Genomic DNA, 72,089 nt, shown 5'->3' on the forward strand with positions numbered 1-72,089 from the left:
GCTTCAATATGCAACCAAAATCTAAAGGATAACGAATATGGTGAACCAATGCTTTCTTTCTTCTTTTCTCCCACTCTTTTCCCCTGTAACCCAAAATCAGGATTTCCTTTGCTTAGGGTTTTAATCCCTAATATGGGTTGCTCTGTTTCCTCTTCAACTTGAGCATCTTCCTCTTCTGTTTTTGCTTTCTCCATCATGTCTTCTCAGCTCGCTGCCAACACTTCTCTTTATTGTTCAGGTACTTATAATACTTTTCTTTCATTTAACTTTTTCTTTTGTATGTGTGTGTGTGTGTGTGTGTGTAATTTTGTTTGAATTTGAGTCTTCACTGACTCAAAAGAATGTATTGCTTTTAGATAAGCATTTGAATTGCATACATTTGTATTTGGATCATTATACAGCATGAAGTTTTTGGCTGTGTTAAGAAAGACAAAACCAATTCAAAATGAATGAGCCTTTTTGGTAATTACCATGCATATTATATATATATATATATATATGTATGTATGTATTTCTAATACATGCATATGTATACAATATGCAGTATTTATGTATGTCTATATACTTCTAGGACAATCATGGAGACGCTTCAATGTTATAACTCTTTAGTTTCATGTACATGGATTGTTTCTAATGTTTATTTATACCAAGCATCATCTGATTCTATATGTCATCATGCAAATTCCAATCATGGTTTAATTTATGTATACCAAGCATCTTCCAACTCTGTATGTCATTCTAGGTTATCCACGGTTTTAATAGCTCATATTCCCCCTTATCTGCCGATTGAGTTTGATATTCTCGTTCTTTTCATTTTCAACTAGAAATCCGTTAGTATTTAAGCTTTTAAATTAGATAAAAAAGCATCTGTTCCGTATACATCCTTCATTCAATCTATTTAAGATGATTTCTTCATGTGTAATCGACTTTTTGGTGACACACACATGTATAATTTCTCTTTCGGTTTATGATTGGAGGTCGACACAAAACACACACCACAGTAACTTTGTCTTTAGAAGTTTTTAAAGATGTATTCTGTTATGAGCATCCTACATGTAAGTTTCTCTTGTCAACACCTTTAATCTCTTATTCAACATGCAGAAGAAAGCAAGCATGGTTTTGATTACAAGAATGTGAGGACTAGCATGATAAGGAAATGCTCTACTTTACCAAAAACATGCACAATTTCATTGATTTCGAAGAATCAAAGTCGGATCTTACAGAACGGATATAATGCATGTGGTACTGTACAATCAAACAATATGGGCAAATCTTCTGTATATTATGTCACATCCACTTTGGCAAGCACACGAAACATTGCAGTCAGCAACAATCAGTGTGCATTGCGATTTAGGTGTTTCTTATCATCAGATGCAGTCAATGGGAATTCAAACAAGACCCGGAGGAATGAAAAGTCAAATATAACACGCAATAGCCAAGGCTCGCATTCTGAAAGTCTTGGACTTGGAGATTTGAAATACGAACCCCCTCCACCAGATATAATAGCATCAACCCATGAAATTGGCTCTAATGGTGCATCAATGGCTTTATCGCAAAAAGATATTTCCAATCATGTTGCTCCATCATGGTTGAGCGGGGTTCCCAAAAGATGGGTCATCGTGGTCCTCTGCTTCTTTGCGTTTCTTCTATGCAATATGGATCGGGCAAGTAATCAATGCAATTTTCCTTTAAATTTTCAAAAGATATAGTTTATTTGTAAGAACCTTTTCATTTCCTTTGTTTGCTTATTTTTTGCCTTCTGCTTTTTTCTTTTCACAGGTAAACATGAGCATAGCTATTTTACCTATGGCTGCTGAATATAAGTGGAACGCTGCAACTGTTGGGCTAGTGCAATCTTCTTTTTTCTGGGGATATCTGCTTACTCAGGTCAACAAACTACTTTCTCCTTTTTGTGGATTTTAACCCTACCGTTTTGGATATTTACCAGGATACCTGTCTTTGCAATAAACACTTAGCCAATAGATTGTGTTTTGTAGTCAAAGGAAGACAATCTCTTTAAAACTCAAGATCCATTATGAACTTTCTAAAAGATTGGGAATGAAGAGTTTTCCATCTCCTAAACAATGTGAATTTACAAATTTGTGGTATGAAGCTTGGGATGATTGTGAAAAGTTGATTGTGATTGGGCTGTGGCCTCTGGCACACTAAGTTTTGTTCTTGTGTGTACTAGTGTCAGAATGAGCTTATTATCTTGTTTCTGATGAATGTGAATGTGAAAATAGATTGCTGGAGGGATATGGGCAGATAGCTTTGGTGGAAAGAAAGTGTTGGGATTTGGAGTAGTATGGTGGTCATTTGCTACTGTTGTTACACCATTGGCAGCAAAGCTTGGGCTCCCTTGTTTGCTTTTAGTCCGAGCATGCATGGGTATCGGTGAGGTAATTATGTTATTCATTGACATCTACGTCTGTGTAAAAGGTTTGCCAAATGTGACAGCTATTTTTTCATTTAAAATAGGCTAATTATTTACCTAGTGTTCTTAACTCATATATATATATATATATATATTTTGCCAGGGGGTAGCAATGCCGGCGATGAACAATTTGCTCTCTAAATGGGTTCCAGTAAGTGAAAGAAGCAGGTCGCTAGCATTTGTTTATAGTGGGATGTATCTAGGGTCAGTCACAGGGCTTGCATTTTCCCCTTCACTTATCCATATGTTCCAGTGGCCCTCTGTGTTTTTCTCCTTTGGCTTTCTGGGTGTCTTTTGGTACCTGGCCTGGCAGCGTTTGGTGAGTTTCTAGTTTCATTTTATTTTGTTCTTTTATTCATAGAAATTTTAACAAAAAAAGGTTATTATGCACTATGTTCTCTCTCTATGTATGATTGATTTGACTATGGCCTCTTTGTTTGTTTTGTTTTGTTTATAATAAAGGCCTACAGTTCTCCAGATGAAGATCCTGACATAAGTGATGAGGAAAAGAAGTTGATTCTAGGCACAAATCAACCCAAGGAACGAGTGAAAGATATTCCATGGAAGCTATTGTTATCAAAGGCACCAGTTTGGGCATTGATTATCAGCCACTTCTGCCACAACTGGGGAACTTTTATTCTTCTGACATGGATGCCCACATACTATTTCCAGGTACAATAATGGAGAATTTTAACCATGGAGATAAACAAACTAGGGTCGTTTGTTTCGAGATGGCCATTTTATCACAAGAATTTGGAGACATTTGGCTATTTCTTTATAATGAAGTGTTTTCTTAAAACGTTTTCCCTTTTTTTTTTTTACTATAAAATAAGAACTTACATGCAATATCACCAAGATAAACCTAAAAATTTGTGAAAAACTGAAAGATTAGTGCAATTCATTTCTAGTTTCATTTAGGGTTTCAATAATGTGTAACTTCTCCCAAAAAACAGTTTACATTTAGTAGATCCATGGAGTTCACTTAATCTTTACCCTCGAATGAGTGTAAAAGGAAAGAACCTCTTTGACTTACTAAATATTAATGGCTGGGCAAAATTATAGATTAAGCAACCTTGACAGTGTAGAAAATAGAGCTAATCTTTCAAATTTTACCAATATTTAGCTTATCTTTGGCGTATCCTTAATTTATTGTAAAATTGGTTGAATCTTTCAAAATTCTTCGCCATAAATGTAGCTAAAAGGTTTCCAAAATCTTGAAAAGTAGCCATTGGCCTGTAAATAGTACATACATGTTTTCCCTACCTCAATTTGTTTTCAAATGTTCATAAAATTTTGCTTATGGATAAAATGGGTTTTTTGTACTTTGGATAGGTTTTGAAATTCAATCTTATGGAATCTGGATTGTTCTCGGTTCTCCCATGGCTTACAATGGCTGTAGCTGCTAATGTGGGTGGTTGGATTGCGGATACCCTTGTGAGCAAAGGTGTCTCCGTGACAACTGTCCGAAAGGTAACTGCTTTTTGCTGTTTGGTTGGATACACATGTAATTTTTGTACATACTGAACAAAACAGTACATTAAAAGGGGGGGCTTGTTTGTTTATACAGACATTCAATAGGGGAAAAAAGGGTGGCATTATATTCATGAAAAACCAACTGAAGAAGGAAATATGTGTTTGAATAATGGGGAAACTTACCACTGTAGACTATAATTATCAGATTGTACTGAAAAAGCAATTTGGTTTCTGAATTTTTTCTTACCAAGATCACCATTTTACTATTTCGTTACCACACATGACTATATAGAGGGTTGTTTTACAATTGATGATGTGAACACCTCGATAAAGGGTCTGGAGCCTCAGCATTCTGACTATAAAATAGAGGATGTGGAGGTCACAAGAGCACAATACAATTGCTAACTAATAGATTATTTATAATTTTTTATGAATTCGATGGCAATAATAATCTAAATGCTTATTACCATATTTGTGTCATGGTAACAACATTCTAGATAATGCAAACAATTGGGTTTCTTGGCCCTGCATTTTTCCTCACTCAACTTGGTAATATCACATCACCTACCCAAGCTGTTCTATGCATGATGGGGTCTCAGGTAAGGTTTGAACATTCAGATTTTAAGTTTTGTTTTTGCTTTGACGAGGTTCTAAAGTTTTCACATCTTTCCAGGGAAGTGATGCATTCTCACAATCGGGACTCTATTCCAACCACCAAGATATTGGGCCACGTTATGCGGTAAGCTATACATTATCTTATTTTGATGATTCTTGACTGTATTCTTTTATTTTGTTTTCACAAAATAGAAAGTGATTAATTTGTACATCAACAATCTCGTAGAACCAACAATCTAGATGTTTATGAGAATATCTCTAGGTTTTCAAAAAATGACCTTATTTACTACAACAGGGTGATATATCGTATTTGTTTTTAAACCGAGGGTATTCTGGTAGACATCTAAGAGTTTCGAATTGTTCTGAGTCCCCCCCCCCCCCTCTTCCCCAGAATGTAGGCTTTCATGCTCATATATTACATTGCCGAAAAGGATTGAAATTTGTAAAGGAAAGCATGATTTAAGCATGATTTAAGTTGATTCCTTGTAAGAAATGTGGTTTTTATTGATATCTTAAAATCATTCATTTGATGTGAGCTTTGGTCACGTTCCTAATAAAGAGAATTTGGCTATATTTGATGCCTTAAAACGATGTCTTTGTGTAGGAAGTTTTGCTTGTATTCCTGGTAAAGAGAAATATAAGTTTTTTTTATCAATGTATTAAAATTATGTAGTTTTTCGTTGCAAATTTTAACTTGTTCCTAAAGAGAGAGGATTGGCTTTATGGATTGTCTTAACATGCTTTTTTCGTCATGATTTTTACTTATATGTCATAATGAGAAATTAATGGGTTTGTTGATATGGTAAAATGTTGTGTTTTGTAGGGAGTTTTGCTTGGTTTATCAAATACTGCTGGTGTGCTTGCGGGTGTTTTTGGGACAGCAGCGACAGGTTACATTCTTCAACACGGTAATTACACTATTAAACTTTTCTATATAATAAATGGTAAAGAGAATTTGTTTCAACTTTAGACCAAAGAGGGGACATTCTTCCATGTGTTACACAACGAAAACTGTCTTGTGTAATAAGTCGGTAGTGATGAGACTAATAAAAGATTCATGTGATTAATCTTTCAGGAAGTTGGAGTGATGTATTCAAAGTATCTGTTGCTCTATACATCATTGGAACAATTGTGTGGAACGTATTTGCTACCGGAGAACGAGTTTTTGACTGAGGTGAGTGTGCATAATATATGTATATCCAAGAAAGCTATGTAAAACAATAAAATGCAAAATTGAGAACATGTTTGATCTTCGCCTTTTCCGATGATATATCTTGTGATGTTTTTGTCAGGAGTGTCGAGATGTTTGGGGTCAAGCCATCTATCCTAGCCTTCTTACTAATATTTGTAAAGAAGGTAAGCTTTCTGAGATGAAGCTGCCCTTCATTATGAATCTCCCCAATCATAGAAATTATGAGGAGAAGGTGATTCTTTATGTGGCCATGCTAATGGCAACCATATTTTCTGTACATTGAGAGTACAACTATATATTGAGAAGGGGACTTACTGCCATCTCTTTGAACACAAACCATACTATACAAGGATATCCAAATTTTTTGCACTTAAAACCCTTTGTAAGGCTAAATTGAACATTTGATCAAACAAGAAACTAATATGAATTATTGGTTTCTAATAAGTTGTCAGAGGTCTTGGGTTTTAGGTATTGCATTTGCGCAGTAATGTGTAAGTTATCCAAATAAAGGAGATGATTGTTATCATAGATGTTGGGTGTCATTCATTTATGAAAGATTTCATTAAGTTTTGATATTTTAACCGATTTCCTCTGAGGTCATTATAAATGCAAGCTTCAATAGCTTTAGGAAACGAATAAAGGCTTGCTTAATAAAATGAAATAAGGATTGTAAGCGGATCGGCAAAAGTAGTCATGCAAACATTTCGCAAACAAGTTGGATATGTAATAATTTTGTAAAATGTTAGGTTTGTACTAATGAGAATTATCATTATGTGAGGAGCCCAAAGGTCAGTTATCCTCCAAACCAAAGTTGAAAGTTGAGACAATAGTTGGGTTAGTTATATACTTCTACACAAGGTTAGGTTTGTACCATTGGATTAGGTACTTAGTTATAGTTGTCAGGAAGCCCAAAGTCCTTTTGAATTGAGACCCTTTAGTTGGGATGCGGTTTACATGCATTCCCTACCATAACAAACACTTGTGTATTTGTTACTTTGGTTGGTTAAGACACTTTATGATAAACTCATACCATTGAACAACAAAGCGAATAAGCACAATATGGTAGGTAGTCTTACGAGGGTCTACATGTAGATCAAATGTAGATGATCGTATAGTTGACCACGAAATGGGCTTGTAATTGACATCTTATGTATGAACCCTCCATCCAATTGCAAATGAGGCCATACAATTCTCCATGAAATGGGCATGTATTGACACCTAACATATGATAATGTGCATGGATTTTCCATCCAAACAAAATTGAGACCCCTCAACTTGTACCATTTATCTTTTGTAATTTGGGTCTTGCATTGGTCGCACAATATAGTTTTTGAATTTGTTCACATTGAGTGTTTAAATGCATTATTATTATTTATCCCATGACCCTCAAGATTAGGAGTTGGTGTCTAGCTTGAAAGTATGGTAAAAATTTGCTCGATTTATTCTCTATAAGAAAACAAACTTTGAATCAAGATATTGCATGTGGTTTGATCTAGTAGGTCTATTAACCTAACCATACATACATTATATCACTTTCATCTCTAACATCTATCATGTATTGTATGCATAATATGGTAAGGAAAATGTTGACTACTTTAGAAAAGGATGGTGGTAAAAAAGTCATGCATTTAGTAAATGCGGATTGTGGTAAACAATCCCAACAACTTGAGTTTGAAGTGCTAATTTATAAACCGGATACAGCCATGAAAATGATTGAAAGCGAACGGCTAATATATTGGAGAGCAAGAAAGAAAATGCGAGCGTAGTAAACTACAAACAGTGATTGGAGCAAGGTGTAGACAACCAAATTCATTGATATATTTCAACCAAATAGATGTCCATCGTCGATGTAAAGTTATGATATGAATGTGTATATATTGATGTGAAAAATAGTAGCCTCCATACGAGTAAATGTTTGCCTCCTAGGTGAAGGTGAATGGTTAACCAACCAACCATGCAAAATAGCAAAAGGTGTAAGGATTAGTGACGAATTTATGTTGCTCTAGAATGAAAAAGGTGTATGAATAGCCATGACCTTTCTAGTTATATTAGCTTTCACAAAGGGTATAGCCATGTCCCAATATAAAAATATAATAATCTTGAACAAAGTTTAAAAAGCCCACAAACCTTGAAACTCACATGATGCTTCAATGCATTATAACAATATAAAATTGAGAAAAAAAAAGCATATGGTCACAATGAAAAAGTATATTAGTCGTATTGCTTGCACTTTAAGAAGTTGCACCAAGTATTCCTATAATTAATGATGATTGAGAATCCTTAGGTAAGCAATATGAGAACAAATAAATGGTGCAAAGACTAATGAGAACACATAAATGGTGCAAATATAGAGGTTGTAATCTTTTTGCAAAGAAGTTTGATTCACATAAAATTGTAGACTCTAGAGAGTGCCAGTTTGTCCACCAAAAACACGATCCCATTGTTGTCTCAATAACTGAAGGAACATGATCACATCATTGTCCCAACTTTCTGGATTTGGGCTTAGGACATTGCCAAGCAGAGTACCTGTTAAAACGAGGGAATGACGAATGGAAAATTTGTAGTCAAGTACAATCAATGGACAAGCTTTGTGAATCATGAGTTGAATCAAAGATGATGGATTCGTTGGTGAAAACATGGGCACAAAAATAAGATGGCAAGACAATTAGGATGAATTAGTTTATCTTCTTTTGTTAAGGGTTGGGAATAATGCATTTTAGAATCAAAGGTAATTAATTTGTTGGTGAAATATGGGCACAAAACAAGATGGTTAGACAATTAGGATGATTACTAGAGTATTAGTATGGTTGCCTCCTAACTTAAAAGCAAAATAAGTTTATGCACAAAATCATACATATGAGGAAAGTAGACCCTCAAGTTTGACAAATGTACAAGATGATTCCTAGCTACACTAGACACATCAAGAAAAATTTGAACAACTTTATTGGGGTGAGAAGGGGTCATGGTGCACGTGGGGAAAAACTATGTGAGATTCCATTATCGTCATGATTCCAAAAGATAATGGAACGATAACAATATGCATTATCTTTCTTATGTATATTGAATGTAGCATCCAACATATATGCATTATCGCTCTTATATATATTGAACGTAGTTGCACACGAAATGGAATTTCTTATTTTGTGTTGGTATAATAAAATCCCAATGAAGATGTATGGACATAACATTGTGCATTACCAAATGGGAAGTTTATGCATGCACAAGGTGTTTTGTGGGTTAAAAAACATGCCAACAAACATCACTAGGTGGACCATAAAGTATTTAAGGGATATCTATAAGATTTTGGAAGGAATATTTTATATCATTGTAGTTTGTTTATCCACATGATGAGTACCTTAAGTACTTGAGGATATCGTTACTAAGAGATAAATTGCTCGCTAAACCCAACTTGAGTTTTCTATGTTTATCAATTTTTTGCATATGTGCTTTTGCTATACCAACGTTTTAGAGAAATTAGCAGTGGGAATCGGCAACAATTCGGTTTGGGCTTAACCAGCCTAAACCGTTTTGGGGTTCTCAAACCTAAACCAAACCAAACCGAACTGATCCCTAGACCGGTTTAGGAACCGGTTTGGGACAAAAAAGCTTTGAGGTGTGAAGAAACCCAAATAACACCACTACCACTTCCTCCTACTCTTCTTCTCCTTTGCATTAACTCCCACCCCCTCGGCCTTACCACGGATGAGTCCAAATTCAACTCCAAGTCCCTTCTCTGCGACTCCCTCTCCTTAGACTACTATGATTGGTCGGTTGACATCCATGAATCCCCTGCCTCTCACCACCTGAACCACGATCCCCGAGGCTATGGCGACCTGTCACTCTCAGTGATCCAATCCTTCTTCAAAGAATGTATATAACAACAAGGAGGTCCTCTAATCATCCACTACAATCTCGTCACTCGACAATTAGTTACCTATGGTTTTGTATAAGTGTCTTTGTCAACTTTCACGTTTTAACTTCTAACTTCTAAGTGTCTACTTTCTAACTTTCTAAACCCTAATTCTTAAATCACATAAATGGCTTAACCGGTTTGAGCCGGTTTGGCAAGGCTCAAGCCGAGCCGAGCCACAAGCCGTTTAAAACCGGTTTAGGCTTGAGCCGAGCCGTTGCCGATCACTAATTAGCAATCAAGGTAGGGCTCATCAAAGGCTCATCAAATAATCAAGATGGTCATCAATTGTAGCCATCATATTAAACATTGAGATTTCGTGTTGTTTTATGCCTATGACAAGCTTGTGGGAATCATGGTGAAAACTTTTATATTATGTTAGTATATTGCTTAATACAACATTTAATTCATACGCGATGCACATTTCTTCATCAACAGTTAAATCCGTGTTAAATAACAAAGCATACCTTGCAATGTCAAATATTTTACCAGCCTATAGTGATACAAAAGGGATATTGTGATCTTATCTTCTAGTGATAATTTTCAAAAGTTTTGATAAAAGTTGTTGATTTCCATGCACATTCGAGTGAATGTGAATCAGTGCTACTTGATCTTTGTATGGAATAAAAACAAAATGGTGGTGTAGAATTATGACCCTTCCCTAATTAATGTTGTTTGGGGTATATAATCATTGAGGTTTACATTAAAAAAGGCAATTGCATGCATTCATTTCATAGGAAGCAAGTAAAACATTCAAAACAAAAGAATGATGTGAATTATTCAAATCAAAATTCTTGTCAATTGATAAAAAAACATATGAATATATCTCAAAAAGCCAACAACTCCCTTTTTAACGTGTCATAAAAGGTTTAGAGAATCTCTCGAGGATACAAGTGTTATAAGAGCTTTACAACAACAATATTCCCCGATTTTGTCAAAAGTCGAGAGTGTACTAGTAACTTTATTTCACCTTAAACAATTATTTATGGCCTTGATGAGTCTTTAATATTTTATGATATGCTTGATGTCAAAGAGTTTCACTGTAGAAAGATAGAAAAGTTTTGCGGTAGATCAACTTTTGCCGGCTTTTACAATTGGTACCATCCTCGTTCTCAACAAAGGCAACATGTTTTGGTATTATTGAATGAAAAGCTAAAATGAGAACAATGAGAATGAAAGCCTTCTTAGTTCATGAACATCTCAAGGTTACAATCTCAATTATGGAGTAATCCCTCAGACTTTTCATTGTGTACCTTCCTAGTTCTCTACAAAGTGTGATAATATATTGCTTTTTTTATGTGATAACTATAAGCTTAAAAGAACTAGAAGAACGTAGACAATAAGAAATTTGGGAAAGTAAGAGGCCACTTTATTATAATTGGCTTTAAATTCATGACGTAACAAATCTCACATATTTCCAAAATGCTCCAGTTTTCGTGCTAAGTTGTTTTTAACTTTTAGAACTGGCAATTTGAATAATTAGTTCAATAATGTTACATTAACCTATTTGTGGTTCATAAGCTTCTTAGTTTATGGTGTCCATCTCTTTATATTTTACATGGGTGTGAATATTTCACAATCACTAAAATATTAATAAGCACAACAAATATGTACACGATAATTGCTAATTATGTGGGTAAACAATTGCATATAAATGAATCAACAAAATATGTTGGTGGCAAGCCTCTTGATCTTTCACAAGGAATATGTTTAGGGGATTTAGATAAATGCAAAATTTTGTGTCGGAGACAAGCTCTACACAATAAATTGATCGAAGTGTGGATGCAAGTTGGAATTCATCCTGGTTATAACTTAAGGTTGATTCTATTTCTGAATATGATGACAATGTAAAGCATACTTATTAGTAAGAATCTTAACTTTAATTAGCATGTCAATTTATAAAACTTCAAATGGTTGAGGAGGGCTGGGTGTAAAGTATCATCAATATAGAGCTTGGTGGTAGTAGCGAGTACTCAAATGGTAACACATCCAAACTAGTGAAATGAGAAAACTTCCAAGCTTCTCGATCTTGGAGAAATTCCATTGGTTTTGATTGTTCGCTTAACGATAACATGAAATGTACTTATAACACATGTAGTCTTTTGAACCTAGGAATTAAATATGTTTGAAAAGGTAATTCCATCTAATCACTATAATAATAATAAATTGATGTCACTAGAGGGAGCTAAAGATTTATGATCCCTTCTTGAAATCTTATTTATGTACTTGGTTTCTGGAATAGAATGGCACATGGTTAGTGGCCTTTGCTCCCACCATGTGCTCATATGCAAAATGGTCGCCAATATTTTGTTAGTGTATATTCTATAGGCATGGAATATTGAACGCCAATATTTTGTCTAGTGTATGTTCAAATAGTCCACATAACCTATTAGATAGGGAAGAAACGAAAAAACATGATAGGGATACAAAATGCAATAAATTGAGTTTTTGTATTTCAATGAGCATATTAGATGGGCGCCCTCCAATAATTAGCAGCTCATAAGAGATTAAACAAATGCTACAGGATACAAAGGAATGTACAAAAATGAACACATAATGAACACATACACAATGTACTCCAACAAACGGTTATAAATCTATAAGTAGATCTCTCGGGGATATCCATTTGCTTCTCTGTGGGGTCTTTAAATCTATTATGTTATGATGTTATATTTATAACACCATTGATTACTAATTTATATGGACCCCATATTAGTGCTCCGTCAATTTCAATGAGGATAAACAATTGGCCACGTGTACTCGCCCTCAAAGTGATTAATTGTTTTGTAAATCGTTTGTTCCTTAATCTTATGAATTTATTTGTAGCAAACAGATCTCATATTCAGTTTACTCACGCTTATTATGACACTATAAGCTCATTGGTTGTCTTCTTTAGTCTTTTTTTTTCCAAAAAAATTACTACTTCCATCAGTTAAGAAAAAGAACATAGGATAATATACAACTCATATGTTACAAGCCAATTTGCATGGCTACAAGAAAACATGTATAAAGGAAACAACAAAACCTCAACATAGTAGTACTTGACAGAATCCCCTCAACATGAGCCTCACACAACCCACATTCAACAAAGACAACCTCCAATCTCTTCACATTTTAGCACCCACCTCTATGTTGGTTGTCTTCTTTAGTCTTGACTTCACAATGCTTGACCCCTAATTGAAGAATACTAGTTCCTGCCATTCTTATAGGTGTGTAAGTGTCCAAGCTAACAATAGTCCAAAATCTAACCTTGCGTTATTGTGGCTAAAAGCAACCTAATGAGTTGGTACAATGAAACATAGCAGAACTTATATTAAGAGGAGTTTGTTCCCCATAGTTGCAATTCCTTTGGTGACAAGCCAAGGAAACCAATTTCAATATTTAAAAACAATAATAACTGTGTTACTTCATTTGAAAATCTATTGAGGAAGTGTTTTCAAAATTCAATCATCGATATATAATGGGAATTATTTTATCTGATTCCTTCCTCCACGCATTGTTGTGATCACGCACATGTGTGTGCTACACGATCGGTACCACGGGGGTCTTGGACTAGGGAGGATCCTTAGGCTCGAAGGGAGCTTAGACTCTAACAAAGCTCAGAGTTGGAGAGAGCCTAATGTCAAATAGAGCTCAAACTCAACGGGAGATCAGATTCGAATAGAACTCATATTCAAAGGGAGCGTAGAGTCAAATGGACCCTAGCCTTAAAGTTATCGTAGACTCGACCAAAGCCTAGAGTCAAACAAAGCCCAAACTCGAAGGGAGCTCCGAGTCGAAGGCAACACAGACTCAAACAAGCTCAGAGTCGAAGGGCGAAACCTGTTTTGAAACTCTCTCTCTCTCTCTCTCTTAGAGTCGATGGGACAAATGTGGAGCCTCACACTTCACACATTATACTACACATGTTGCACCTAACTACAAAACCATATTCTTCGCGGAACAGGGAAACCATACACATTGAGATATGTTAGATACCATCCCGTTATCTACCATTCGAACCATTGCTTCCATGTGACTTAGCTCACATGCATTGCGATGTGAGACGGGGCATTGCGGTACAAGTGATGAGTGTGGCCGACTATGCACACTTTACCCTAAACAAGTTCGAGAGTCTGAGTATCACACTTTGATATTGTCAGAACCAAGAGAAAAGATAGAGTGACAGAAGAAAGATATAAAGAGATCACAAGAAGAGAGGAATGAAATGATAAGAGAAGAATGAATGTATTAGATAGGATGAGAATGGATACAAGATAGGTGATGAGAGCTTAAGACTGGTGTTGATTCAAATTGGTTTGCGAAGAATTGTATGTCTATATTTATAGGTTCCTATAGAATAGCCTAGAGATTTCTATAATGTTCTAGAATGTTCTAGACCTAGAATATTCTAAGATGTTCTAGGATATTCTAGAATGTTCTAGAATGTTCGAGAGTATTTACAATAATCAGTGTATTACAAGAAGTAGCTTTTATCATCTCATATAATCATAGGCTATCTTAATGGTTAGGTTCTATAAGATTAGGATGAAAGTTTGCTTCATTAATTCGTGCAGTGATGAGAAAAGGACCTAGATGCGTTGATAATCGAGCTTTTCACATGGCCAGGTAGTCTTGATATGACGATGAAGAAACTATACTTGGTCACCAACCTTAAAAGGAGACTTAAGATGGTGGCGATCTGCGTTGGTCTTATGTTGTGCTTGAGTTGTCTGAAGATGTGAAGATAGTGCTAACTAGATTCGGTGTAGTCGATGAAGGTGATGCCCAGCACTCGGGTTTTGTGCGACCTTGGGAAGATCCAAGATTCACCATCGAGGATGGTTGCTAATGTAGGCAAAGAGAGGTGTAACCTTGGTAGAAGAGTGTACCGTGTTATTGTATGCAAACTCAGCAAGATGCAAAATATTACTCCAATCATCTTGTTGATAATTGATGAAGCATCGAAGATACTGTTCGAGCATTTGATTTGTGCGCTCGGTTTGTCCGTCGGTTTGTGGATGATAAGCCGAAGAGAGTTTGCAGGAGATTTTGAGGCCTGCCCATAGCTGCTTCCAAAAGTGAGAGATAAATTGAGGACCATGATCGGTAATTATATCGTCTGGAAGACCATGATGGCAAAACACTTCACACATAATGATATCTGCAGTTTCCTGACTACTGATGCTCTTTACACATGGTAAAAAATGTGTCATCTTGGTAAATCCGTCCACTATTGTTAAAATAGTATCAAAGCCTTTTGAAGGTGGCAGATCCATAATGAAATCCATAGAAATAGATTGCCATGGCTTGGTTGGAGGTGGTAATGGTTGTAACAAGCCATAAGGATGATGCTTGGGTATTTTGGCTCGACAATAGGTGTCACATGTACGAATGTAATCTTTGACAAAGTTTTGCAAATGAGGCCACCAAAACGAGTGCTTCACCAACTCCATGGTCTTGGCAATACCAAAATGTTCAGCCATAGGGGCATTATGACAATGCTCTAATACTTCAAGGCGGGGTGATCCATCAGGAACGTAAAGGAGATTCTTGTAAAAGATTAAGTCATCTTGCCACTTGAAGTCTTGATAGTGTTGAGATGACCCTTGTAATGTGGAGCAAGATGCATGGCTTGGACTAATGTGGGCCAAGACATCCTTAGTGAAATCATCAGAGTGAAGTCGTTGACGAATAGTATCAACAAGGTGTGAATCAAGCGGCGTGGCATAAACTGTTGTTGCTTGTAGCTTTGATGGACCTAGGAGAATTTGCTTTTGATTGTCGAAGGCCGGATCTCCAAGTCGAGGTGCAAGATATGAATGTCGAGATAAAGCATCTACCTTCCCTTGTTGTTTCCCAGGGTGGAAAACGATCTTGAAATCAAAATGAGTTAGAAATTGTGCTCACCGAGCTTGTCTCCTATTTAACACTCGAGCCGTTTGAAAATACATAAGATTTTTGTGATCACTATAAATGATGATTTGATGAGGCGATCCTTCCAAGAAATGTCATCATTGCTCGAAAGAGTCGACCACAACTAGTAACTCCTTGTCATGCACCTCGTAGTTCATCTCCGCAACAATAATTTTTTTTGAATGAAATGCGACTGGATGGGACTGCCCACTCTTGCCTAGTTGTGATAGGATACTCCCCAATGCAAAGTCTGACACATTCGCATCAATGGTAAATAGCTTTTCGAGATCAATATGTGCTAAGATAGGAGGTGATGTGAATGCCTCTTTGAGCCAAGTAAAGGTTGTGTCCGCTTCAATAGTCCAAACAAACACTTGATTTTTCTTGGTGAGTTGGGTGAGAGGCAACATGATATTTGAATAATTCCATATGAATTTGCAATAGAAGTTAGCAAATCTGAGGAAACATTGGACGTCTCAAATAGAACGTGGGGGTTGCCATTCCAATATTGTTTTGACTTTTGCTGGATCCATGAAGATACCCTTGGATGAAATAGTATAACCCAAGAATTTGACTTGTTCGCTGTCAAAATTGCACTTCTCAAGTTTGGCATACAGACCATACTTTCTTAAGCATCACGTACTTTCCAGACATGTATATCATGCCCCTCTTGTGTTTTAGAGTAAATCAACAGATCATCTAAATAGATGATGAGAAAGATATCTAGAAAATATTGGAAAATGTCATTTGCCATATGTTGGAAAACTGTGGGTGCATTTGTGAGCCCGAATGGCATGATTGTATCCTCGAAATGACCATACCGAGTGCGAAATGCAGTTTTCCACTCATCTCCCGGTCAAATGAGAAAATCCTTTGTAAAATGCTTTGCCCCACCAATGTGCTCTAAAAGACTAGAGATTAAAGGTAGAGCATACCTATTTCTTATGGTCCATGACCAAACGAAGCGAACCGTCCTCGATAGTCCACGACCAAACGAAGCGAACCGTCCTTTTTCTTCACAAAAAATGTAGGAGCACTTTGCATGTCGAATAAACCCATGTGCAAGATCCTCCTCGATGTATTCTCGAAGAACCTCAAGCTCAGTTGGTGATAGATTGTAGATCGGACCCCACGGTGGCTCTTTTCCTGGTTGGAGGTCAATGGGACAGTCGTACGACCGATGCTTTGGAAGTACACTAGCTTTGACTTTGTCGAAAACATCAACATATTCTTGATATTTTTCGGGAATTTGGATGTCTTAATTCCCTTGAGTGGCACTCAAAGGTGTCACTTATATTGCAAATAAGAAAAGTTCCTCCTTTCCTCTCACTTGGGACACTTGTTGCAATTGTTGCAATGTGATGGTTGAGATTTGATGAAAAGGAGATGGTGCATTGGTAGAACTATAATCTTTAAGGGAATAGTCCTAGGTTAGATCCTTAGCAATGATGTTTTTTGCTGAAGGGCACCAAATTTCTCGCCTACTCCAATCGATTATTGGGTTATGTAGCTCGAACCATGGCAAACCAAGGACAATTGGATGCTCGGGGCTACAGATTATGTTAAAGGAAACTACCAAGGAAACTAGAGTATGTGTATTGGCTCAGACTCTTCGAATATCTTCTCCGAAGCCATGGGACGTCCATCAATCACTACTATGGAAACTGGGCAAGGAAGGGTATGCAAGGATATTTGATGTTTTTGGGCAAAATCTCTATCCATGAAACAAGAATTGGCTACGGTATCTAAGAGGGCTTGGACTTGAAGTTGACAACTCGGTGTCCTAACTTGTACTTGGGCTGAGAAGACTCTACTAACATGCTTGGATGAACTGGAACCTACACTTGGTTGTATAGATCTAGGGTTGTCCAACCAAATGGCTCCTATTTTGGCTGGACTTATTCGTTTGACTCCTCTTCTAATTGGCTTAGGACTTCAAACTTATTGGACAAGGGTGGATTATTCATAATATTAGAATCACTAAGTACTTCTAAAATTTTTGACTAATTTTTATTGTCATAATGAATTTGATTTACCTTACATCTCGGCCTACGGGAGCAATGAATGGCTATATGTCCTAGACCTCCACAATATAAGCATAGACGGTTTGCTCGACGTCGTTGCTTCTCTTTGTCTAACAATGGTCCTCGTTGTTGGGTCATATCGATCTCCATGGGTGTAGGCCTATCCATTGGGGCTGGACTCCGTGTTTGCCTTGGAGATAATTGCGTCGTTACTGATGCATAAGTTGGTGTGAATCTTGATCTTGTTATTTGTTGTTGTCGCTCACATCGACGCTCAAAAAGACAATTATCATACCATATTGCTCGAATAATAGCTTCTGGAAGTGATTTTGGATCCTCGGGGAAGGTAAGAAGTAAGTTCTTCACATCACTATAAAGACCGGAACAAAATTGCTCCATTAGGGCTTGTTCATCCCAAGAAATATTGTTTGCAATGAGACAAAAATTGGCTGCATATGTCGATGCTGGCTGATCACCTTGACGTAGTGTATGAATCTTGTTGTTTGTTGTTCTTGCCCATCTGTATCTTCGAAGCAAGCCTTAAATTCTTTGATAAACTCCTCAAAATTATGTAGTGAGAGGAGAGTTTGTCTCTAGTAATGGAGCAAACCATGACAATGCTATGTCAGTCAATAAGGTGCCCACTAACCCGACTCGTGATGCATCTGTCGGATAACGTGTGGGATGCATTTGAATCACCAACCGCACTTGATTCAAGAAACCTCGGAAATGTGCCCTCGAACCATCAAATTTAGTTGGGAGGCTGATTTTGGGCTCCTTGATAATTCCTTGACCTTCGACCCTTTGTTGTTGTAAAACTACGATTGTCAATTCTAATTGTTGCACCCGTTGCGTAAACTCCTCTTCTTCTTGTTGCTTCTCCATAGTAACCTTTTGTAGATATCCAAGAAGACGTTGATTCTCTAATTCAAGAGATGTGAATTGGGATTTAAGATTCTCCATTTCTACAACAAGGTTGAGATATTCTTCTGAGTTAATGAAGACGTTGATTCTCTAATTCAAGAGATGTGAATTGGGATTTAAGATTCTCCATTTCTACAACAAGGTTGAGATATTCTTCTGAGTTAATGACGGCCATGGTTTCGTGATGTTTATTGAGGATAAAGGTAAGAGAGATAAATTCAAAAAAATCTGTCTGAACCAAGAGAAAAGATAGAGTGACAGAAGAAAGATATAAAGAGATCATAATAAGAGAGGAATGAAATGATAAGAGAAGAATGAATGTATTAGATAGGATGAGAATGGATACAAGATAGGTGATGAGAGCTTAAGATTGGTGTTGATTCGAATTGGTTTGTGAAGAATTGTATGTCTATATTTATAGGTTCCTATAGATTAGCCTAGAGATTTCTATAATGTTCTAGAATGTTCTAGACCTAGAATATTCTAAGATGTTCTAGGATATTCTAGAATGTTCTAGAATGTTCAAGAGTATTTACAATAATCAGTGTATTACAAGAAGTAGCTTTTATCATCTCATATGATCATAGGCTATCTTAATGGTTAGTTTTTTGATTATGTATTACGAAGTCTTGGGTTCAAGCCCAGGTGAAGCCATGATGTTTATGTATTCATGATATAGATATAATGCTCTGCCATTGATCATATTTGACCATGCTTTCCACATCTCTTCGACCGCGCCCAATCCTTCCACGAATTTCTCTCACAACCATAATGTGCACTCTTGATTGCAACATTCATTGGTAAAGTTCTTGAACATCAAGAGTCGTTACTCACTTTCAACGTATCACGTGAAATGTAATATTTTTGGTCTCATAGGTCATATTTGACCTTTGAAGACAATAATATAATCTCTCTCTCTCTCTCTCTCTCTTGCAAGACAACCATTAGTCTAACCATAGTGGGTAGGATGGGAGTGAAGACAAGATGAGTGGGCCGATGAGACCGTTGCTACCAGTGATGGCTTCAACATCACGAGTCGAGGTACTATTCTCAGGCCACTCCGTTCTCTCTACGTATGATCGGCATACGAGCTTGATGATCCACTCCACGAAGCTCCTCCAAGTGCAGTAGAAGACATTGAAGCCAAGAATACAAAGAATACAAAGAATACATAAGAGCTTGTGGTAGACTAGAATGCCCAAAATCCTCTTGGGCCCCCAAAATGTGCCCTCTGCCCCTCCTTTTATAGGAGGAGGTGCGCCCTTTGCATTCAATGCATATTCCTCCATCCGTGCCGCGCTCTTTGCAAAGTCTTTGCACATTTCACGTGATACATATGAAAGTGAGTAGCGACTCTCGATGTTCAAGAACTTTACCAATGAATCTTGCAATCGAGAGTGCACATTGTGGTTGTGAGAGAAATTCGTGCAAGGATTGGGCTCGGTCGAAGAGATGAGGAAAGCATGGTTGAATATGATCAAAGGCAGAGCATTGAATCAAAGTGTGATACTCAGACATCATCTGAATTTTTTTCCAATGCCTTCATACACTTTTGTGCATCTCCGAAAGTATTTGCAAAAGGCACTACAACATCTACATATAGCAAAAGCATAATCACAACATTGCCAATGGCAACTTCTTCAACACATTCTTCCTTTGCAAACTTGGTAACCATTTCTTCCAATTCATCAATGCATAGACCAAATAGTGTTGGTGAGAGTGGGAATCCTTGCTTAACACCAATAGTGTTATTGAAAAAATCTGAAAGCCTATCTCTCATACGCACACAACATATAACCTTCTCATAAATTCGGGAAATTGCAAGCATATATTCATGAAGATGTTCACCTCAAGTTCTTCCATTTACCTCCAAAGGTGTTCATGAGGTACCATATCAAAAGCTTTCTTGAAGTCTACAAAGCAACAATATAAACCTTTACCTTTAAGGCGACTTTCCTCCATTAATACTCTAAGGGTGACAAGGTGATCAATGGTGCTATGGTGTTTTTGAAAGCCAGCTTGTCCATAAGCTCTCTTACCATTTTTTTCAGCCCATGCACTTATCTTTGATTCCATTATACATCCAATTTATAGTTTTGCCATTAATAAGCCAACCGTGATGGTTCGATATGTTGGTAGACAGGTCCCTCCGGATGGGAAGGTAGAAGAACAGTGCCGATGAACAAACTCGGCCGAGGCCGAACCGGTATGAACCGGATGGGGAGTACCCGACTACGGAGAGTCGGATGGTGTAGGCCCGGTATGAACCGGATGAGGAGTACCCGACTGCGGAGAGCCGGATGGGGAGTACCCGACTGCGGAGAGCCGGATGGAGCCCATCGAGGCTACATTTGTAAATAGCCGAAAAGTCATATTAGTATAAATATGACTTAGGGCAAACTTTTAGTTGTGTAGTTGTTGTCGTTTTTTTTTGCTATTATTCTTCCTTGTTGGTGCAAGAAGAAATCAGAGCGCGTAACTGTACAGAGAGACAGAGAGAGAGAGAGAGAGACGAGGTCGTTGCCTCTGTTGTAACCGCCGCCTGTGGCGAAGATTTGAGAGCACGAGGTCGTTGCCTCAGTGATCTCACTGTTGTATATTTCTGCATAGTGACAGTTTGCAGCTTGTGGGCTGCCGTGGTTTTTCCCCTATTTTGGGGTTTTCCACGTATACCTCTTGTGTACCATTTCTCCTCTTTTGTGTCGCGTTTCATTACCTGTTTTTCTGTGTATGAAAAGAATCTCGGTTGTGGCCGAGCGTCGGACATAAGGAACGTCAAGTTCTCAACAAGTGGTATCAGAGCGAAATCGACACAGAAAATGGACGAATCGTTTGGCGGCATGTTCAAGCTCACCGGCTCCAACTATTCAGTGTGGAAGTCGAAGATGAGGGACATGCTCGTGGTTAAAGACCTCTGGCTGCCGGTTCAGTTCGGGGACAAGAGACCGGACAAAATCGACGCCGCGATATGGGAGGTGATGCACATGAAGACAACGGCGTACATACAGTGCTTCATCGACATGAGCCTGTACAACAACTTCAATGAAGAGAGCAAGGCTCATGAGCTCTGGGAGAAGATCGGCATAATGTTCCAGAACAAAAATGTTGTCAATCAGGCGTCGGTATTCCAGAAGCTTGTAAGACTCCGGTACCAAGATGGCTCCAACATGGCGGAGCATATGAATGCCTTCCAGGGGCTGATTCACCAGGCAACGTCATTGGAAGTACCTCTTGCCGATGAGGTCCTAGCACTACTCCTGCTCGGTTCCCTCCCGGATAGCTGGGAGACGTTGGTTGTTACTTTGGGCAACGCCGGGCCGGAAGGAAAACGGTTATCCCTAGCAAGAGTAAAGTCGAGCTTGCTAGATGAGGAGGCTCGTCGGAAAGACAAAGATACGAGCTCCGACTCCAAAGCGCTTCTTACCGAATCGGAACGCGGAAGACATAGAAACCGTAGTCCCCAGAACCGGGAGAAGTCGGGGACACGATCAAAGTCAAGGGGGAGGCCTACTTGCTTCTATTGCGGCAAGCCGGGACACTTCCAAAAGAACTATCGGCATTTCCGTAAAGACAAGGAAACCGACGGTACCGATTCAAAGCAAACCCCGAACCGGAACGGTACAGACCGGAACGGTAAAGACCGGAGGGGGCCGGACCAGAAGGGAACGACGGCAATTGCGGCAAGTGAAGAGGAGTTGATGCTCATCACCGAGGAGAGTGAGATAAACCATGCCGGCGATGAGATGACCTGGGTGGTAGATTCCGGAGCGTCGTTCCACCTTACCCCGGACCGGAAATGCTTCTCATCCTACTCAGCCGGTGATCACGGCTGTGTCCGGATGGGGAATGAAGGAACATGCCGAATTGTCGGCATAGGAGACGTGTGGCTGACAACACCAACCGGATGCAAGTTGCTGTTGAAAGATGTCCGACACGTTCCGGAAGTTCGTCTGAACCTGATATCAGCCGATCGGCTGGATGATGAAGGCTACACGGGTAGCATCCGGAACGGTGTCATGAAGTTCAGCAAAGGGAGCCTGATTGTGGCTCGGGCCCGGAAGGTAAACACACTGTACCTGATGAATGCCCGGTTATGTCCGGAAGAAGTGAACGTGGCTTCCGACACTGCCGGTGAGCTGTGGCACAAGAGGCTATGTCACATGAGTGAGAAGGGGATGAAGAGGCTTGCAGACGACAACCTCATCCCAGTGAAGAACGTGCATTTAGAGAAGTGCACTGATTGTCTGGCTGGTAAGCAGAACCGGACCTCCTTCCGACCAAGGCCACCGATGAGACGTAATGCACCACTGGAGTTGGTGCATACGGATGTTTGTCAAGTAGACACGAAGTCACATGCCGGAGCGCAGTACTTCGTGACGTTCATAGATGACCACAGCCGGAAGCTGTGGGCCACACCGCTGAAGACGAAGGATTAGGTGTTATCCGTCTTCAAAGAGCTCCACGCGAGAGTGGAAAGAGAAACCGGCCGGAAGCTGAGGGCGGTTCGAGCAGATAACGGAGGTGAGTACCGGGGGCAGTTCGAGGAGTACTACCGCTCGAAGGGAATCCGGCTCGAATTTACCGTGCCGAAGACGCCGGAACTAAACGGACTGGCCGAGAGGATGAACCGGACCATAATGGAGAGGGTCCGGAGTATGCTAGCGCATGCAAAACTACCCAAGAAGTTTTGGGCTGAGGCACTGTCGACGGCGACATATGTGATAAACAGATCACCCTCAGTACCCTTGGACGGAGACACGCCACAGAGAGTGTGGACCGGTAAGGAAGTGTCCTACCGACATCTGAGGGTGTTCGGGTGTCTCGCGTACGTGCATGTAGCAAAGGACCGGAGAGGAAAGCTAGATCCAAAGACCCGGCCATGCATATTCCTCGGTTACGGTGACGATGAGTTCGGCTACCGAGTGTGGGACCCGGTCGACAAGAAGGTATTCCGGAGTCGAGATATTATCTTCATGGAGGACAAGACGCTCGCCGACTGGGAGTCGGAGAAGAAGATAGTGAACTCCGAGTTGACCGGTAAGGATAGACTCTACCATGAGCAGACCCAACCGGCAAGAGACCGGTTAGCACTCGAGGAACCAGCCGGTTACGGTGAGGATACCGAACCGGCAGAAGAAGAAGCTGAGACCGGAACCGGTCAAGATCCCGAATCGGATTCGGATGAAGAGCAAATGGAGGAACCGATTACCGAAGCCCGAAGACGTAGATATCCTCTCAGAGAGAGAAGGGCGCCCCGGAGATTTCCGGATGCAGAACATGTCCTGCTAACCGATGAGGGGGAGCCGGAAAGCTTCGAAGAAGCGAAGGAAGACACCCACAACCGAAAATGGTTAAGTGCCATGCAGGATGAGATGGATTCCCTGCATGAGAACCATACGTATGAATTGGTGGAGCTGCCGAAAGAAAAGCGGGCACTCCGAAACAAGTGGGTGTTCAAGTTGAAACCGGGAGATGCCGGCAACCCCCCGAGATACAAAGCCAGGATCGTGGTGAAGGGGTTCCAGCAGAAGAAGGGCGTGGACTTCGACGAAATATTCGCCCCGGTAGTAAAGATGACCTCCATCCGGACGGTGCTGAGTATAGCAGCAAGCATGGATCTCGAGGTAGAGCAGCTGGACGTGAAGACGGCATTCCTCCACGGCGACCTCGAAGAGGAAATCTACATGCAGCAACCGGAAGGATTTGTGGAGAAAGGGAAGGAGCACCTGGTATGCCGGTTGAAGAAGAGCCTGTACGGACTGAAGCAGGCTCCCCGGCAATGGTATCGGAAGTTCGACTCCTTCATGACCGATCAAGGGTACCACAAGACGCAGGCCGATCACTGCGTGTTTTTAAAGAAGTTCGAAGGAGGGGACTTCCTGATACTCCTGTACGTGGATGACATGTTGATCGTCGGACGAGACCAAGGCAAAATACGGATGCTGAAGAAGGCTCTCAACCGGACCTTCTCAATGAAAGACTTGGGTCCGGCAAGACAGATGTTGGGGATGCACATCATTCGGGACCGGTCAGTGAAGCAATTATGGCTATCACAGGAGAAGTATGTGACAAAGGTGCTTCACCGGTTCAACATGTCAGATGCAAAACCGGTCGGATCGACACTTCCGGGAAATTGCAAGTTGTCCGGCAAGCAAAGCCCGAAGACAAAAGGAGAGAAGGCAGATATGATGAAGATTCCATATGCCTCTGCCGTCGGGAGCTTGATGTACGCAATGGTTTGTACCCGACCGGACATTGGATATGCAGTCGGAGTGGTGAGCCGGTTTATGAGCAATCCCGGCAAGGAGCATTGGAACGCGGTCAAGTGGATACTCCGGTATTTGAAGGGCACTTCAAATATGTGTCTCCGATTCGGCTCCGGAAAACCTCAACTAGACGGTTTCACCGATTCGGACATGTCGGCTGATGTGGATACCAGCCGGTTTACATCCGGGTATGTGATGACATATGCAGGGGGAGCTGTTTCGTGGCAGTCGAGGCTGCAGAAGACGGTTGCATTGTCAACCACAAAGGCGGAGTACATGGCGGCTGTAGAAGCCGGCAAGGAAATATTATGGATGAAGGACTTCATCGGAGAGCTCGGTATCCGGCAAGAGGAATACCGACTCTACTGCGACAGTCAAAGTGCCATCCACCTTGCTAAGAATGCGGCCTACCATTCCCGGACGAAGCATATCCAGCGGAGGTATCACTGGATCCGGGAAAGGGTAGATGACCAGGAGTTCGCATTGGCGAAGATCCACACGGCCGAGAACGGGTCAGATATGCTGACCAAAGTGCTGACACCCGACAAGCTGGACGCATGCCGGAAGAGGATCGGGCTGGAAAGACACCCCATGCCGGAGTGAAGGGGGAGTTTGTTGGTAGACAGGTCCCTCCGGATGGGAAGGTAGAAGAACAGTGCCGACGAACAAACTCGGCCGAGGCCGAACCGGTATGAACCGGATGGGGAGTACCCGACTGCGGAGAGTCGGATGGTGTAGGCCCGGTATGAACCGGATGAGGAGTACCCAACTGCGGAGAGTCGGATGGTGTAGGCCCGGTATGAACCGGATGAGGAGTACCCGACTGCGGAGAGCCGGATGGAGCCCATCGAGGCTACATTTGTAAATAGCCGAAAAGTCATATTAGTATAAATATGACTTAGGGCAAACTTTTAGTTGTGTAGTTGTTGTCGTTTTTTTTTGCTATTATTCTTCCTTGTTGGTGCAAGAAGAAATCAGAGCGCGTAACTGTACAGAGAGACAGAGAGAGAGAGAGAGAGACGAGGTCGTTGCCTCTGTTGTAACCGCCGCCTGTGGCGAAGATCTGAGAGCACGAGGTCGTTGCCTCAGTGATCTCACTGTTGTATATTTCTGCATAGTGACAGTTTGCAGCTTGTGGGCTGCCGTGGTTTTTCCCCTATTTTGGGGTTTTCCACGTATACCTCCTGTGTACCATTTCTCCTCTTTTGTGTCGCGTTTCATTACCTGTTTTTCTGTGTATGAAAAGAATCTCGGTTGTGGCCGAGCATCAGACATAAGGAACGTCAAGTTCTCAACACGATAGTTGTTTACATTATTTACATCTCCACCTTTATGTAAAGGTTTGATCCAATTTGGAGTCCAATCATACGGCATACCATGTTGCAATGTATCATTAAAGATATCTCTTATCCGTAAATATGCTTCCTTTCCCGTCCATTTGAGCATTTCAGCCTTTATACATTAAAGATCGCTTGCCTTTCGAGAGGCCAATTTCTTAAGTCCTATGCATATCTTCAATTGTAAAGAAGGGAGACATATGTGAAAGAAAACCATAACACATCATCTTTCCGGAAAGAGATAACTCATATAAATTCTTACAATGCATAGACAAGTCTTGAAGAGTTAAGTCACCATAACTCTCAACACGTTTCCCCTTTAGATTTCCCCAAAATTTAACACATGCATGTGCTTTCTCTTGTGTTTGGATAAATTGTTGAGTAACTCCCATATTCTTCTCTTTCTTTGAATAAGCCTTTTATACTAATGCAAATGCTTTTGGTAATTCTATTTATGCTTAACTACATCCAAAACCATAAGGCACTTTTGAGCCTCACGACATTCTTTATCAAACCATTTTTTCATAAGTTTCTTGGTGCATTTCCAAGATGTGCAGTTGGTCGAAAAACATTTGTTTGTACAGGAGAAAATGATTTTCTTGAAAGCTTCCCATTTGCATTCTAGTGTGGCACCATGTTGTATCTTTGTCCTTTGTAACATATCCTCAACCATCTTGTAATACATAGGCGCTCGCTTAAGGTTCATGCTCAAGTGCGGTTGTTTATTATCTTCAATAGCCTTCTCACAATCAAACCTATGCATACATTTGAGATCAATACATAAAGGCCTATGATCGGATTCCGGTGTCCATTCACCAAGTGAGAATTTATGTATATTGTAAAGAATCAAGAGATGGATTCTTGTGAAGCGGAATAGGTGTGAACTGTGTGTGTGTGTGTGATAGAGAGAGAGAGAGAGAGAGAGAGAGAGTATACGCAAGGTTAAAAGTGTATTAACAAAGGAGAAAGACTCAACATGTTATAAGGTGGGAGGAGGGTGCTTTATGTAGTCACCCTCTCTCTTCATTAACTACAAGCCTCATGGAGCATGAGGAATGTGAAAGCTCATAAGTTATGTGTCATAGAATATGATTCTATGACTCATACTAAATGCTAGAATACAAAGTGGTGACATAATGGTGACTCTTGACCGTTGGAGTGTCTCTTCACTCTCAAGGTGAGTTCACACACTAGACCTGTTGGGAGACAGGTCCCTCCGGATGGGAAGGGAGAAGAACCGTATGAGGAGTACCCGGCTACGGAGAGCCGGATGGTGCAGACCCGGTGAGAACCGGATGAAGAGTACCCGACTACAGAGAGCCAGATGGTGCAGACCCGGTGAGGACCGGATGAGGAGTACCCGGCTACGGAGAGCCGGATGGTGCAGACCCGGTGAGGACCGGATGAGGAGTACCCGGCTACGGAGAGCTGGATGGTGCAGACCCGGTGAGGAGTGCTCACCGGATGAAGAGATATATTAGTAAATATGTTTATGAGAGTCCATCATGGCTATATTTGTAAATAGCCGAAAAGTCATATTAGTATAAATATGACTTAGGGCAAACTTTTAGTTGTTGTTGTTATTCTTGTTGGTGCAAGGAGAGAGAGAGAGTGCGGAACTGTGTACAGAGAGAGAGAGAGAAAGAGGTCGTTGCCTCTGTTGTAACCGCCACCTGTGGCGAGGATCGTGAGCACGAGGTCGTTGCCTCCGTGAACTCACTGTTGTACATTCTAGCATAGTGATAGTTTGCAGCCTGTGGGCTGCCGTGGTTTTTTCCCTTAGTTTGGGTTTTCCACATAAACATCCTGCTTACTCGTCTCTTCTCTTGTGTCGTGCATTCATTCCCGTTTTCTGTGTATGATTTTAAGCTCAGTTGTGGCCGAGCATTGCGCATAAGGAGCGAGTAGTTCTTGTCAAGACCAAGTTGAGCTTGATTCTCAACATATATGATCCAAAATACCTTCAGAAAGTAGTACATAGTCAATCACACTATTTCCTTGTGTTTTCTACATGTAAAACCATTAGTGTTGGACCATTAGGAAATACCATTTGCAATAAGCAATCCGCTACTATTGCACATTTGTAGGAGCAACTTCCCAAATTGGTCTAGATCTTTTTCATCACTAGAAGAGCGGCTATACAGTTGCATATCCTATTGCATCCTTGAGATATGTGGCATGAAAGATTCTTGTGAATCAAGTTGGAAACTTCTTGTACGAGCATTCATGTCACCAAGGACAATAACTTCCCCTTTGGATTTGAAATAAGCAACATCATCTTCTAGATTGACAAAAGGTTGATCTTTATCCAAACAAGCATAAAAGTTAGAATCTTGATGTGGATTGTAACATCCAACTACAAAAGTGGGCAAATCATTAGGTGTTTCTATTTTAAGCCATATGTAGCATTTATGTTCATCATTTTTTATGATTGGCACATATTTCTCTATTTCCTTCTTAATCAAACATGCCACTCCTCCTTGTCCTCTTCGATTTTTCTCCCATATCAAAGAGTGTACATTATAGTTTCCTAAACCTTGAATCCTTTGAGTATCGTGCTCCCATGTTTCAATAAGAACTGTGATATCCGAGTCATCGGTTAACTCCTCTATGCCAAATCATGCATTCCATGGCTATCCATTGCAATTCCAAAAGCATAACTAGTTGTAAAAGGCGTGGGTTAGTCTCATAGTTCATGTGTCCCTATTTGCCTGCATTTCCATCTTTAGGCACATCCTTAACCTTATTTTATAATCTTTCTTCATATGCTTTACGACAAACATTTTGTTGTGAGATAGTACGATCTTCACTCACAAAGAATTGCATACCTTTGAGGTATACCCAACTATTTTCGAGTATGATACGCCGCTTTGTATCATCTGTCATTGTGCATGCAATAGGCCTTTCTACGGAGCGAGTAACACCATGTTTCCCAACTTGTTGTGCCCCATATACATTCACATTCGACATCCCATAATGCATTCTAAAAAAATCACCAAGGACCTTTACGATGGATGCAGGTGTTTCCATACTCTCCTCTTTAATCCCACGGATGACAATGTTCTTTGATCATCATTCACGTTCTTTCAATTCTTGGACATCTATGCTTTCTATATTTTTCTCTTGATGCATAACATGCATATTAGATGAGTTTGATACCACATCCCCACCACATACATCAACCCATGACTTCGTTGTACATACATTTTTCATCTCACTTACATCCCGCCTTATCGTGTCCAAATTTTCTTCTTTTAATGTGTCCTTCAACTCAATCTTGTTAAGGCGCTCATTTGTTTCGAAAGAAGCTCTTTTACATTCTTGAATCTCTTCTTCAAGTTTTGCAACCACTAGCTTAAGACTTTCATTCTCAATGACAACAATTTGGTGCTTAGCATTCTCTTCCATTAATGTCGTAACGTCCCAATCTCTTCACCTTGCTTGTTTATAGTTTCTTGAAGAGAAATCAAGTGACTCATAAGCATTTTGTCCATTGCATTGGAATCAAGATTTGTTGGTGATCTCGGCTCATTATCAATCATACCCCTGAACTTTGTGGCGGCTTTACGAGTGTTTGCCATTGTAGGGACAAACCCTACGGGAAGAGGGAGAGAGAATGTACCTACTACCTTTCACTCGATTTAGGGATTCAAAATCTACCTTGTGTTTGAGGAACCGTGGGGCAAAGATGACTATGGATGAAAATGCTCATAACTTCTCGCAACAGTAACGGAATTTAGTAAGTGAACATTCCTTAGAAAGCTCTCTGAAAGAGCTTTCCAATGAGCTATAAAATGTAGAAAACGATTGGGGGGGAGAGAGAGAGAGAGAGAGAGAGAGAGAGAGAGAGAGAGATTGGTGGTTATGGTAAAGCACCCTTTTACACTATTCATGTGAAACAATAGAGAACCTTCTTCCTTAAGCATGACCATTCATGTGGACATTTACTTCTTAAGATGGACACACTAGTCTGTTAGGTTCCATTAATCAACTTTTAGTTCAAACCCCAATATTTCATAGTCAAGAACTAGGCTCATGATCAATGCATTAACTAATTAACTAATTAACTAATTATAGGTTAATAAGGCTAGAAAATGGCATGTTATGGTATTATATCACTAATTACTCACTTTGATTCATGGCCTTAGGTACCCTGAAACCCTTAAAAGTAAACTTTAGAATTGGTCCTTAGGTTTATGCACATGTTAGCCTCTATCTAAGTATTCCATCTAAGTTGATAATATTCCTTGAGTCCAAAAATCTATCCAAATCATAGGTGCATGCAAGAGTTTGAAGTATGAGAACTCTTGATGATGTTAATCATACACATTGAATTACAATCCTTATAAGGTCCTAGTGTATCCACATGTTGCAAGTCACTTGACAACACCATACATTGCTACTTAAAATCAATCTTTGGATTTTGAGCATCTTATTAATCTAACATGAAGTCGGCCTAACACTAAGTAGGGTTGTGCATAGTCACTAATTGGGAAATCATGAGGCTTGATTATTGCACATAGGAAACAAAAATATCTTGAGGTATCCTAATAGTTCTTCTATTTATGAGAACACGAATGTGAACTTGACAAGTGAGGGCCAATGGCCAAGGTTAAGATGATGATACTACTCTTTTGAAATGTGGTAATTTTTGTGAGTCATGGTGCCACCGCTACATGGGGAGTGGGATATGTTCTGATGCGTCGTCACGTTGTGAGGAGTGACGAGTCTGAGTCTCTGAGAGTCTGAGAGTCGAGAGCTCTGAGTGATTGTGAATCTGAACTGAGAATCAAGTGCATTGAGAATCGAGAGCTCTGAGTGTTCGTGAGTTGTAATTGAGAGTCGAGAGCTCTGAGTGAAAATCTGATTTCTGTGAGGAGAAAATCGTGAAAATTAGATTTTTGTGAAGGACGAAACGAACAGGGAGCTAATTTCTAATTCTTGAATCCCGATTTCTGCAAAGACAACATGCAACTATGGTTAATGAGGATTTTGAAGAAGAAGATGATAATGGGCAAGATGTTAACATTGACAATGCACCTCAAGAGTAGAGAGATGAGATTAACTATTAGTACTATGAATTTAGAGCTACTTTCTAGGTTAATGTTCATGTTTGAAGTTTGAAGTTTGGATAAATTTTGGTTCATGTTTAGAACTTTTGGATGCTATTTTGTTAGTTTTCAATGAATTTATGGTCTTGATTTTTGTCTATAAAAATCTTGATTATTTTTTATTTCTCATATTTTGAAAAAACATTTAGAGTAATAAAAATAAAAATAAATAAAAATATAGATGAATGGATTCCAATCATACTTGGAGCCATTTCACGTATGAGTATGACACATTTGAGACATATGGCTAGAACTATGCTCTCAATGTATAATGGCCGAAATGCCCAAATGGACAGTAAAGGAAGCACATGTATGGATAAGTGATATGTTTAATCATGCATTACAACCATAGTTCTAGCCATACTTCCCATTCGTGCCATACACATACGTGAATATGTGTATCATACTCATATGTGAAATGGCTCCAAGTATGATTGAAATCCATTTGTTTATATTTATATTTATATTTATTATTATTATTTTAAATATGAAAAATAAAAAATAAACAACATTTTTATAGACAAAGGTCAATTAGACCATAAATTCATTGAAAATGAAGAAAGTAGCATCCAAAGTTCCAAACATGAACTAAAATTCATCCAAACATGAACATTAACCTAGAAAGTAGCTCTAAATTCATACTAATATGTCAATGTCAACATCTTGCCCATTGCCAACATGAAAGCTAATCTCATCTCCCAATTCTTGAGTTGCATTGTCAATGTCAACATCTTGCCCATCATCATCATGATCTTCAAAATCCTCATTAACCATAGTTGCATGTTGCCTTTGCAATAGCAAAAGCATGTCATCTGAATCTTCTTCTTTATTAATCATATCCAAAGTCACTTCCGTACGACTTGAATCTCTTCCTAGGGATGACGATGAGTTCGTGTGCCCTAAGGATTAGGGCGTGAGGTTGAGGGTGAGTGCGAATGGGAGTGCGAGGATGGAGGGCCACCATGGAGGTTGTGCCCCTTGTTCATTTTTTCATTTGCGCGGTCTCCTTCTTAGTTTCTCAATAGACTATTGTAAGTATGTAACTCATTCCTTTAAAAATAAAAGGAAAACGAATATCATGTATTATGCACGAACGTATACAAAAACATTCGTATACGTCCATTAGATTAGACATATGTGAATATAGGAACTTTGATTACAACATGACATGTCATATGATTGTTCTACAAATTGGATCAAGCCTCTACATAAAGGTGGTGATGTAAATGATCATCAAACCAACTAGTGACAAAACTATTTGGATAGATAATGGAATCAAAGGTAATTGCACTTGTTGGAAATTTTTTTGGTAAGAGAGCTTATGGACAAACTAGCTTTTGAAAACACTATAGCACCATGAATCACTTTGACATCACCTTTTGAGTATGTTGAGCGAACAAGCTCAACATGATCCGGATCGACTGAATAAGCCAAGAGCCAGATCTAGGTGTTTGGATTGGAGAGCTAGACCCATGTGCGAACCGGTAGACCATTGGAGGCCTACACTCCTAGTCTACTAACTTACAAATAACCTAATTTGAATGCATAGTTGGATCTGACACATGCATCTAAGGTTTTCTATAGGTGCTTGTTAGAAACTCCTATGCTACATTCTAAGAAGAATATAACTTACAAAACTACAATTGAAGTAGTTAATGTAGGTGTAGTTTTTCCAATTAGTACCTTCTACATAGGAAATTGAGACAAGTGAATTATAAACATGCTCACTATCACCAAGAAATCAACAATGTTACTTATTACATTCACGAAGAACTCACATGTTCAATTTGACATGTTGCGATTAGGAGCCAATGTTAAACCGTTTTAAAACTGTTTGGCGCTTCCATTCAGCTAGGTTCAGACTCGAGCTTCATTAATCAATTTGAGCTTGGTTTACCAAGGGTCAAGTCGAACTGAGTTGGTTTGGGCCAAATTGGTTTCCAAACTAGTTAAGGCTTAATTAGTTTGACCAAACTGGTTTAGGCTTTAACTAGTTTGGTCAAATTGGTTAAGCCTTAACTAGTTTAGGGATCGGTTTGGTTCAAGTTTGAAAATTGCCAAACTGATTTGGTTTGGATAATGCCAAATTGGTTTCCAAACTAGTTAAGGCTTAATCAGTTTGACCAAACTGGTTTAGGCTTTAACCAATTTGGTCAAATTGGTTAAGGGATCGGTTTGGTTCAAGTTTGAAAAATCCCAAACTAGTATGGTTTGGATAATGCCAAATTGGTTAAGCTGAAACCAAACCGTTGCCGGTTAACAGTTGCAACTCCCCGTCATGAAAGATCTATAGTATAAGTGTTATGCAAGGAGGACCAAACAACAATTTCTCATGTATGCATTAAATGTTATTATAATCATATGTTGATGATTATTAATTATAAAAATGAAAGAAAATAACAAATTATGGGTGTTTTTCCAATCCAACTACCCTTTAACATCAAACTGACATGAATAAGAAACCCTTATGGCATCCCATATCATTGAATATCGCCTTGCATTAAACCTATTAGGAGTCAACTAGATTATGGATCCAAAGTACACGATATATTTTCTATATGTAGAGTTTCAACTATTTCTCTAAGATCTTGTGGAGAAATGGGGTCCTAGCAATGTTGTCTTCATATGCATGAACTCCTCAAGCTCTTAAACTACCACATGTATGTCTTTTTTTTTCTTCTTTTTTTCCCGAAAAATTATTCTTCATTATCATTAGTAGAAATTCTGCATACATGGCGAAATGATTGGAATGAAAACATTATAAGAGCTCTAGCCATGATGACCTATGAAACCCACAAAGAAAAAGAGGAAAAATAATGACATGAGACATCCTATATGCAGTGAACGTAGAACGTAGAACGTAGTGGGCCATAATGGTTAGTCCACACCACTTCCTCTTATGTCGTCATCTGTTCGAATGTAGTCCTATCCCCTCCGGCTCCATAATGATAACAATTATCCTTCTTTTCCTTTCACCTATTCTCCAACTTGCAGCTCCTGTATTGCCACATGAGATATGATGAACCATGTTGACGTAGAATGTGGTGGGCTGCGTTGGTTAGCCTACAACTATCCCTCACGTCAAATCATACATACAAATCCAACCATCTCCTTCATCTTCACCTCCTCGACCCTCAAGAAGATGCGTCTAACCTCCACACTATTTGAACACTCATCCTTATCAAAAGATCAAAAAGTATGCTTCATTTTCCACATCAACCATCCTGCCAATTACCTCCAAAATCTTGTACCTACTAAAACAAAATGAGTCTAGTACCCTCATCTCCTCGTGAGAATATGACTTGGCCCCAACACTATCATCACTCATCTTTAGCAAAAACAGAAAATATGCTTCATTAAGTCCACATCAACCATCTTGCCGAATCCACCAATCACTTGCACAACCAAAACAAGTAAAACTCCACTCCTCTGACGATAGATAATATGCTTCTTACCCACACACCATCTACCATCATCCTTATCCAAAAATAAATTAATTGCATCACTTTCACTACATCAACCATCTCGCGGATTTACACTAATAGACATGTAGGACAACCCCCATTCATAAGGTCCTTGTAGTGTAGAATCATAAGATAGGAAAGGAAACTCGATCAAATAAAAGATCCGTCCTTGACCCTCAAGAATATGCTTCTAACCTCCACACCATCAACACTCATCCTTAACAAGAATACAAAACTACCACGTGTTTTAAAACATGCTTATGTGTTGCATTAAGTCCTAGGCTAATCAATTTCCCATTTATCTTACCCTTAAATATATTAAAATTATACTTAAAATTTGGTACTCAAGGCTAAGCCAGTACCAACTTCCAAGTACATACCTAAAAAATAACGACTTCATGTAGTGGATAAAGTTGACGTATACAAGGTATGAGTGCCGAGAGAATGTTATAAGAACATTGGGAGGTGTATCTAAAATTGAAAGTTTGTCGACCTAATAGGGTTCCCAGATATATCGAAACATCAACTGTTGTTTGAGCATGAATTTCATAGCACTAGCATTTCCATGATGCTTGTGGGAATTATCTCTAAGAAATAAGTTATATTACATAGAATGTCACTATCTTGTTTCATATTACGAACAATCTATAGCCACATAGTTTGTTCATTATATTACAAAAGATTGTTGACATCGTATGTAGCATAGTATTTAAAACTTGAAAAACCATGAGCTCGATCCTTGCTTATGGTAATTGAAAAAGTCTAATCCATGAAGTTTTTCCAAGTTTAAGATATCTCTAAATCCACATGCTAGAAGTGCTTCATGAGATTTCCCCAATAAGATTTGCCTATATATAAACAAAATGCATAATCCTTCATTCATATATCTTGTACAAGAGGTGATCACCGGTCAAATGCCAACAAACCAACTTGAATCATGTTTATCAAATATGAGTACAAAAAGATCAGAAGTTGATTTAGTAGCCAAAAGCTTAATATTTAAAGTGGGATACATCATATGTTTATAGCCCATTTAAAAGTGGTGTGATGCATACAAGATCATGTGTTGCCTATTATGCATATCTAACTAGCGATCTACTATGCCTATAGAAAGACCATTTGATTGTTTGTCACGTGAATGTAATTGATAGTTTGCTTCTAACTTGTCTCTAAAAAATAATTGGCTTCATGATTTCTTGCAAAAATGGTCCAAAATTATCGCAAAACAATTTATCGTAATGGTGAATGTGAATATAATCAATTTATTCCTAAAACAAATTTGTTTCATATGAACGCATCCATAGTGATGGTATGTCTCATTAAAGCTCTTGGATTTTAGTGATACCCTTGGATCGATCCCTCCACGAATCAAAATAGTGGATTATATTTCTATATTGATCCTTGGATATTGCTAGTTAATGTTTTATTATCAACATATTAAAGGGCGAGATCACATTGATGTTGAATCATGGGCATCATAACCACATACACTATAGGATTCTTATCATACCTCAAGGTAATGGCCCTTGACCACATATTAGAGAGGACCACAATTTATGTAGTTGGGAGACCTTCTCGTGCAAGATCTTAAGAGGATCATAAAGCTCAATCCACTTAGACTTCTCAAAATTAATATGACTAAAGTTGTCATGAGCACACTTTTATGACTAGACAACCATTTCCAAACATGGCTCATGATTTAACATGATTTTAAGAAGAGCTAAAACCAAACTCCATTTTCCGTAAGATCGCACATTACATCATGCATGCATGCTCATCCACAAACTTTTCCACAATGTTGAACCTAATGTCATGACTCATATGTATAATCGGAATTGCGTTGAATTCATCTTCAAGAGAGAGACACGAATTATCATTACATAACTCTATAGTGTCCATAAGTGGGAACATACCAACCTTCATATTCATGCATATTCAATTTGATCCAAGAGATGAATAAACATCATTATGTACCTAGTTGGTCATCATTACATGTTTCAAAAACGCATGATGGAAATAATGACAATATGGTTAATCGCTATTTCATTTACAAAGTAGAATTCTCAAATAGTTGGAAGAGTGGTTTCCAACATCGGAGCCACCATCGAACCCCCAAGGTGCAGGCGTCCTCGTGACCTCTCAAAGATGCAAATCCCAAGGGGGTTGCCGGAATGTGAAATCGAAACGACCAGATCAAAAGTCAGGTCCGAATTGAAAGCGGCCCAACTGTTTTGATTTCAAACGTCCTCTTCGTGGTTGAGGTGGCCAGCCCCAGCCTCCTTGTTCCGACCGAACCGACCGGGTTGTCGGTCTTGGGCTAATAGCATCCGTGGAGAACAATCACTAGAGAAAATTCCCTGGAGATTGTTCGGACGGACAGAGCGAAAAAGCACGAAGGAAAGCTCGAGGGGGGTGGGGGGGGGGGGGTTCAGAGGTAATCGTGATTTGAGGATAGGCGGACATATGATAAGATTCCGGGCAAATATAATATATTCCGATCCGAGAGAGGGTAAGGCAGAGGCAGAGGCAGAGGCAGAGGATTCTTCTTCTTCTTTTGTGGAGGCTAAGTGTGTGTGTGTGTGGAAGGGATCATTTTGTGTTTTTGTTGATTTTTTTGACTCCTTTCAAGCAAAAGGAAAAAAAAGGATAGAAGAAGACTTCTTTTGATCTCTTCTCTCATTCTTCTTCTTCTTCTTCTTCTTCTTCTTCTCAAAAGATGGAGTAAGACCTCTCTTTCTCCATTCATTACATACCAAACAACAAGTAGAATCACCAAGGAAAAAGCAAAGAAGAAGAAGAAGATCAGACACTACCCACTCCCATACCCTCTCTGCCTCTTCCTCTGTCACTCAATTCCTCACTCAATGACTGTGCCTGTGGATTTGGACATCTTCTTCATTCAATCCTGTCTACACGCTTTCTTCTCCCCTTCTCCCTACTATTGAAACCCTCTTCTTCCACTAATTACCCTTTTTGACATTTCTTCCTCTGAGCTGTCCAATTTTCTCTGCTCTGTTTTTTTTCTTTTACTGCCTTCTTTGGAATCTCTGCTGATCTGCTCTTGGAGTCAGGTAAGATTTGTTTTTTTTTTTCTCTTTTTTTTGCAATTTATATGCGTATAGATGTTTACTTCTATTTTCTTTGAGGCCCAAGATTTATGTAGCGTTATCTTGTTTAATTGTTTGTGGGGTTTTATGCTGTCTCAGTCCAATTAATCGGAGGTTTGTTTTAGGATTTTCTTCTTCTCAAAACTCTGTCTTTGAGGAGCCAATTTAATGGAGGAATTATGATGTAATGTATTAAACAGCTCGATTAGATGCATATTTATGCTTTTTTTCCATGCCTGCTTTTCATGAACACAATTAAAGGAGAAATGATGGGTTCGTATGTATATTTTTTAAAATCCTCTTAAGGATCTCCATTGATTAGATGCATATTATAGGGATATTTTTATCATGTACATTCTTTTTTCTCAGGAACACATTTAAAGTATAAATTGTGGGTTCTTATGGATTTATTTCTCGTTGCAATTACTAGCAGCTTAAACAGCTTCATTAGATGTATGGCTATGGAGAGAACACATATAAATCCTCTAGTCTTTAGGAACCCATGGTGAAAAGGAAGTTTGGTTTCTTTTACATTTCTGAGGCATATTAAGTTATGGGTTATTCTGCATTTCGGAGGTATATTTTAGGATTTCATTCTGGGCTCTCTTACAAAGTTGAGTTATAGCTTATGTATAAGTTCTTTCATCATTTAGAAGCATTTTTTAGGGTATATTTGCATACTTTTATGAAATGTTCTAGAGCTCAATAACAGTTTGATTGGATGCATAATTTAGGATTCTTTTTGTCCAAGTATTTGTATTTCAGGGGTTCATTTTGAAGACAAATTCTGGCTTCTAATGCAAATTTTCTATATGGGATTTCCATGTAAAAGCTCTATTTTGCAAGAAAGAAGAAAATTCTAGGTTATTATGCAATTTTTTTTCTCTGTCTTATGTTCAAGGTAGACATAATTTAGGGATTTTTTCATGTCAAAGACCTGTCTTTCAGGAAACCTTTTTAAGGAGAAATGATGGGTTTTATGCATTTTTTATTCTTTTATAATCTATAGGGTTTTTTCATGTGAATCTCTGCTTTTGAAGAACCCAAATTTAAAGGAAACTATTCTGAGTTCGATGCATCTTTGTCTTCTCTTACTTAGATCTCAATTACTTAGAGATTAAACGGTGGCATATTCTACCTCTTTTTAATCATGCAAAAGCTTTACCTTTTATGAACACACTTATGGATCTCATACATTTTTAGCATCTCTCAGATCTCAATTAGTTGTAGCATAAACATAGCGAATAAAGACATATTGTAAGCTTTCTTCATGCAACAGATCTGTCTGGTCTGTAAATTCAGGATCCTTATCATCTCAATTTCTGGTAGAGGAAGTACGAGCTTAGATGCTTATATTACACTTACTTTTACTTGCAGCTTAGAAAATTAATTATAATCGTATTTTAAAGTTTTAAATGCATTTATAATGGTACTAGTTATGGGTTCTTCTGCATTTATATTTTTCATCATTGAGTTAGATCTCAATATTTTAGATCAAAATTTAGGGTGCTCTTGGCCTAAATGACATGAGATGCCCGAATTAAAAATCTTTTCTTGGCCACTATTCTCCACCCTCTTACGGATCCCTACCTGAATAACGGAAATTTTGTCTTCTCTACAAAAGAGGGTTCTTATTGATTTTAAATGAGGTTTTCTAGGATCTCATTTGCTTGTAAAAGTGAGGTCTGTTTTTTAAATTGAGACTGTTGTGAGGAAAATATCAAATGCATAGACTGTTCACCAACCTGAAAACAATGGGAAGGACAGAGGTTTATATCATAATAGCAGAGGGTTGGGTAAGTCGAGCACTAACCCTAGAACTCTTTTTAATGTTCCTACAATACATCAGGCTGTTAACTCTAATGGGTAGACCATTGACTGCATTACCTGCAACACGCTCTGTGTATTAATTACAAATGAGAGGGTGGCTGGTTCTTGTTGACACCAAACAAGGATCTCATTTGCGTGAAAATATTTAATTAAGTTTTCTTAATTAAAATGTCAAAAACTCTCTTTTTGACCAGTAACCTCCACCATCTTATAGAAAGGAGAGAGGAAAGAACTCCCACAATAATGGAATTTTTGTCTTCTCTAAACAAGAGGGTTGTTATGGATTTTAAACTAGCTTTCTCATGGATCTCATTTGGTTGCAAAAGTGAGAATTATTTTTAATTGAGATGTAAAAAAAACTCTATTTTTTGGTCAGGCCCCTCCATTTTCTTATTGGAAGGAGAAAAGAAAATGTATCAAGCAAAGAAATTCTCTACAACAAGTTTAGTTCCTCACAGGGGTCCACCTGGAGTGGCAGATCAACACTATCTTCCAGGATCCAGTATGGTGGGTATGAGTAATGATGGGGGGGATATTGCAACTCGCGTGGCAGCCGCATCTACGAAGCAAAGATTACGATGGACCTCAGAGCTTCATGACCGCTTTGTCGAGGCTGTCACTCAGCTTGGGGGACCAGACAGTAAGTTTTCCCTTTCCTTTTGTATCTATATCTATATACACTTTCAATAACCATTTCTACTTGCTTCATAGAAAATAAGAAAATAAGGAGCCTCATGGATTTACCAAATTGGGGTAATATTCACAATATTTAGATTTATATTAGGGAAAAGTACCAGGATACCCCTGGAAGTTTGTCTATTTACCAGAATGCCCCTGGAAGTTCCAAATTTACCAAACTACCCCTATGTCCAAAAAAATACACTTTATAAAGTAATTATACACTCAAATCTACAAGCCCTATTTACCAGAATACCCTTCAAACAAAAATTTCTTTAATAAGCGATTCTTTGGGTCCTTCAAAGAGTCAAACTGCCTTCCCTCTACCAAAGCCATTCTATGAGAGACATCAACCATTGAAATGAGAGAGAGTCAGAGAGAAGAAGAAGAAGAAAAAGAAAAAGAAATCTTTGAAGGATAAACATTGAGAGAGAGAGAGAGAGAGAGAGAGAGAGAGAGAGAGAGAGAGAGAGAGAGAGAGAGAGAGTACTGACCTTCTATGGATCCTGATGATGAAGACGATTGATCAACCCAATGAACAAGAAAGAAAAGAAAGACTACACTGTTAGGTACAAAGGACCCAAAGAATCGCTTAAGTAAAGAAATTTGTGTTTGAAGGGTATTTTGGTAAATAGGGCTTGTAGATTTGAGTGTATAATTACTTTATAAAGTGTATTATTTTGGACATAGGGGTGGTTTGGTAAATTTGGAACTTCCAGGGGCATTCTGGTAAATAGATGAACTTCTAGGGGTATCCTGGTACTTTTCCCTTTATATTAAGCTTTGTCTGCTTTCTACCAAATGAAAAATAGTATTTTGGTGATTTGATATGACTCCCGAAAAGCATAGAAAATTGCGCTAACATTCACAATATCTAGCTTTATAGAAAGCTTTGCCTACTTTCTTTTTAAAATCCTTAAAATATAACCTCTAATTTATTTTTGCCAAGACTCTTAATACTTTTTGCATTGGATTTTGTGTACACACATGACGAATATCTACCTCCATGTTATTGGTGCTTGATATTTGTGTTTGCATGGTCTTGCATCCGTTGATATTATCACATTCCTGAAAGATATGTGATTATCCCAAAATATGCTTATGTATGAAGAAATATATCAAACCTTTTTGCTGGTTAAAGACTATGTTACATCCGTGATATATGCATTTGTGATTATCTCCAATACCTGGAAAAAATACTAGGTTTTTTCACAGTAGTTGGTGAATCACTCTGATGGTTGCAACTAGTGTACAATTACATATTTGTGTTACATCAAGTCTGACTGTACAGTTTACATCATAAAATTGACTCAAACAATGAGTCAGGAGGTTATTCCTGATGAGAGAAAGCAAATATAGGAGCTGAAAGGCTAAAAATCAGTGTTTCGCTGCACAAAATTATGATTTTTTCGTAACTTTAGGGTTTAAGTAGGAAATTTAGCTAGAGTGGGTTGCATACACTGGTTGCGAAATAAAATATACCTCAAAGCCCAAGGTTCCATTTTTAGGGCTTGTGTGTACTAAGATTATTAGCATTGCGTTTACCAAAGAGGTAATCAAATTTTTTTTTCAGATTTGTATGAAAAGCGTTACTACTAGGAGGAAAATAGAGTATGTTTAATGATCTTATTTTGATCCATGTCAATCTTCTTAGCTTATTACTTGGTTCTCTCATTCTATAGTTAATGCATTGTCATGTTTTGCAAACAAAGGGCAATGCATCACTCTGTAAATGTTGCACGTATTGTTGTTTTATCTATCAGAATTCCACCAGCCTTCAGGTGATTGAAGGTTGGTTTTTGACTATATGGAAATCTACAAGTTAAAAAAGTTCTTATAAATAGGATGAAATAAATGTTTTTGCACGTCTATTCAACTAGGAAATCAACTTGTGGAAGATCTAAGCTGTGAAACTCGGATACAAGCCTAGTTTGTAATTTTTCATTTCAGTTACTTTCTTAACCCACCACCCCCAATGGCTGGGGACTGTGTTGTAATGATTAATTTGTCCTATAGGTGAGATCATGTTTGTCACCGTATGGATGCTAATATATCATCTCTTGCGTTGTTCTCTTGGTGGTTAACACCGTAACATCAAATTATAAAATCAAGAGAACCCAAGTTCAACCCAACCCATCCCATAGACAATATCCTGGGAACATTAATAATATGGACACATATCATTTGGCTCATGCTTGTTGCCCCAGGATGCAAAGATTATCACATAGAAGATATTGCTGGCATCGGGGGCATAGCATCATTATGTGAGGTGGAGCATGATCTCCCAAAGCAATTCATTATGGAGGACATTGATGTCATACACTGTCATTCTATGAGGCTCAGAAGCAATTCTAGAAGTTCCTGTCCATCTATGCTCAGAAGGCTAAGCTCTTCGCTAACAAGAAAATCTGGTGCCTTAGGCAGTTTCATGAATTTAGTAATTTATTTTAGTTTGTTGTACGCGGTGATGAGTCTCCATTTAAAGATGCAATCTCTCCTACAGTCTCATAGGCCATTTTGGCCTATTAAAAATGCTATATCTCTCTTTCTTTCTGCATCCTATTTATGCGAATTGCTTATGTAAGGTAATTAATGAATTGAAAGGAATGATGATTTTCTATTTGGTGAAGCTGACCAATTTTAGCATATACATACATGGGAAAAAATTACATTTTTCTCAAACAAATGGCAGGAGCTACACCAAAGGGTGTTCTACGAGCTATGGCTGTTGAAGGCCTAACAATTTACCATGTGAAGAGTCACCTACAGGTAACCACATCCTCGCTCTCTATGCTACTCTAATCTGATCTTTTTGTTTCTGTATGGGACAATATAAAAATATGCAACCTTTTTCACTAAATTTTAAAATATGTTTCTATATCAATTTCTCTCTCTCTCTCTGCAATTTCCTCTGCCCAAGTAATGGAAGAGAAAGAGAGCAGATAGAAACAATGTCGAGAGAGATGTAGTTTTTTGGGAGTTTTTCAAAGCTAGGGACATCCTCGTAAACTAGTTTCCTTTATTTTTAATTAATTTATGGACCCTAAAGATTTTTTCTGTTGTCTTAACCTAGTGCTTTTTTATTGACTTTCAGAAATACCGGCTTGCGAAGTATATTCCAGAATCTGGCAAAGATGGTAAGCTATGTAACGCTATTTGTATGGAAGCATGTACTTATTATAATATAAAATAGGGAAATTAGACTGCATAGGAATTTATGGCAAAGCACCATAATACCCACTGTGTGTTATTTACCAAAAATACCTGAATACCCTTCCATTGTAGTAAAGTTTCCCTCCCACTTGTGCAGTAATTACTAAAGTTACCCCTCACTTGTTTGGTATCTTTGTTACCGAACACTGTTGGCAAAGTTGATCCTCAATAGCCCAATCAGTGCTTTGTGTGTGATTTGTATTTGTAATATTTTTGGTGCAGGTGAGACATCAGAAAAATCAGGGTCGACGGAGATGTTAAATAATCTTGAAGCTGCACCGTGAGTGTTTATTCTTTTAACATAAACTTTTGTATTCATGAAATAGTTTTTTTCACATCATAATGTATTTATTTTGTACTCATGACTTTATTTATTAGCAATCTCCTTTCACATTGAGATATAACTTTTTTTGTTTTTTTTCACACAGTGGGATGCAAATCACTGAGGCTTTGCGAATGCAGATGGAAGTGCAAAAACGTTTACATGAGCAGCTTGAGGTACATGCCTTGCCATTGAATCATTCAGGATAAAAATTAATGAAGTCTTTGTAAACCACTTAAAAATATAGAATATCAGGCTAATATTTTAACTTTCCATTACATCTTAAGCTTATATGTTTTTTTGGTGAATATGGACTATTATATTCTTAAATGTTCTTGTAAAATTTGGGCAAAAACTTCGGAAAACCTAATCATGGACAACCCAGAGTTGCTGAACATTTTCCCTGAATTTATAGTTTTCATGAATCTTGTTTCTAATTCTGTAGTTCTAGTAATGTACATTGAAGTTTTCAAAACTCGGAAGTGTGAAAACTAGCCATCCAATGCTCACCTTTTTTTTGACAAAACTCAAGTAATTTCTCAATTTATTTGATCGTAAAATGGATTAAAAACAGCCATTTGCTGTCAAGATTGACTTCTTTAAGATGCATGTACAGGTTCAACGGCAGCTACAACTTCGGATTGAAGCACAAGCAAAGTATTTGCAAAAGATTATTGAGGAGCAGCAAAGGCTAAGCGAGACATTGAAGCCAACCGGATCCTCCCAGGAGCCCAGTAACGAGACACCTGAGTCAAATGCAAATCATCTACAAATCTTCAATGGCACTCATGGTCAAGGCCAAGTGATCGAAAGCTGTTCACCTCCACATACTTCCTTGTCATCAGGTTTACTTCTCTCTACCACAAATGGGGCATTTGAAGCTTATCCACAATCACGTCGTGTTGGAAAGATTGTAGCCGAAAGTTTGGAAGGCGATTTAGGTTTGGCAAGATCGGATGGAGGAATTGACCATCATCCACCAAAGAAAATGAGATTGAATATTGATGGTGGCACTGACACTTTACAAAGGGATGATAAAACCGGCCTTCGGAAAGTGGGTCCTGAAACTAACCTCAAGCCGTCAGAAGATAGAGGTCCCTAATGCTTTAAGGAGAGACATTTCCTTAAAAGAAAAGATGTATGTGTCTCTGATAAGAGTAAATGAGTTCACAGGTCTTGACTGAGTAAGATAAGGTTTGTTTAATATATTTGATTTTGTTTACCTATGGTATATTCAGGTTGGCCTTGACGATGACTCTGCTCCTGATGTTGCTTGGGAGGAGGTTGTAATGTTACTCACGTCTTTATAGCCAGCCAGTATGAGAATGCTAACCATCATAGAGTACGTAGATGAATGGAGAAATAGACACCGAGGGGGAGGTTTTTATGGCCATGGGAAGCAGCTTAGTTTTATTTTCTGGCGATTTCTTTAACGGTGTAATACTATTACTACAGTTTGAAGCTAGTGGGAAATCATTTCGATCGACTAAAAGTAGCGATGAAATGGAGTTGAGCTCTATAGTTTTTTCTTGCTCCTAAGCTGTAAACAGTTGACTGGTTTCGAGGTTTAAGGAAAGATTGTATTCAATGATACTTAAATGTTATGGGCATTTATGCAGACTTTATTAACCTATTATGTGTAAATCAATTCATAAAGTGCAAGTAATTCTTATTTGACTTGTTTATCCTGTAGGTAATAGCTGAAATATGTTACTCTTTGGACATAGCACTACTTTTTCTAACCTATGATTGTTAAGCAAGTGGGGAAGGTCTCTGAGATGGTTTAACCAAATAAGATTGGTCAAATTATTATGCTTTTTCTCGAGCATGTGGAATTGTTTTGGAAATACAAAACTGATTATCAGGTGTGGTCCTTAATCCCAATCAAAGATGAAATTTCAATCACAGCAAGAGAATCAGTCATGTAACAACTTAAATTGAATAATTATTGCCAAAAGTAGCTCAAATCAAATTCTAAATGATGGCGGATCCAATTCTTTCTCAATGATGCTGCCTGAGCGCCACACTTTGGGTAGTAATTTTCATTAAATTTTTTTTACTTCAACCAATATTGTGGACAAGATCAAATTAAAGAAGAGAATTAGCAGGAAATAATAGAAGAATGTCAAATAAGAGGGAAATAAGAGAATTGGCAATGTAAGAACATACGTGAAGGAAATTCCTGATTGCCAACTGAGGTTGTTGGATCTTCCCTAACAAGTTCAACTTATGAAGATAATAGAAGTAAGAGGAGAATAACAATGTAGATGGATTTAACTTGCTTTTGGTCACATGTCCAACGATATAATACAATAGTCAAGAAGCACAAAACCTCTCTGAGCAATTCCATTCCATAATCTTGGACAATCTGATTTAGCTTCCAAATCCACATATGCTTTTGACTAGTATACTAAATATTGAAATTAAAAATCCATCGCCAAACGTCTATTTTTTTGCAAATTATGTTAAAATACTGAATCAAATGCTTTCGTAAATAGCATCACCAAGCAAACTAACCAGATTTCAAGAGGCTTTACATAAAGATGAGTCCTCAAAAAGCACAAAAGTGATAAGCAAAAAGCTTCCATTTCCACAAAAAACACAGAAGTGACAAAATAAGAAAAAAGCTCCCATTTATTTATTCACAGTACTTACATCATCATATAAGGCAAAATAGCTTTAGCTTTTATCATAGCTTTTTTTCTCTGCTCTGATCATTTATAAAGATCTTTTATTTATAGAGGAGTATTTCTATTTACTTTCTTAAGATATAATTTAAGGGTTTTTTTTTTAGGGTTTTCCTAGGTGAAGCCAAAACTAACAAAGAAGCTATAACAAGCTTGCAAGAGTTTGCTCCAGCCAATAACTTTCCTCCTCCTCATCATCATCATGATCCTCGGAGTGACGATGGCGACGGTGTCGTCTTTCCTGCTCTTCTTCTGTTCTCTCTCGCTCTCCTTCTCGGCGTGTATCTCTTCTGGTCGATTTACTGGGTGGAGGAAAGATTACCTCTTCATCCCTCCCTAACTGCTTCAAGGTCCCCTGTTCCACATTGAATGCCGAGGCAAGTACTTGTCGTGGGATACCATGATACACCGAGTTTCGGCCCGCAAGGAATGAAATCGTCGGCCTAAAAATACATAAAACATTTCTATCGATTGAATTAACCGATACAAGTGTAATCAACTTAAAAATCGGCGTAATGCATGTTCACTGATGAATAGAACATGAATAAACCAATGTAATCAACTGAAAATCGGTGTAATGCATGTTTGATGAATAGAACAAGGTGTGAGCGATCAACCCACAATCAAATTGGTTAAATCAAAATTCGGTAATGGTGTAATGCATGTTCACTGATGAATAGAACAAGGTGTGAGCGATCAACCCACAATCAAATTGGTTAAATCAAAATTCGGTAATGCATTTAGGGTTTAGTGTATATGTTTTTAACTGGTGTACAAACATTGGTAAAATGTAATGCAATATTGGAAAAATCAGTGACACAATCAAATAAACTTACCTATGCATTTATACCTGTGTAATCCATACCTGTGTAATCCTATGAGGCTGTTATGTATTTCACTGATAAATTAAGGTGTACAAATCAAATAATCAAATAAACTTTTAAGAAGAATTTATCTATGAGACACTGATAAATTAAATCAATGTTGGAAATCAGTGACATAAAATAAAAAAACCTTGGAAGAATTTTACCTATGAGATGTTAGAAGGTCTATATACTCAAGCCCTTCGTTTCCAGCTATCTTGACCGAGGGGAAGAACTGCGGGATGACAATGGAGGAGCCCTCACGAACCTCTTCATCGAAGACTGTCCGCCCATCACCGCTAGACACTTGAATACGGCCGTTACCACGTGTCACATAGATCAATTGGTGCGCATTAGGGATGTAGGAAGGAGCAAACATGGCATTCTACAAAGAAAAACCAAAAGAACATGTGAGTAAAATCATTTAGACCGAGAATCATACGAATTTGTAGCAAATCAATCGAGCTAGGGGATTGATTTGCTATAACATTTTAGATTTTGATTTTGGACCGATGATTAATCATACTAAATTGTACCAATGATTAATCATACTAAATTGTACCAAATCAATCAAAAGCTAGGCGACTGATTCGCTTAAAAGATTTTAGATTTTTTTTTTACCTCCTCTAGCGAGATTCTGACCACGCTAAAGCCCACATGGAGCAAGGCAGGGAACTTCTGGAAATCTATCATGTCGATGATGCCGCCCTTCTCGACGAAGAAGTCGGGCTGGTTGCGAGAGGCAGCATAGTGAATTTCGCGGAAGTATGGAACCATATCATGATGATGGCCACTGATTCTTCCAGCTTGTCTCCCTCTCATCATCATCCCTGCGTCATTATTGTCGAGGTCGCGGCCATGTCTCTCGCGCCGCGACCTAGAATATGTGGTCTCCTCAAATGACTCCTCTCCACGAGATTGGGGGAAATGGAGAGTGCGCTGCGTACGGATTATGCTAACCTCGCTCTGGCTCTCCAGAAGGGACCTTATGGTCTCCTTGTCCACACCCCATGCCGCGCCCAGGGCTTCATGGCTAAACCCATGGAGCAAGGATCCGAAGTGTCGCTTCTGCCCGCCCACTAGGGCGAATTGCTAGGCAAAATAGGAAACAAAAAAACACACACTATGACATGAGACAAATCAGGAAACACCAAAAGTTTTCGACATGAGACAAAACATGGAAACACCACCAACAGATTTTTGACATGAGAGACATAAGATAAAACACAATTTACAACGAATTTGCACCGTGCAATTTCATTGAGAGATTACTTAATATGAGGCGATAAAATTCTTCAAACAAATTACAGTGAATTTGCACCATAATTGAGAGATACTTATATTAAAGAGGCGACAAAAAGAATATTCTTCTTACATGGGCACGGCCGGGGTGGACACCGACACTGGTGTCGGTAGCACACAATACACGATGGACCTCATTCCCAGCATTATACCACCAGTAGATGGTGCCCTCGGGGATGGCAACCACATCTCCTTTCTTCACTTGTCGAATGTAAGGCTGAGCAGCGATCGAACCTCTCAATCCAGGGAACACAGCACCCATGTACCCACAACCTAGGGCATAAAGACATGTTAGAATTGATAGATTACACAGACAAAAGATCTTTTGGATGTTCTAGGATGCTAGATTACAGAAGTTTTTGGATGTTAGAATGCTCGACAAAACATCTTGAAAACATGTTAAATGATGATCCTAGATGATTACACATCAAAAAATTCTTGCTAGATTACACATCAAAATTCTTTAGCAACCTTAGATGTAACATAGACTGCATTATACATTAAGATTACACATAATCAAACTCTTATATAATATAGTTCACACAAACATCTTGAGAAACATAAGAATTGCTAAACTCTTAACACATCAAACTCTCATATTTTTCTACGCAAACATCCTGAAAACAATGTTGGTTAGAATGCTAGATTACACATCAAAACTCCTTTTATTAGCCAACCTTGTGTGACATAGCCAATCTTGGGGACATCGGTATAAACCGGCAGGAGCAACCCGTTCTCTTGGAGCTCGAGCTCGCCGACCCCGATGGCCATGTTGTGGATGGCACCCACGTTCTGCGACCACATACGCATGGCACCCCCGTCCGTACGGAGGACATCATGGGGGTCACCCAAGTCTAGATTGAGCTCTTGTTGCTCCTCATGGTGGTGAGGCCGACGGCCGTGCTCATCCTCTTCGTGCTCTTCTTCTCCACGTTCGCCGCGCCTCTCCTCTCGCGTCTTCAAAGATTCATCCTCGCGTTCCAAATAACGTGAAGATAACGATGACTGGGACTTCCGGCCCAAGACGACCACGACCGAAGGGGATACAAGGAGGGTGACCATGGCCAAGAGAGCTAAGAAGTTCATGAAACTACAGTAGTGATGACCCATGGTGTTTGATGTGTTAAAAAAAAAAGGACCTAGTATTTGTGATTGATGAAAGATTTGAACTAACTACCTAGGCACTCCTTTTGTGGAACCCTACTCCATTCTATCCCAACAATATCTAACTGACTTACTTATATAGGTGCTTTTAACTCCCCCTACTCATCATTGTGTCTTTCTATTCTCAATCATCAAACTCCTTTACATGCACACCATGTACGTGCTTCCCCTTCCTTTAGCACGTGTCCCCACCCTCCTATGCATGCCATTTTGTCACGTGGATATTATTTCTCTAGATCTCTCTAGTAGCACTAGACCAAGTCTTGAATGCTTATGAATAAAACCATGTTTACATTAAATTCCATCCTAGAATACTCCCCCTACTTTCAATACCTTGGTATAAAGTTCGTTAGGGGTATTCTTGGTAAATACCCAAACGTTATAAAATCTCAATATGGCAACTTTACATCGAAATTCGTCTTGTCTTCCATGGTTTAGAATATGGCAACCCTCAAAAGTAATTCAACAAGATGGTGCAAAAAATGTGTTAATGTTTCATGCAATTGCCTTTGGCAATGCCGACTCTAACATGAATATAATGGACAACGCTCCTTATAAATTAGGTCTATACTAGGAGCATCCCTAGCTTCTCTAAAGAATATATATTTCCATATTATCATACCTAACAAGATTAATAGCTTTTCTTTATCATACAAATGATTGAATTTAGATAACTTTTATTATATCATTGCTACCATTTCACATGTACTTTTATTTCCTTATTAAATTCAGGTAACTTTTATTATTTCATAGCTACCTAGAAGAACCAAGAAAATTTCACAATATACTTGGACATAAGAATTGAGTGGTTCTTAAGTACATAATTGTTTCACGTAAAGGTTTAAGCTATTAAAAACCCATTTGGAGTAACGAGATGCATAGGCTATTTTTGTGCGCTCTAGAACACCACAAGCTAGATGATAAAAAAGCTTTCTATTGCCTTAATAATAATCATGCAGTCTTCTCTCTTTCATGTACTATATGGCTCGAGTGAATCATGGGTCATTAAATCTAACTAGTTTCGCTAGGAAATTCAAAACTCGGGTGAATTGTTTAATTGTTGATTCAACTATCAAGGATTACATATCCACAACAAATGATTTACCTCTTTCATGCAAGATAGAATGTGTGGGATAAATATATGTTGAATTACTTTTGAGAATGGTGTCTACTATTCTATGAGAATGATAGTAGATACCAAAACGCAATTCAATTTCATCATCTGAACGAGTAAAACATTCAATGTTGTCTATGTGAAGCCAGTCAAGTAACATCACTAGTAACTACATCAAAACTTTCTCATCCTTGATGTACCAATTAATAATAGTTTATTAGCACAAAAGGATGAGTTTTTGTTTGCGATAGCCAATAGTACTAGTAGACCCAAATGCCTTCAAGAACAGTTAAGACTTCAAAGTTTTCAATATGTAGAAGGATTGACAATCATTTCTAATGTTGACACTTTCCTAAACCTTCAAAAATTTATCAATTCAATATTGATTTTATTAATGTGGTTTTCCAATGGTTATGCATTTATTCAATTCTTTGTTAGATAGTTATGTGTAAGGCTATTATGTGGATTTTCGTGAAATCTTATAATTAAATTTTAAAGGTCATTCAAAACATATATTTGGATATTTTCATGTTGTGTATATTCGGGCCAAAAGTGTGGTTAAAACTCTCGAATTCCAATTTATAACTATAGTTTGTGTTTCTTTCCTTCAACTTAATGATTTGTTTTTCTAGCATTTCACCATGGTGCTATGTATAATTCCACACAATATAATACTTTAACTAAAAGAAAATTTGTCCTTGTTACTAACTAGATAGTCACTGAATTTGCATATATTTGTGCTTCAAATATTTACTATCCTACTTTGTATCATGACCCAAACTTCATGAATCTCTAACTAAGTAGGCTATAGATAATATTTATTAGTTCATTCATTGGGCTAGTATGTTTGTGCATGACAAATTCTTTTAGTTTACCTACCTACCTACCTACCTATCTATCTATCTATCTATCTATCTATCTATCTATCTATATGTAAGTATTAGTTTTGGAGCTATGTATATGACTGAATCTATATCTTTATTTTCAAGTGTCTCAAATGCTTTATCATATATAATAACTTTGTGAATATCAAACTTCGATTAAATTCTTCTTCTAAGTTTACCACAATATGTATGTATATATAATATATACATTGATGACAATTCCAATGAGGAAAAACTTACAATGGCTTCTGATCACAATCTAAATATTGTACTAACAATCCTTTGATTGTCCTTGATAACATTCTTGTTTGTTTGTCTAGAGATCATATACATATGTAGTCATTAATGGTGCCACTAATTTATAGAAATATATTATACCAATAATTATCCCATTTTTGACAACCAATTAATGCAATCATCATTGGACGAATTTCTTGTCAATATACTCTAGGGTGATTACTAGGACATATAGTGACCTGTACTAAAACACACACACACACATTATTATTTGTCTATGAAATGTTATTAAAATTAGATATGGTTTAAGGAGCATGCATGGGAATAACCATAAATCATGACAACAATATTTCTCACACTTTTGGAATTAATGTATCACATTCACTACACATGTCCTAATTGTAGGAATGTATATCCAGTGTTCACTCCATTAGTGATTATTCATGAGGGGACAATAATCTTGGTTTAAAACAAATAGGTCTGATGCAAATAGTTTTAAGTCACATCACGTGTACACTTCTAGATAGATTAACAATTCTTCATATTATTGAAGGCAATTTCTACATTGCATCAAATGGGTAAGTTGTAACTACAAAAAGTACATCAAATTCTCTACTACCATGCTTTGCAAATATTGCATAAAGTTGAGAAGTACTACCCTAACCATAGCCACTATAGGATGTAGTTATAAATGTGATGTATTATGCTTCAGCCCTTATTGCATGAATCACTGAATTCTTTAAAATACATGACCCAAAAGAAGGTTATTGGCTTGTCACTTTTCATGAGAATAATTGGCGTATTTGGATCAACAAGTTGTTCACTTTTTAAGAATTGTCCAACCATAGTCCAAGATATTCATGATTTATTACTGAAATAAGCCAAATTTGAAGCCATATAGCACCATCATATGCTTATTGGTAAGTGTACTAAACGTTGATGCTAAAAGTGATTGTTTCCTAATAATCCACTCCTTCAAAGTGTGGTCTTCCATTACTCAAAATTGAATTGTATTTCTTACGGCAACCATTTATCTTGTATGAGGATTTTCCACATTTAGAAGAAAAATCTTGATTGGAGAGAGAAACAAAAATTGATACATCAAATTATTATGTAAATGGTTTTGGGGTTTAACACTAAAATTGATAAACTTTGTTCTTGTTTGTCATTAGAGATGGCTAATGACTCTTAATGTTCACCAAGTTTATGTTCAAGTGTTGGAGTTGAGAGAGCACATTGGGATTATTAGAGAAACGTATGCACTCATATTGTTGATCTTGTTCAAGGCAAAACAAACATCGTTGATGAGTCACCTACCCCAACCACACAGTATTAGAGGTGGTTTGGTGATCAGATGAGCAAAAAACACCTTGCAAAGAGGATAAGACATCTCGTGAGGTAGGCCGGAAGACTTGGAGTTAGCAATGGACCAATTGCAAGTTGTTCGGGTCAGGTGCAAGGGGAGCTTTGACAAGGTGCACTAAATGTGATTGAGGCAGATTGAAGAAGGAGATCGAGTGATCTTGTATGACAATAGCCTCGATAAGGAAGTCTGTGAGGCAATTGAAATTGTGACATAACACCTCGCTAAACTAGATGGGACAAAGCTAGAGGTGCAAAAACGAGAAAAAGGGCAACAATATTCAAGAGGATCAAGAGAAACCTGACTTCAAGATCTTTGCAGTGAATGAAAATGACAATGAACAGGACTCAAGGACTGAGGGAAATGACCACACCATTCTTCGCACATACCAGAGGATGTGTGAGTTTGGTCGGGGGTGAATGTCGTGACGTGGTGTGTCCATGGGTAGAAAGGGAAGAAAAAAACAATAGCCATAAAAGATAATGTATACATGTAAATATGAAGACAAAAATAAAAGAATAAAAAGTCAATGGTTAAGTGGTTAAGGTTATAACATGTTCACATTCACAAGTGGACGGATTGCACATTCCACTTGTAGATTCCTTTTATAAATGTGCAAATTTACGTTATCTACAAAAACTTGATAGACCAGTATCACATGTTCAACTACCTGATTAGAATTTGCAAAATTATTAATATGTAACAGGTCTCAAAATGGAAAACATGTGGTTTTCAATACAACTTTAAAGTTGATGATCTGCAGATGCGATTGTAGTTAAATTCAAGAATAGCACAATGGCACACTTATTTGACACAAGTTAAAGTTTCAAAACAAAGTAACTTCTATATTTGGGAAGGTTTTTGTCAAAAGGTGACGTGTTCATGTATCCACACTATAAAAGTGAGTTAGATTCAAGAGTTTGACTTCACTATAATGGTCTATTATATAGCATTTGGTATGTAGGTTTAAGTACATTATGAGAGTGTAGATGCCAGGATTGGAAGTGAATCACACTATATATTTGTGATTAAGGTCGATGAAATCCAATCCTTAGGCGAATCTTATAAGATTGTGGACCTTAGGATAATGTTAATGAAAAAGCAAGGATATGAAACAATGGATATTTGTGATTAAAGTTGTGACAACCACTCTCAATCAGCAATTTTTCTCCAAAATTGAACCAAACACCCACCCATACAAACCCATGAATACCCTTGATATTGTCAACGTATATGTTTAATATCATTGAAATCCAAAGGTTCGATTGGATATTATGTGCACTTAAATCCAAAATTAGAGAGAATTGGGAAACTCTAAACCAAAAGTATACAAATAATATTAAAACACATTACATAAATAAATCTTCATATTAAAGAGTATATCGAATACAATGTTTCACATGGCAATCAAGTTATCTACGTCATTATCCTCATCCTCCTTTTGAGAACTCGTGTCACATATATGTGCATTAATTTATTCATCCGTTAGTCGAGCAACCATAGGGTCTTCTATAAGCTCATCATCAAGGTCAATTAGCTCCCCAGGTTCACTAGCTAAGGGAGGCATAGGCTCATGAGAGGTAGGTCGAAACCGTTTGGTATCAGCGATGTGCTTTGCACCGACCTGTTCATCTTGGTTTGGGGATTCCCACAACGCCTTTATCCTCATATTCATAAAGATCACTTGTTCCTTGTCCTTCTCCAATGCAACAGTATTTCGGAAGAGCTTTAAGGCGCACGCAAACGTAGTACCTATAATCAAAGCGACAGGAAGATTGAGTTAGCCAACCCTTAAAAAATGTTTTGATTACTTGAGCAACACCAACCCGGTTTGAAGAATACTTGTGCCAGAGAACAAGTCTAAAATCCAGTCTCCTTCATTGGAAAACATTTCAATCAAGCGCATCATAAGTCGTTGAGGTTTTTGGTATGGATTGACAAGTACCCATTCTGTCATGATGATATGTCACAATTTACGTGTAATTGCTGGATACACTAGCAAATTTGAACCTCCAACCTTGTTAGAGTGCTCCTTGATCCTTTGCTTCTTTATTTCGTCAAAATAACCAACTATTATGTACTCAATTGCGTTTACGAACCGAAAAGTCGGTCCTCTATCGTGTTGGTTTTTATCCTGTCAATCACAAGTAAGTGAGTTATCAACACAATTCAATAGATATAAAGAAAGAATAAATGTATCATGCAAGCTAATGTCGGCTATAGATAATCCTTACCAGGCAAGGTTCTCGATGCCATGGCAACAAGATCTCAACACTTGAGCCAGAGAGTACTGTTGGAATGCGACCGTCGTGACGTAGAACAATCTCAGCAAGCTTCCAGTAAAAGATCATTAACACGTATATGCAAAGTAGATTGATGACAAGAGGCAACTGAATCAAGAGACAAGATCAACAAGAATACAAGAAGAAGAGACAAAAAGTGTAGGCACAAGATGAACTATATTACTCAAGCTGTCAACGACACAATATACAAGATGAACAACCTTAATACAAACTAGGTTACAAAGCCCATTATATACTAACTGGGCTAAAGCAACTGCCCTTTGACTTATTTATAGAATTGTCCTAAATCTAGTTTGTCCAATGGACAATGTCAATACGGCCATTATATACTCGTATTCAACACTCCCCCATAACGGGTGTGTACAACAAGAAATCTATAATAAAGGAACGGAAATTTAGATTTATACAACATTGTTGAACAAGTCGACTTCTGTTAGGGTCAGTTGAGTCTGAGAACAGAAGGCCGAGTTGGCCGAGGTTCGAGAAGCTGAAGCTGACTCTCGAACTATTGATGATGATTGTCCGAAATCGTTCAGAATGTCTGGCTCAATTGGACCGATTATTCGTTACACCCATCTGGTGCCGAAGGGATCCGGATCGATCCGCCGAAAGACACTTGCTCATCGCATCTACGACATTATCGGTTGTAGGTATCTTCTCAAGGCCGATTTTCCATGAAATGATGCAGTCCTGAACAAGGTGATATCTCAAGTCGATGTGCTTCGAGGCATTGTGCTGAACCAGATTTTTCAATAGAGCGATAGTGCCTTGATTGTCACTATAGACAATTGGAGCCGAGTCGGATTCGAATTCGGATGCTAGTCGACCGAGCCATAAAGCTTCTTTCGTCGCGTTCGAAGTGGCTACATATTCAGCCTCAGTTGTTAATGTAGGAGTGCACTCCTGGAGTTTTGATTTCCATGAGATCGCTCTATTGCTGAATTTGAAGCAATATCCGGTTGTCAATTTTCGAATGTCCACATAGCCGTCAAAGTTCGAGTCGGTGTATCCGACTACGCCTGAAGTATCATTCGAACCGAATAGGATGCCATGGTCTTTTGTGCCCACCAGGTATCTAAACACATGCTTAACTACATTCCAATGCGATCGGCCAGGATTGTGCATAAATCTGCTGATGACTCCGATGACGTGAGCAATGTCAGGCCATGTCGCAACCATCGTGTACATCAAGGAGCCGTTTGTTGGTGCATACAGTGCTAGTGCTCATCGCTCTTTGAGAAGCCGACCCATTGGATGAAGTCGTCAAACTTTTTATACCACTGCCGCAATGCTTGTTTCAGACCGTAAGGACTCTTCCTGAGTCGGCAAACTAGATGTTCATAGACGGATACCACAAAGCCTTTCGGTTGCTCTAGATAAACTTCCTCCTCAAGTCACCATGGAAGAATGCCATTTTTACATCTAGCTGAATCAGCTCCAAGTGTTTGGTTGCCACTACGCCGAGCAGATATCGAAGGGTCTTCATTTTCACCACTGGTGAGAAGATCTCGTCGAAGTCGATGCCATATTCCTGTCGGAAACCCTTCGTGACTGATATGGCCTTAAATTTTGGGGTGGCCGAATCATACGTTGTTTGGAATATTTCCGGCTACAGTGTGAAACCGGGGTGGAATAGGGCAAGTCGGTGGTGTGCAACATGTGCACATGTATAGTAGGAGACGATGTATAGAATAAAGGGGCGGTTTTGTCCCACATTGTAACGCTCTCCCCTCCTTGGTCTATAAAAGGAGGGAGGGGTCCCTTGTTGAGGGGTTGCCCATTTTGAGTTAGGGGGGTATACCGTTAGATTTAGGGTTTGGTAGTTCTTGGTCTTCATCTTTCTCTTATTCCCTTAGGGTTTGTACTTTGGTCCATTCACCCTATTTCGTTTAGGGTTTTCTTCTTCTTTGTCTTATGGGTTTGATTCCTTCTTCTTGAGTGGAGGTTTAGTACTTCGTCTCGTTCTTCATCTTGTGAGACATTAAGGGGGATTTAGGGTTTCGGGTTTCTTTATGTGATCTAGGTTTCATAAGCTTGGGGTTTTGGGTTTACCTTCTTCTTGGTCGAGTTAGTGTTTTGGTTTGGGGTTTCTACAACAGCGGCTCTTCGGCATTCCGGGGGCGGCAGTTGAAGGTTCGGTTTCCTTTCCTCGATGGAGAGAGTTTCTCATGGTGGCCGGTTTGAGAAGGGAGGGCGAAGTGGCACGGGAACACTCCATCGTCTTCGGTGCGTGACCAACGATGGACGTCGCGGTCCTGTCGACCCACTTGACTCGCCTTCACCAGTCCCCATTCTTATCTTGATGTATTAGCCGATTGTTTGTAATAGCCACCGGATTCGGGCATGTAACCGTCTTGTTGTAAAACTCTTGTAATATATATTCATGTTAGTGTATATCTATCTTCCTTGTAACATATTTGAGTCGGGTCCATATTCGCGGTGAACCGTCTTTTTGTCAAACCCTACATTCGTTGGAGTTGGAAGCCGATTCCGGACCGAAGCCTACAAAGCTTAAGGACTCCACCATTCGTCTCCCTAGTCCAAGAGCCCCGTGGTCCCACCTAAGATCCTACACGTACCCGCGGAATACCGCAACATCTTTGGTGAATCCGACGTGAAAGGCGGCAAGGGAGAATGGAGGTGGATGAAGAAGGCTTCATGGTGAAGGCAATGTCAAAGGCGATGATGAACATACACGAAAGAAGGGTGGACAAGAAACGGTTTGGAAGCCGTTGAGAGTGCGGTCGAAGAAGTTGACCATTGTAGTGGGGACGGGGTCCGCAAAATTTTAAAGCCTACGATGCTCGGATTGAGAAGCAATGAGGAGATGTATGAGAGGCAACGAGGCTAAAGTGTTTGCCGGGTGGTGGTAGCCGTATGGCATGAAGAGGTCAAAGAGCTTCAAGAAGGTCACGGTTCGGGTTCCTTCGACGGAGTTACCGAAGATGCACAAGCATGAGGGGTCGAAGGAATGGAGTCAGCATGAGCTCGACCGAAGGGGCATCGTCGATAAGCACCGACCAACGTGGTACATGTGTGCTCGTTAGAGGGAGAAGCGAAGGCCGAGGATGAGGCCGAGGACTCGAGGGTAGCCGGTACTACCTCAAAGGCGAAACATCGAGCAATGAAGAAGCAAGCATGAACAAAGCTTGCTTGATTAGGAGAAGGGGAAAACGAAGACAGGTCCTATGGGTCACCTCACACCGGGTCTAGAGACTTCGGCAGTCGGCATCAGATCTGATGTAAGACCAAGATATTGATGGTGGCGGCAGGACAACGGGACCCAGCAATCCCGAGAGTGATGGGCGGACCCGGACGAGAACCGGGCAGAGCGGACTTCCGGATAACTGGTCCAGAAGGGAGGAGATAGCAAGCCTACGGAGAGGCCGGGAACACGGTACATCGGTACCACGGGAGAGGGTGTGGAGCGAGCCACCCTCTCAACACGCGAAGAAGGAAGACCCAAGATAAGGGTCAAAGATACAGCAACCCCAAGGAGGATCCTCCTTGGGCCTAGAGTAACGAACGTTGGTAGCGAGGGGACAAAGGCAAAGGACTGCGGATGGGCGGTGTATGGAGATCCTCACACCGATCCGGCGGTCGGCCCGAGAGCCGGTGCGAGTCCTATAGGAAGGGACGGTGGAGGCAGGTGAACGTGACCAGCAGAAGAGGCCGGTAACCGGTACATCGGTACCACGAGAGAGGGTGCGGAGCGAGCCACCCTCTCGACATGCGGAGAAGGATGCCCCGGGACAGGGTTAGGAAGACAAAACGAGACCCAAGGAGGATCCTTCATACCGTATCTAGAGACTTTGGCAATCGGCGACAGAGCCGATGTAAGACCAAGAGACTAACGGTGGCAGCGAGGAGACGAGGCGGAAGGCAGGGAAGGACCGGTCCTATGGGACCCTCACACCAATCCGAAGACACCAGCAGTTCAAGCCGACATGGCAATGTGAGACCGAGTGAGAGGGATGGTGGCGGCAGGTGAATGGGATCAAGCAAAAGGGACGACAATCGACCACTAACTGAAACCGGGCCGAAAGACAATGCGGAAGGCGGGAGAGAGGAAGAAAGAACGGTCCTATAGGATCCTCACACCAATCCGGAGACACCGGCAGTTCAAGCCGACGTGGCAACATGAGACCAAGTGAGAAGGATGGTGGCGGAAGGAAATGGGAACCGGCGATACACGAAAGAGCGGATTGGGAGCCGGTGAGATGGAAGCCTGCCAGACTCGAATTGAAGAAGGGGCGAACCCTTACCGGCCGGTTACGGTTTCGGAAGGAGCTGGTAAGCGCAAGCAAGGAGCGGTGTACCAAGCCGGAAAGGCACACCCCGGAGCAGATCTAGAGATGTGCATGTGGCCATAAAGGGCCGGTTTGAAGCACAAGTATGGGACGGTGTTCAGCTCGGGCGGTGCCGAACAAGGACGACGGAAGATGGCACACGGCGGTGCCGGGAACGAGGGAACATGGGTGCGCAACAGACTACACGGTTGAAGATTGGAGACGGTATCAAGAGCCGGAGAAAGATCTCGGCGGCTCATCGGAGTGGCAACGACTGGCGTGGCAAGCCAAACCCGATTTGATAAGCCGGTGGGTGTGAGGGGACGACGGCAAGCAGAAGGCTCGAAACCCTTCACAGTGGCGCGAGGCGAAAGGGAGCCAAGCGGGCTACTACGGGGTGTTCCTTGGACACGGAGGACACTTTGGCCTCGGCAGCCCTCTCTAAAAATCCTCCCGGTTCTCGCCACTGAGGGAAATTGGACCGAATGGCGCTCGTCTTGGCTTTTGATCCTCGCTTAGGCCGAACCGTTGTCCAGAACCTTGGTCTCCATTCGCGCCGCCGTGATGTATGGTTCCCCTAATATGACCGGGTGCGAGGACGTCTCCTGTACGAAGAAGTGCTGGTCAATCTCGACGTCGCCAATCTTGACTCGCACGTTCGGGCAGGCCCCGTGCAGTTCCTCGGTGGCGCGCGTCGCCGCTCGTATCTTCCACCCGTGCTTGGTGTTGATCGGCCACTTCGCCTTCTTATAGAAGTCCATGGACATTAGGTTTATTTCCGAACCGTGATCCACCAATGCCACCACCGGTTCCTGAACATCTCTGATCTTTACCGGGGTCTCCGTGGTCGCTCGGGCCCAGTGCGGCCTTGAATAGTGGCTCTCCGCCCACTCATCTTCCAGCGCCATGTCGTCGATGTGCGTCGTCCGCACCTCCACCGGTCTTTCCGGTTCCGTCTCCGTCGACAGCCTCTTCCGTTTCACCAGGTCCACAATGGAGTCGTGGAACTCCTTTGCGATCCCTAGCACCTCTCGCAATGACAGCTCCACTTTGCTGTCGAGGATCCGTTCTTCTAGGACCTTTCGTAGGTCCGTAGTCCTTTCTATTTCCGTCCCCAGTCGGTATCCGCCCTTCCTGGGGTTATCTTGCGAGCTGGACCCCTCCAGCATCGTTCCGTCATTGCCCGAATCGGGTCTCGTACCGTTGTGAGGTCTCGGCCGCTCCGGCTTTCCCCACTCGTTTGTCTTCTACCAGAGCCTCGTAGTTCCGGCAGGCGGCTTCTACGAAACCCGTCTTCTCCTCGACCAGATCGCTCCACCCGGTTATTTCCTGGAACCGTCTCTCAGCGCGGTCCGTTTCATCTTTCCTTAGCTGTGCGCCGGCAAGGCCTTCCAGCATTGCCGACCAGAACCCGTCCTTGCTCCCCTTTCGGGCCTCGTTGCCCCCGACCCGAATACCGGCCGACGCCGAGTAGTGGATGGCCTCCACGTGTCGGGCCGCTGCCTCTTCCATCAGTCTCTTCATACCTCCTCGCCCGTCGTTTCGGTTTAGGGCCCTTCTGGTGTCGCCGGCGTGCACCCGACCTTCCCACAGGTACACCACCCGATTCCTCAACGCTTCTGCGAAATCGCCGCAGTCCTTCCGGATGTGGCCGACCTCGTTGCACCACATGCACCTGTTCCCTGCTACCGGCCGTCGGTCACGAGCCGGTTCGCCGCCTTCCCTTCGAGTCTGGGCGAGCTGGAGATCCTTTATCACCCGCGTCAACTCGTCCAGCGCTGCTCCTCCGGACGAGCCACTGACCATGCCGGTCGAAGCAGGACCGGTTTCGAGCCATTCCCAGGTTTCTTCCCTTCGCCCTTGCGGTGCCGGTTCAAGCGTCCTTGCTGTGACAGAGCCCGCACCAGCCGCCCCGTTGTCAGCCCATTCTCGTCGTTTGTCGAAACGGCCACAGACTCTCTTAACCGCAGCCCAGTCGGTCGTCAACCCATCTTCGGTTTCCAGCAAGGAGCCGACTTGATCCCGGTCTCGCTCGTCCACCGACTTGACGAACAGTAGGACCCGGCTCGTATCCAGAACGGTTCGGTCAAGCGCCAAAAGGCGCGCAAAGCGTTCTTCGAACTCCCGGAGGAGTGCCGACGTGTTTCTTCCCTTGCCGGGGGACTCCACCCATTCCATGAAGTCCCGTTTCGAAAGCCGGAGCGCATCGTCCAGCCCGTATTTTTCTAGGAGTCGGCCTTCGAACTCCTCCCAGGTACGACTATCCGCCCGTACCTCGAGCACCTCCACATGGATGCTCGGCATCGCCACTCGAGGGAACCCGGCAAGACGCCTCTCTTCCGGAATGTCCCGCAACAGCATTTCTACCCCGTAGGACGCCAAATACTTTGTGGCATCCTTTCCGCTGAACCGGCCGATCGTACCGACGACCGCCTCAATGGCTCTGTCGAGGGCGCCGGAGCCCTCGCGTGCGCTCAATATCCGATCCACGGCCGAAGCCATGGCCTCCGCAAGATCCGACCCTTTCATCTTCTGCTCTTCTGCCGCCTCCTTCACGTCGGGTTCACCAAGATGTCGAGGTATTCCTCGCGGATGCGTGGAATGAGGCGGGACCTCGGGGGTCTTGTACCGAAGAGCAAGAGAGAAAGGAGAAGGAAAGAGGTCCACTAGGTGCGAGCGTAGATCCACAGGGACACGACCCTTCGACACGAAGACGCGAGCGGGAAACCAACACAGAGAGACACGAAGGAATTTATGTGAATATTAACAGAGACAAACAACAAAAACACGAAGTCGGTTACAACCGAACAGGCCGGCGAACAGATGCCGATGCCTGTTCGTAAACGCACAGAAAGAAAGAAGTAGGTTGGAGGTGCTGCCGGAAGCACTCGGGCATTCCTCAGAGCCTCCCGAAACCTGCACAGAAAGAAGCTATGGAGTTTGGAAGAGAGAGAAGCCTTCGGCCCACAATCCGACAATACTTCATCCTCTCTTATTTCGCGATCCCCTCGCCCCTCCTCGTCTCCCTCCTTTTATAGGCAAGGAAGGAGTCGTTTCCCATTAACTCCCTTCCTACCGAATCTACCTCCCTAGGATCTTCTATGTACAACATTCTCTCTTATGTACAACGCGCAAGAAGAGCCGGTTCCTACGCTCCGGCGCACCGATTCCGCTCGTGGATGGTTTTCTTCACAACAACGCAACTACTAGATGATTTTGGCGAAAGTCAGGAGGACCTGTTTCACCAGATCATGCAAGCCGGCAACACGCGAACAAACGAGGAATCCATCGCGATACCAATTCCGGATACTGCCGAACAAGAGGAACCTCAACCCATGTCACCAAAAATTACCACTACGGTGGATAGCACGGAATGGCGAGCGGAGCCCCCCGCAATACCAGAAAGAGAAACCGCTGACCAAGAGGAACCCCAACCACCGGAGCGTATGACTACGGCTGACATCACGGAGGACGTTCCGGACCAAGAGGAACCCCAACCCCACTCACCGGAGCGTACGACTACGACCGACATCACGGAGGAAGTTATGGACGAAACAAAACCGCAACCTACCGCAAACCCGCTGACGGCTGAACCAACCACAATATCACAAGAAGAGCCAGCAGAACCCGGACCGCCCACACAGGAAGCCAATGATACTATGGGAAGCCCTCCCGAGCAAACAGGGGAACCACACAACGATGCGCCTATGGGCCCTACGCCATCCCCGGACTCGGACACCGGAGCAGAACCAAACATTAGGGCCATTTTGGAGGACGACGGGTGGGTCCGACGTGCCATGGCACTGTCCTACAATCGTGTTAGGTGTTGCCCGTCGGAATAGTAACCGACGGACAAGAGCGCAGAAATATAGAATATATTAATATTGTAACGCATGTAAACGGTTCACGCGGGAAGCGTGAACGGCTAAAGGACACTGCGTATATAAAGGGCAGAAAACCTCTGATAGAGGTAGCGTGTAATTTTGAATGTAAGAGGCGTATCTTAATAGAGTTCTATCTTCTCTGATCCCTATGCGTATCTGTGGTTAATCTATTGTGTGTATGTGATTCTTGGTGTCGTAGCGTAGTTGTAAGAGCGTAGGCTTGAGTAACAATGTGGTGGCTAGTCCACGGTCTAAGGAGTTCGGTTGTAGCCGACTCCCTTATATGCTGCTAGGATATGGGAGGTATCCCACTAAGTATTACGCTACGATGATACCATTTGTTGCAACACAATCGCTTTGAGGTTTAGGTCGAAGGACTGACCGTAGACCATGTTCCTAATCGGTAACACCCGGTGTGAGGTGACCCATAGGACCTGTCTTCGTTTCCCCATCCGGATTGGTTGTATTGGCCGTAACCTCCACGTCCTTGCCGCCATCTTCCGTCTCTTAGGTCTTCCGTCGGTCCTCAGATGCAACCGCCTAAGTCTCGAGAACGAGTGTGGAGGACCCATACTTCAGCCAACCGCCTCTTCTGTTTCTCCCCCGTCGCCGTTAATCCCTTCCTTTCGCTTCCCTTCCATCTCCCTTCTCTTTCGGACTCGCGTTGCCTTGTTGGCTTGAACTGCCGAAGTCTCTGGTCAAGATGCGGGGTAACCGATTTCGTAACGTCTTTCGGTGACTCGTCCCAGGCCACCGACCCTTTTAGTGGTGTCGAGGGATAGCATCCACTCTGTGATCAACCAAGCCCCGCCTGAGCTTGATTCTCCAATGTCCGGAGTTTCGGCTCCGATGTCGATCCTGCCGGACTCGTTATGAACCCTTGATCACCTTCCTTTCGATTCCCGACCTTCCTCCGGTCGGTCTTTCTCCCCATGTAAAAGAGGGTGGCTCGTTCCACACCCTCTCCCGTATCGGCACCTTCATGCCAATACTAGCCCTGGTCGAACAATCCACGACCGGATCGCGCCCCACCTGATTCGGAGTGCAACGCGGGTTCGTCCCCAGTCGGGCCGTTTCATGGTTCCTTCGTCGACCTTCTCGCGGGCCATATCCCATCCGTCTTCGCTGGCATCGTGCCAGGACTCCTCGATACCGTCATCCATCTCCTCGGTCTCAGGTGGGTGTAAGGGCCAGGATGCCGAGTTCTCCGGAATCGGTTCCGAGGGCTTTTGTCCGCTCCTTCCTCGTATAATCTCACCGGCGATTCTCAGTCTCACGCCGCCGCCTTCCTCCTCTTGGGACTCACGTGGGCACTCGGGCCCGACTGCCATCGTCTTGGGAGCAAGAGTGGGAAGACGTGTAGAATCACCCGTCCTATTTGCGCCCTTGTTCGTAGTCACTGTCTCCTCGTGGTCAGTGGTCGTCTTCTTACCGATCGCGCAAGCCCCGCCTGGGCTTGCTTCTCCAATGTCCGGAATTTCGGGCTAACGTGCCCGAAACCGCCGGTCCCAAAGTTCCGATTCTGCGATCGGTATCTCGGCCTTGTCCTCGGTCATTGTATCTCCACAATCCGGGAGGGCATTTTGTTCCGCACCCTCTCCCATGGTACCGTCATACCGGTCTTCTGCCATCTCGTAGGGCAAGTCCGTCTCCTCGGTGTCGGCTTGCGGTCTCGATCTTTCCTCTTCCTCGAGCATTGCCTCGAGAGCTACGTATGCCTTTGCAATCCTAGCTCCGAAGCTGAGCCTTCCCGACTCTCTTTGCCGTTCGGCCTCTTCCTGCTGTGATGGCACGCCGTCACGCACCTTCCTCCTAGCCTTCTCGGCTCACTCGTCATCTAGCCATTGGCATAGCCTTCCGACCTTCGACCAGTCCTCCGTAAGGCCATTCGCTCCGTCCTCATCTTCGAGATCAATCTCGATGGCCTCCCGTTCCTCTCGATCGATCGACCTAACGAACAACAGGACCTTGTCCGCCCCCACCAAACCTTGTTCCCACTGCGAGAGCCGAGCTAGCCATCGCTCGAACTCTCAAAACGCCTTCGTTGCGCCCCGATGGGTCTTCGCCGATGCCACCCACTGGTCGAAGCCGCGTCATCCCCGGCTTTTCCGCCATCCTCCATATGCCTGCAGGAGCGCCTCGTCGAAGGCCTCCCACGAACTATGAGCTTCTCGGAGCTCCTTCACTTCCGCGTGCATGCGGACGGTGACGACCCGACAGATGAACGTCGGCCTTAATGCCTCTTCTACGTCTCGCTCCTCCATTTCCGCGTTGTAGGCTTCCAAGTAGAATGGAACTTTGTCCCCATTGAAACGGCCGACTCTTTCGACCACTCGCTCAACAGCTTGTTGCGCCATCTCCCTTCTTGTTGTTACTCGTCCAAACTCCCTCACCGCTTCGACAAAAAGTTGCGTGAAGTCGTCCTCTTCCAAGTCCATTCTCCCTTGCTGCCCTTCACGTCGGGTTCACCAAAGATGTCACGGTTTTCCGCGTGTGTGTGTCAAAGGGGCGGGACCATGGGGGTCTCAGACGAGGAAGAGAAGGAAGGCGGGGAGCCGACTCCGGACATGTACCAAAGGATACCGAACACGAGAGAGAGAGAGAGAGCTTGCGTGCCACCGACTCTTATGTACAGAAAACAAAAGGGGTAGAAACACCCGACACCATCAAAGACACCAATATGCACAAACATATATGAATAAATATATTACAAAAGGGGAAGATACAACCCCGGCTTCGAGCCGGCTACACTCAGAAGAAGAAGAAGAACTTAACCCAGACAGAGCTTTGCCGCCATGGCTACCGCGCCCAACTTCTCAAGGAGGAGAAGAAGAAGAAGACCACAAGAAAGTTACTAACCCTAGAAAATTCTTAACAAAATGACCCTCGACAAAAATGGTATACCCTTGTGACTCAAAATGGGCAACCCCTTACAAGAGACCCCTCCCTTCCTTTTATAGCCCAAGGAGGGAGAGACGTTACAATGTGGGATAAATTCTCCCCCTTATTATATACACCATTTTCCTACTATACATGTGCACATGTTGCACATTGCGGACTTGCCCATTCCATCCCGCTTTCACACTGTGGCCGAAAATCTTGACGACACCGTGACCCTTAGATTTTGCGACCAACAAAACAACTTTTTTGTTCGAGTCGACATATTGCATTGCTCACTTGACGTCTGTAATGTCTCGGTTTGGCAAATGTTCCCCACCTACTACTGCAACCATTTTCTTCTGAGTAACTTCGTTAGATGGTTGCTCAATTTTGTCGTTGCTCAATTTCTTCCCTTTTTTGACATTTGTCCCCATAAATTTTTTCGAGGCATCAACTAGTGAGTTTTGATATGTCAATTGGATTTTCTTTATAGGACGGTTGGTCTGAATCTCGGCAAACCTATTATAAAGAAGAAGTTGAGACATATCACTAATTGGGAACATAATTAAATGACTTTTGTGTGAAATATCCCCAACCCAAGTTAAAACATATAGATACTATTGGAATGTCGATGTTGAAGCAACCTAGAGTGAATATTTAAGGACCAAAATGCTAGGCAATTGTGAAATGGAAATTGTTTTCACGCCATTTGGTTTATGACGAAGACAATACATTGATTGGTACATCTGAAGATGACGAGAAAGAATCCTCATTGTATATTAGCTATAGTAGTGGTTCAAAGTATATTAGATACTATTGGAATGTTGATGCTGAAGCAACCTAGAGTGAATATTTAAGGACCAGAATGCTAGGCAATTGTGAAATGGAAATTGTTTTCATGCCATTTGGTTTATGACGAAGACAATACATTGATTGGTACATCTGAAGATGACGAGGAAGAATCCTCATTGTATATTAGCTATAGTAGTGGTTCACGATATTGACGTAGTTAACTCCTGAATGTATTTTTGGCAATAGAATGTAACCAAATTAAGCTTGTAACAACTCAAATGATATAACAATTTATTGTTTTGAAATATTTCACTTCTTGCAAATATCATTTCTTTGAATTAAACATTAGTTGTGAATTTTACGATAAAAGTGATTGAATGTCACTTTAGTAATTGCCCACTTTTTGTGTTTTCTCAATTTTATGAAAAGTTGGAATTTTAAGCATTTCCATTGAACCTTTGAGAATATATGATATAGGTATCAATGTGTTTCGTCAAAAGGTTAAAAAAAGTCCTGAAATCTAATAGAATATTCCTTTTCCTTCCATTTGTGCGCAATCCTTCCACTTGTGAACGCGAACGTTGTCGTGAAGAAAACCGTCCACAAGCGGAATCGGTGCACCGGAGCGTAGGAACCAGCTCTTCGTGCACATGCGCCTTATGTTGTACATAGAAGATCCTAGGCAGGTAGATTCGATAGGTAGGGAAATGGCTCCTTCCTTACCTATAAAAGGAGGGAGACGAGGAGGGGCGAAGGATCGCGGAGAGTCGAGGACGAAGTGCTATCGGTTTGCGGGCGAAGGCTTCTCTCTCTCTCTCTCTCTGGTTCGCAAACGCCATAGCTTCCTTCTATGCAGGTTTCGGGAGGCTCGCGCTGCTCTGAGAAATGCCCGAGTGCTTCCGGAAGCACCTCCAACCTACTCCTTCCTCTCTGTGCGTTTACGAGCAAGTATCGGCATCTGTTCGCCGGCCTGTTCGGTTGTAACCGACTTCGTGTTTTGTTGTCTTCGTGTTCTTGTTGTTTGTCTTCGTTAATACATACATACATTCGTGTCTTTCTGTGTCGCTGTCCCACTTGCGTCTTTGTGTCGAAGGGCCGTGTCCTTGTGGATCTACGCTCGCACGAAGAGGGTTTCTTCCCCTTCCTCTCTTGCTCTTTGGTACAGGACCCCCGAGGTTCCGCCTCATTCCACGCATCCGCGAGGAATACCTCGACATCTTTGGTGAACCCGACGTGAAGGAGGCGGCAGAAGAGCAGAAGATGAAAGGGTCGGATCTTGCAGAGGCCATGGCTTCGACCGTAGATCGGATATTGAGTGCACACGAGGGCACCGGCGCCCTCGACAGAGCCATTGAGGCGGTCTTCGGTACGATCGGCCGGTTCAGCGGAAAGGATGCCACGAAGTATTTGGCGTCCTACGGGGCAGAAATGTTGATGCGGGACATTCCGGAAGAGAGGCTTCTTGCCGGGTTTCCTCGAGTGGCGATGCTGAGCATCCATGCGGACGTGCTCGAGGTGCGGGCGGAGAGCCGTACCTGGGAGGAGTTCGAAGGCCGACTCCTAGAAAAATACGGGCTGGACGACGCGCTCCGACTTTCGAAACGGGACTTCATGGAATGGGTGGAGTTCCCCGGCAAGGGAAGAAACACGACGGCACTCCTCCGGGAGTTCGAAGAACGCTTTGTGCGCCTTTCGGCGCTTGACCGAACCGTTCTGGATACGAGCCGGGTCCTACTGTTCGTCAAGTCGGTGGACGAGCGGGACCGGGACCAAGTCGGCTCCTTGCTGGAAACCGAGGACGGGCTGACAACCGACTGGGCTGCGGTTAAGAGAGTCTGTGGCCGTTTCGATAAACGGCGAGAATGGGCTGACAACGGGGCGGCTGGTGCGGGCTTTGTCAGAGCAAGGGGGCTTGAACCGGCACCGCAAGTGTGAAGGGAAGAGTCCCGGGAATGGCTCGGAACCGGTCCGGCTTCGACTGGCATGGTCAATGGCTCGTCCGGAGGAGCAGCACTGGACGAGTTGACGCGGCCGATAAAGGATCTCCAGATCGCCGAGACTCGAAGGGAAGGCAACGAACCGGCTCGTGACCGACAACCGGCAGTAGGGAACAGGTGCATGTGGTGCGACGAGGTCGGCCACATCCGGAAGGACTGCGGCGATTTCGCAGAAGCGTTGAGGAACCGGGTGGTGTACCTGTGGGAAGGCCGGGTGCACGCCGGCGACACCAGGACGGCCTTGAACCGAAACGACGGACGAGGAGGTATGAAGAGACTGATGGAAGAGGCAGCGGCCCGACACGTGGAAGTCATCCACTACTCGGCGTCGGCCGGCATTCGGGTCGGGTGCAGCGAGGCCCGAAAGGAGGGCAAAGACGGATTCTGGGCGGCAATGCTGGAAGGTCTTGCCGGCGCACGGCTAAAGGAAGATGAAACGGACCGCGCTGAGAGACGGGTCCGAGAAATAACCGGGTGGAGCGATCCGGTCGAGGAGAAGACGGGATTCGTAGAAGCCGCCTGCCGGAACTACGAGGCTCTGGTAGAAGACAAGCGAGTGGGGAAAGCCGGAGCGGTCGGGCCCTCACAACGATACGAGACCCGATTCGGGCAGCGACGGAACGATGCCGGTGGGTCCGGCTTGCAAGATAACCCCAGGAAGGGCGGATACCGATTGGGGACGGAAATAGAAAGGACTACTGACCTACGAAAGGTCCTAGAAGAACGGATCCGGAAAGACCGGTAGAGGTGCGAACGACGCACATCGACGACTCGGCGCTGGCAGATGAGTGGGCGGAGAGCCACTATTCGAGGCCACACTGGGCCCGAGCGACAACGGAGACCCCGGTAAAGATCAGAGATGTTCAGGAACCGGTGGTGGCGTCGGTGGACCACGGTTCAGAAATAAACCTGATGTCCATGGACTTCTATAAGAAGGGGAAGTGGCCGATCAACACCAAGCACGGGTGGAAGATACGGGCGGCGATGCGCGCCACCGAGGAACTGCATGGGGCTTGCCCGAACGTGCGAGTCAAGATCGGCGACGTCGAGATTGACCAGCACTTCTTCGTAGAGGAGACGTCCTCGCACCCGGTCATATTAGGTGAACCATACATCACGGCGGCGCGAATGGAGACCAAGGTGTTGGACAACGGTTCGGCCTACGCGAGGGTCAAAAGCCAGGACGGGCGCCATTCGGTCCAATTTCTGACGGTGCGGCCGAACCACGAGAGAAACCGCGAATCCCTCGATGGCGAGAACCGGGAGGATTTTTAGAGAGGGCTACCAAGGCGTGGGGCCGAGACAGCCCGGAGACTCGGAAAAGACCCCACGACTGTACGATAGGTAGGAAGATTTGTTTCTCCAACCACGGAGGGTGTATGATAGTCGGCATCGTTGGGCGAGAAAAGACAAGGGCGAAAGTGCGACTTCGAGCGTGCGGAGTTCTCGGCCCGGACGAGGAAATCAGCGGAGCCGTGGAGGCGGTCTCCTTCGACGACACCTTGGGGATGCTGAGGAGGGTTGCCGGAGAAGACCTTAACGAAGACCGGACGATACCGGTATGTACAAAGTCATCGCGAACTTCAGTCGGGGGCTCGGGTCGGATCGGACAGCCCGAGTTAGCACGAAGTACAAAACTGTGGACCGGAAGGTAAGGCCAGTCGCGGCACCCTTGCCGGAGGGCAGCGAGTCCCGAATCAGAGGGCTTGCGTCGAACCCCAGTTTACGAGATCCGGCCTGCATAGGACACACCTTCACCGACGGGACGCTCCGGGAGCTCAAGATCGGTGGGGGCGGGTTCCTACAGCCGGCGGAGGAAGACCGGTTTCGGAGAATGCTCGGAAGGCACGGGAAAGCCTTCGCATTTTTGCCGGAAGAGATCGGGTGCGTAGACCCGACACTCGTGGAGCCGATGGTGATATTCACGGTACCGCATGTGTCGTGGATTCTCAAGCCGATTCCGGTACTGAGAGCTCACATCCCGAAGTTGATGGAGCTATTGAGGCAGAAAGTCGATATGGGTATTCTCGAACCGTCGAGCGCGCCATACTCGAACCGATGGTTTACCGTACCAAAGAAAAACGGAACATTGCGCTTCATTCAGGACCTGCAGCCGGTCAACAGAGTGACCATCCGGAACGCAGGAATCGGACCGACCATAGACGAGTTCGCGGAGGCCTTCGCCAGAAGGTCGATTTACTCGGTCGGTGATCTGTACTCGGGGTACGACCAGTTCTAGCTAGCCAGAGAGAGCAGAGACATTACGACGATGCGAACTCGCCTCGGCCTAGTGCGAATGTGTACCCTGCCACAAGGAGGGACCAACTCGGTGGCCCACATGGTGAATGCAATGAACAAAGTACTGAGGGATTGCATCCCGGACATCACCATGCCGTTTCTAGACGACATCCCTATCAAGGGGTGCCCGGTGGAAGAGAAGGACGAGAAACTCGGGCCGGACGGATGCCGTCGATTCGTGGCAACACACATCGACGACTGCGAGAAGGTGCTACAAAGGCTGGAGGATGCGAGGCT

At 41.7% G+C, this 72,089-nt stretch overlaps 3 protein-coding genes across 3 annotated transcripts in view; 2 read left to right on the forward strand and 1 right to left on the reverse strand.

Moving 5' to 3' along the window:
* The window catches only part of LOC147859218 (sodium-dependent phosphate transport protein 1, chloroplastic-like), a 5,984-nt gene extending 30 nt beyond the window's left edge, over nucleotides 1-5,954 (forward strand). The window contains exons 1-12 of the mRNA XM_087325353.1: nucleotides 1-238; nucleotides 1,102-1,664; nucleotides 1,780-1,887; nucleotides 2,244-2,399; nucleotides 2,538-2,753; nucleotides 2,897-3,106; nucleotides 3,767-3,904; nucleotides 4,405-4,506; nucleotides 4,581-4,646; nucleotides 5,346-5,430; nucleotides 5,598-5,696; nucleotides 5,815-5,954. The exon at nucleotides 1-238 is cut by the window's left edge and continues 30 nt beyond it. Coding sequence (XP_087181479.1) covers nucleotides 196-238; nucleotides 1,102-1,664; nucleotides 1,780-1,887; nucleotides 2,244-2,399; nucleotides 2,538-2,753; nucleotides 2,897-3,106; nucleotides 3,767-3,904; nucleotides 4,405-4,506; nucleotides 4,581-4,646; nucleotides 5,346-5,430; nucleotides 5,598-5,695 — 1,785 coding nt within the window. The 5' untranslated portion in view covers nucleotides 1-195 and the 3' untranslated portion in view covers nucleotide 5,696; nucleotides 5,815-5,954. The remainder of the gene's footprint in view (nucleotides 239-1,101; nucleotides 1,665-1,779; nucleotides 1,888-2,243; nucleotides 2,400-2,537; nucleotides 2,754-2,896; nucleotides 3,107-3,766; nucleotides 3,905-4,404; nucleotides 4,507-4,580; nucleotides 4,647-5,345; nucleotides 5,431-5,597; nucleotides 5,697-5,814) is intronic.
* Nucleotides 5,955-37,587: 31,633 nt separating this feature from the next.
* Nucleotides 37,588-45,478, forward strand: LOC147859219 (protein PHR1-LIKE 3-like). The gene is made up of 8 exons (XM_087325770.1): nucleotides 37,588-37,716; nucleotides 39,959-40,222; nucleotides 42,953-43,029; nucleotides 43,355-43,397; nucleotides 43,696-43,753; nucleotides 43,902-43,971; nucleotides 44,412-44,933; nucleotides 45,034-45,478. Exons 2-7 carry the CDS (start codon nucleotides 39,994-39,996, stop codon nucleotides 44,895-44,897), a joined length of 963 nt encoding a protein of 320 aa, XP_087181896.1. The 5' UTR covers nucleotides 37,588-37,716; nucleotides 39,959-39,993; the 3' UTR covers nucleotides 44,898-44,933; nucleotides 45,034-45,478.
* Nucleotides 45,479-46,514: 1,036 nt separating this feature from the next.
* LOC147859220 (cocosin 1-like) lies at nucleotides 46,515-49,757 on the reverse strand. Its single transcript, XM_087326294.1, has 5 exons — nucleotides 49,325-49,757; nucleotides 48,721-48,920; nucleotides 47,967-48,437; nucleotides 47,513-47,730; nucleotides 46,515-46,925 (listed from the first exon to the last, which is right to left on the reverse strand). Exons 1-5 carry the CDS (start codon nucleotides 49,755-49,757, stop codon nucleotides 46,625-46,627), a joined length of 1,623 nt encoding a protein of 540 aa, XP_087182420.1. The 3' UTR covers nucleotides 46,515-46,624.
* Between the last annotated feature and the right edge of the window lie 22,332 nt (nucleotides 49,758-72,089).

Source organism: Azolla caroliniana, unplaced genomic scaffold, assembly GCF_043228905.1.
Source record: "Azolla caroliniana isolate FFs.n. ecotype wild unplaced genomic scaffold, voAzoCaro1.0.p SCAF_10, whole genome shotgun sequence".
In the NCBI taxonomy this organism is placed as follows: domain Eukaryota; kingdom Viridiplantae; phylum Streptophyta; class Polypodiopsida; order Salviniales; family Salviniaceae; genus Azolla; species Azolla caroliniana.

What these genes read in the sequence shown, in the direction of transcription:
- LOC147859219 (XM_087325770.1), top strand. Translation starts at nt 39,994, where the DNA reads ATGTATCAAGCAAAGAAATTCTCTACAACAAGTTTAGTTCCTCACAGG. An exon ending in ATGTGAAGAGTCACCTACAG is followed by an intron (nt 43,030 to 43,354) that starts GTAACCACATCC and finishes ATTGACTTTCAG; the next exon opens with AAATACCGGCTTGCGAAGTA. An exon ending in AATAATCTTGAAGCTGCACC is followed by an intron (nt 43,754 to 43,901) that starts GTGAGTGTTTAT and finishes TTTTTCACACAG; the next exon opens with TGGGATGCAAATCACTGAGG.
- LOC147859220 (XM_087326294.1), bottom strand. Translation starts at nt 49,757, where the DNA reads ATGGGTCATCACTACTGTAGTTTCATGAACTTCTTAGCTCTCTTGGCC. An exon ending in TCCACCCCGGCCGTGCCCAT is followed by an intron (nt 48,438 to 48,720) that starts GTAAGAAGAATA and finishes TATTTTGCCTAG; the next exon opens with CAATTCGCCCTAGTGGGCGG. An exon ending in GACCTTCTAACATCTCATAG is followed by an intron (nt 46,926 to 47,512) that starts GTAAAATTCTTC and finishes ATGTATTTTTAG; the next exon opens with GCCGACGATTTCATTCCTTG.